We start from the raw sequence: 72,089 nt of genomic DNA, 5'->3' as shown, positions 1-72,089 counted from the left end.
GCCTGTGTACCTCATTCTTCAAAATACCCACAGTGTTGTCATAGATCTATCTTTAGAGGATGAATTTTTAAAAATTACTCAATGTTACGTAGGGTCAAGACCGAGGAAAAGAGTGCATGATGATCAAGCTTTATATTTTGAATCTGACCTCTCTTGAGTCTATTCTTTCCATCTGCATTCCCTTGTCCATTGACCTAGTCAATCCTTTAACATCTCTAACCCAAAATATTAACATAGTTTTCAAACAGGTCTTGCCTTCAGTGTTTTACCTGCTCCTATTGCCACCAGAATGACCTTTTCAAAATATGTAACTTCTCGTCTGACCTTTCTTTAACAAAACTTTAATGATCTCTTGAAGCAAAACTCTGAAACTCCTAGTATAACATTCACCTGAATTGTTTATGATGAACTCTTTTTCTTAATGTCCTATGTGTGTGCTCAGTCTCTCAGTTATATCTGACTCTTTGCAACCGCATGGACTATAGCCTGCCAGGCTGCTCTGTCCAAGGGATTCTCCAGGCAAGAATACTGGAGTGGGTTTCCATTTCCTTCTCCAGGGGATCTTCCTGACCCAGGGATTGAACTCGAATTTACTATGGCTTCTGCAATTTTAGGCAGATTCTTTACCACTGCCCCACTTGTAATCTTCTCCTTAATGTCCTCGCTAGAATCAATTGTTTTTTTCTTTCTGCTTTGAGAGTGTTGTACATACTTATATTTATGTACCCAGTTACTTGTTCCCCCGATAGGTCATGACAGAGAGGAGAAGTTCAGTTCAGTTCAGTTCATTCACTTAGTCATGTCCACCTCTTTGCGATCCCATGGACTGCAGCATGCCAGGCCTCCATGTCCATCACCAACTCCCAGAGTTTATTCAAACTCATGTCCATTGAGTCGGTGATGCCATCCAACCATCTCATCCTCTGTCATCCCCTTCTCCTCCTGCCTTCAATCTTTCTCAGCATCAGGGTCTTTTCAAATGAGTCAGCTCTTCGCATCAGGTGGCCAAAGTATTGGAGTTTCAGCTTCAACATCAGTCCTTCCAATGAACACTCAGGACTGATTTCCTTTAGGATGGACTGGTTGATCTCCTTGCAGTCCAAGGGACTCTCAAGAGTCTTCTCCAACACTACAGTTCAAAATCATCAGTTCTTCTGCACTCAGCTTTCTATATAGTCCAACTCTCACATCCATACATGACCACTGGAAAAACCATAGCCTTGAGTAGACGGACCTTTGTTGACAAAGTAATGTCTCTGCTTTTTAATATGCTGTCTAGGTTGGTCATAACTTTCCTTCCAAGGAGTAAGCATCTTTTACTTTCATGGCTGCAGTCACCATCTGCCGTGATTTTGGAGCCCCCAAAAATAAAGTCTGCCACTGTTCCCGCTGTTTCTCCATCTATTTGCCATGAAGTGAAGGGACCAGATGCCATGATCTTAGTTTTCTGAATGTTGAGCTTTAAGCTGATTTTTTCACTTTCCTCTTTCACTTTCATCAAGAGGTTCTTTAGTTTTTCTTCACTTTCTGTCATAAGAGTGGTGTCATCTGCATATCTAAGGTTATTGATATTTCTCCCAGCAATCTTGATTCCAGCTTGTGCTTCATCCAGCCCAGTGTTTCTCATGATGTACTCTGCATATAAGTTAAATAAGCACAGTGATAATATACAGCCTTGATGTACTCCTTTTCCTATTTGGAACCAGTCTGTTGTTCTAGTCCAGAGAGGAGAAGGGTCATTTTTAATTACACCTTAAATCCCCACATGTAGCACACTATGTGGGATGTGCTATTGAGGCACTCAATAAACTCAGAATAAAGGAAAATAAGATGTTTTTCTTAATGTGGCTAGTAAGGTGTTATAAAAGCAGTTATTCCAAAGGGGAATAACAAAAATGCTTCAAGTGAAGAGACACACTCATTTTTTTCTTTTTCTTTTTTAAATTGAGGTATAGTTGATTTACAATATTTCAGGTGTACAGCAAATGATTCAGTTTTCAGATTATTTTCTATTTTAAGTTATTACAAAGTAGTGAATATATTTCTTTGTACTATACAGTAGGACTTTATTATATATTTTATATATAGTAGTGTGTATCTCTTAATTGCAAATTCCTAATTTTTCCTTCCCCATCCCCTTTCCCTTTTGTTGAATTTAATTCAGATGACCATTTCATCTACTTCTGTGGGCAAGAATCCCTTAAAAGAAATGGAGTAGCCCTCGTAGTCAACAAAAGGGCCTGAAATGCAGTGCTTGTGTGCAGTCTCAAAAATGAGAGAATTATCTCTGTTCATTTCCAAGGCAAACCATTCAGTATCACGGTAATCCAGGTCTATGCCCAAACTACTAATGCCGAAGAAGCTGAAGTTGAATGGTTCTAGGAAGACCTACAAGACCTTCTAGAACTAACACCAAAAAAAGATGTCCTTTCCATCATGGGGACTGGAATGCAAAAGAAGGAGGTCAAGAGATAGCTGGAGTAACAGGGAAGTTTGGCCTTGAAGTACAAAGTGAAGCAGGGCAAAGACTAACAGAGTTTTGCTGAGAGAACGCACTGTTCAAAGCAAACACCGTCTTCCAACAACACGAGAGACTATACATGAACATCATCAGATGCTCAATACTGAAATCAGATTGATTATATTCTTTGCAGTTGAAGATGGAGAATCTCTATAGAGTCAGCAAAAACAAGACAGGAAGCTGACTGTGGCTCAGATCATGAACTTCTTATTGCCAAATTCAGACTTAAATTGAAGAAAGTAGGGGAAACCACTAGGCCACTAAAGTATGACCTAAATCAAATCCCTTACAGTTATACAGTGGAAGTGACAAATAGATTCAAGGGATTAGATCTAATAGAGTGCCTAAACAATTATCAACAGAGGTTTTTGACACTGTACAGGAGGCTATGATCAAAACCATTCCAAAGAAAAAGAAATGTAAAAAGGTAAAATGGTTGTCTGAGGAGGCCTTACAAATAGCTGAGAAGAGACGTGAAAAGCAAATGAGAAAAGGAAAGATGTACCCATCTGAATGCAGAGTTCCAAAGACAAACAGGGAGAGACAAGAAAGCCTTCCTAAGTGAACAGTGCCAAGAAATAGAGGAAAACAATAGAATGGGAAAGACTAGAGATCTCTTCAAGAAAATTAGAGATACGAAGGGAATATTTCATGCAAAGATGGGCACAATAAAGAAAAGAAACAGTATGGACCTAACAGAAGCAGAAGATATTAAGAAGAGGTGGCAAGAATACACAGAAGAACTACACAAAAAAAGATCTTCATGACCCAGATAACCACGATGGTGTGATCCCTCACCTATAGCCAGACATCTTGGAGTGCAAGATCAAGTGGACCTTAGGGAGCATCACTGCGAACAAAGCTAGCAGACTGATGGAATTCCAGCTGAGCTATTTAAAATCTTGAAAGATGATGCTGTGAAAGTGCTGCACTCATTATGCCAGCAAATATGGAAAACTCAGCAGTGGCCACAGGACTGGAAAATGTCAGTTTTCATTCCAGTCCCAAAGAAAGGCAATGCCAAAGAATGTTCAAACTACTTCACAGTTGCACTCATTTCACATGCTAGCAAAGTAATGCTCAAAATTCTCCAAGTGAGTCTTCAACAGTATGTGAACTGAGAACTAGATGTTCAAGGTGGATTTAGAAAAGGCATAGGAACCAGAGATTGAATTGCCAACATCCCTTGGCTCATAGAAAAAGCAAGAGAATTCCAGAAAAAACATCTGCTTTATTGACTACACCAAAGACTTTGACTGTGTGGGTTACAACAAACTGTGGGAAATTCTTTAGGAGATGGGAATACCAGACCACCTTACCTGCCTCCTGAGGAATCTGTATGCAGGTCAAGAAGCAACAGTTAGAACCAGACATGGAACAACAGATGGTTCCAAATTGGAAAAGGAGTACATCAAGGCTGTATATTGTCAGTCTGCTTATTTGACTTATATTCAGAGTACATCATGAGAAATGCTGGGCTGGATGAAACACAAGCTGGAATCAAAATTGTGAGGAGAATTGTCAACAACCTCAGATAATGCAGATGACAACACCCTTATGACAGAAAGCAAAAAGGAACTAAAGAGCCTCTTGATGATAGTGAAAGAGGAGAGTGAAAAAGTTGGTTTAAAACTCAACACTCAAAAAACAAAGATCATAGCATCCAGTCCCATCACTTCATGGCAAATAGATGGGGAAATAATGGAAACAGTGGCAGACTTTATTTTCTTGGACTCCCAAATCACTGCAGATGGTGACTGCAGCCACGAAATTAAAAGACACTTGCTGCTTGGAAGAAAAGCTATGACAATCCTAGAGAGCATATTAAAAAGCAGAATCATTACTTTCCCAACAAAGATCTGTCCAGTCAAAGCTATGGTTTTTCCAATAGTCATGTATGGATGTGAGAGTTGTACCATAAAGAAGGCTAGCACTGAACAATTGATGCTTTTGAGCTGTGACGGAGAAGACTCTTGAGAGTCCCTTGATCTACAGCGAGATCAAACCAGCCAATCCTAAAGGAAATCAGTCCTGAATATTCTTTAGAAAGACTGATGCTGAAGCTGAAGCTGCAATACTTTGGCCACGTGATGTGAAGAGCTGACTCATTAGAAAAGACCCTGATGCTGGGAAAGATTGAAGGCAGGAGGAAAAGGGGATGACAGAGGATGAGATGGTTGGATGGCATCACTGACTTGATGGACACGAGTTTGAGCAAGCTCCGGGAGTTGGTGATGGACCCGGAGGCCTGGTGTGCTGCAGTCCATGGGGTTGCAAAGAGTCAGACATGACTAAGCAACTGAACAACAGCAAAGTTTGTTTCCTATGTCTATGGGTCTATTTTTGTTTTGTAAATAAGTTCATTTGAATAATTTTTTATTCCACATATAAGTCATGTCATATATTTGTCTTTCTGACTTACTTCACTTAGTATGATAATCTCTAGGTTGGTCATTGTTGCTACAGATGGCCTTATTTCATTCTTTCTTTATTTTTTTAGTTCTACCAGTTTATTGCTACCAGCCCATCTCCCTCTGCCCTCATGCATGTGTGCTCATTCGTGTAACCCCATGGACTACTGTCTGCCATGCTACTCTGTCCATGGGCTTTTCCAGGCAAGAATACTGGAGTGGGTTGTCATTTCCTTCTCCAGGTTTATTTCATTCTTTTTTATGGTTGAGTAAAATTCCATTCACATCTTTATTGAGCTGAACTCATTTAGATGATTATGTCTGGTATTGCTTCTTAAAAGTCTAGATTTTCTAGCATGGTCCAATAGAACTTCCTGCTGTGGTGGAAATGTTCTCTATCTGTACTGTTCTGTATGTAGCCACTGGCCACATGTGACTACTGAGTACTTGAAATGGGATTACTGTGACTGAGGAACTGAATTTTAAATTGTGGTCATTAAGTTAACTTATATTTGAGTAACCAAATGGGACCAGTGGCCACCATATTGGATAGCACAGCTCTAGAGTCACATATGAACTTTAAAAGAATAGCCAGCTCCCAAATTTGCAGCACCTTTATTAATGAACTTTATTATATCTTAGGGTTTCCCTGGTGACTCAAGGGTGAAGAATCTGCAATGCATAAGACCTGGGTTTGATCCCTGGGTTAGGAAGATCCCCTGGAGGAGGAAATAGCAACCCATTCCAGTATTTTTGCCTGGGAAATCCCATGGACAGAGGAGCCTGGTGGGCTACAGTCCATGGGATTCCAAGTGGCAGACATGAATTAATGACTAAACCACCACCACCATTCATTTCCTTCTTCAGAGTATATGCAAGCAAACATTTCCAAAATAATGAGGACAGGTTTAAATGAGCTCTGAAAGGCTAAACCTAAAAGACTAAATAGTTTCTTTTGGAGGTGGTGGTTGGGTTCTTTTCTTTACTATTTTCACAGAAATTTCCATTTTCACAGAATTAGATGAGACAAACTACATTTGACTGCATCTTGTTTTAGTCCAGTGCTGTGTAGAAATGACCTTAGTCTGTTGCTGTGGAGAAGAAAATGTTAATGGCTGTAAAAGTTGAAATCTGTGTCTGTTTTCAAATTGGTTTTGGATGCCCTCCTTAGATGTTTCCAAAGAAATAATGATACCTAGGTACCTGTATTTATACCTCTTCTAAATATTAGTCCCAATTTTATATCTGTTTTCCACTCATAGGAGACAAAAAACAAATCCCAATGAAACAATAAATGGCACAATAAAAGCATTCCACGCGTGATTCACATATTTCAAATTTTCATGAGTCTAAATTAACAGAAGCTCTGTATATCCTTTGGTTGCTGAAGGCATGAAAACAAGTCAGAATGGCAGACACTGTTATTCATTTTTTCCTTTTTTCTTGCTAGCAGAACCTGGTTTTAACTCGGTTGGGAATATGCACAGTTAAGAGGGGTTTCTTTTTTGGACTTCCTTGAAGCTAAAGGTGGGCATCTGACATAATTCTGACCAATGATGTGTAAGCTGGATGGTTTAGGGGAAGTTTTTGCCACCTTTGTCCTGCTTGAAATGAGGGTAGGATGTGTGGATGTGGTGCTCTAATCTCATGACCATGAGTCTGCAATCATGAGGATGAATGTCAAAGGACTCTGGGGAGTGTAGTGGAAAGACGGAAGGAATTCGAAATGTTTCTGAAATTGGGGAGCTGATACACCAGCTTGAATTATCTATATGTGGTTTTTCTCTCATTTTAGCTAAACACATTTCTTGTATATTCAGCTTGCACACACATGAACCCATAATTTTTTTCTTAGTTGATCCTCAAACTAGTTAATTGGTTGAATTCCTACTGGTTAAACATGTTGTTTCAGTTATGAAGACACAATCCTAATCAAGTAAAATATCTTGTCTTAATTCTAAGATTTTTGGAAATTGCAGTAACCTTTACAAAAGCACGAACTTTATTGTTTGGAATTAGAAAAGATGCCTCTATATTTCAACTCAAAACACTGGAAAGAGTTAAGACATGTGACAATTGGCTCTTAGTTCTGGTTTTTCCTATTTTTAACTATTTTGTGGTCATGGCAAAATCACTCTATCCTTTAGTTTCTTTCCTGGTCCCTGCATGGGTGTTGTGAAGCAAAATGAGGAAACGTACAAAAGTGCCTTTTGAATTATGAAGCATTTTAACAAATCCAATTAATGAGACCTCACTGGGTACCAAAGAATCTGTTAAGCACTTTCCAAGGACTGGTTCATATATTCTTCTTAGGAACCTACTTTTAATATTGCCACAGAATAGCAACTTGTCCCCATTTTATACGTGGGGAAATGAAGGAGTCACCCAGTAAACTGTGCAGATTCATCTCTTTATTCCCCACAAAGCACAAAGAATAGTTGCTCAAAAAATATTTCTGGCAGGGAAAGATGTGCATTTTATTCCCTTTGATGTCCTGTCACTGTATATCACTTATGGACAGAGGAGCCTGGCAGGCTATAGTCCATGTGGTCGCAAAGGAGTCAGACACGACTCAGTGACTAACACACACACACATACACACTAGGATTTTGTAAATGCATAGGTTTAGCCATGATAAAGGATGGCTACTGAGGGCTTACCTACCACCTCTCTCTTGCTAGACATCCTAATGGGCCATTTCCTACTACAGATACTGAATTAATCATCCTTTATTAAGGTTGCAATCCAGGATCAGCATCTTTGGCTAACAATTTCTCTTGCCTCTAGTTGTTTTTGAGGACGGATACAGAGGATCCCCAGCCTTTTGAAAACTGCTGGCCCACAGGTTCGGCAAACAATTTTTCATGGACGAGTGTTTAATGTTTCACTGAGACCCTGCTTTTTGAGGCTCTGTAAATGTTATTATGTTACAGTCATGTTTTGATCAGGAGAGAAACAAAGGATATTCTTGAAAGATTTGAGTAAATCTTACATTATTTAAATACATCAGGTATTACAGTTTATTTCTGAAGGACAGGCGAATATGTAATTGGGATTCCAGTGGCTCAGGTGGTAAAGAATCTGTGATGCAAGACACCCAGGGTTGATCCCTGGTTTGGGAAGATCCCCTGGAGAAGGAAATGGCAACTCATTCCAGTATTCTTGCCTAGGAAATTCCATGGACAGAGGCGCCTAGTGGGCTATAGTCCATGGGGTCACAAAGAATCAGACACTACTGAGCCACTAATGCTAACATGAATGCTAAGCCACTGTCACTGTTTGGTGAAGGTGTTAGCATTCAGGGGATGCATTCACATGGTAAATTTCCTCCAAAATCAAAGGCGAGGCATTAAACCTTCCTGGGAATGACCCTATTTCTGTCATATTTTCTTCACAGGAAGCTGAAGTCGAGTCATTTTATTGGCAACAGGATAGCGGGACACCGTGATGGGATTGCTCGCATGAGGACACCTTCCAAAATGTCAAGGAGCTCCTGGCTTGAGGGTCTGTACTAATTCATTCTGATCATCAGGAACCATTGTTTCTTAAATCTGACCCTTCTTTTCACCATGCAAGAGCTTTGCTTTGTGACAGAATGCTAAATGGCACTAAAGCATCTACTTGGAAAAAAAAAAAAACAACATGTTGGTAAAAAATTCAAGATGAAAGAAGTTCCTTGACTACATTAATACTCATATGCTTTTATGTTTATGCTGATTACAAATCTCTTTGGGAAACCCATTTTTAAGGATGATTTTGGATGCTTTGTGATGGTTCTATTAGAAGGTTTTATTCTCTTGTCTGTCACTGCAGATGGGACACCAGGCTATAAGCCCAGAAAAGGCAGGATGAATGTCAATGCCCTCAGCTATCTCCCAGTGTAGAAACTGTGCCATGGGAAGGTTTAATTTTAGAAGGCCTTCCTGACTGTTGCTGGAACTCAGCCTCTGTACACCAGTGCTGGATTCAATCTCAGAGAATTTTGGGTCAAGTAGAAAAGAATAGCTTTCTTGCAGGGCACCAAACAAGGAATCCAGGCAGCTAGTGCTTAAAAGGCCCATACTCCCTGAAAGCTTTCAGGGAAAGGTTCATAAAGACAGGGTGAGGGAGAGGGGTTTTGAATGTGTGATCAGCTCATGGACATTCTTCTGATTGGTTGATGGTGATGTAATTGGGAGTCCGCATCATCAACCTTCTGGTTTCAACTGGTCTGAGGTCTACGTGCTTATGGGTAGCGTACAGTGAACTTCTTCCACCTGGTGGGGGTTTCAGTATCTGCAAAACAGCTCAAAGGATATAGCTCAGAGTATTATCTGTGGTTCTTCACGAACTAAAGGTCCTTGACTTTGTTTAATGGCTAAAGTAATATTATTTTGTCTTGCTTGATTGTTTTCCTTTCTTTCTGCATCTTCTCACTTCTCTGACTGAATTTATTCTTTGACTAAAATTTTTCTACAGACAAAGGTAGCCCAAGGACTTGGTGGGGGCTTATTCTGGGAAGGCCTCATCAGGTCCTGCCCAGTTACTTGACTACCTTTATCTGCTTGATAAAATTGATAATTCAGTCACCAATTAGCCAGTGTTACCGATCACTTACTATTCAGTAGGCAACGTATTGGACTTGGGTGCTCAGGATACAAAAGTATGAAACTATCCCTGGAAGCCTACAGTGTAGTGCCACGTTCCTCAAACTTCTGTGTGTAGCCAATTCTCTTGGTAGGTTTTTAAAATGAAGACTTTCAGACTTCACCCGGAGATTAAGACTGTCAAACTGCAAAATCCTCAGGTGGGAACAGGGGACGGGTAGGCCTTCATGCTGTAATCAACATGTAGTCAAAATTTCTGAATTTTTGTAAATGTACTCTAAAATCTCTAGAATTTTTGTAAATGTACCACCTGTGTACCTTGGAAGTAGAATCTTGGAAGTAGAGTAGGTGTTGTGGAGTCTTCTCAATATCTATTTTCCCATCTTTTGGTAAATGCACACTTCCCATCCCCACCCAGTGTGCTTGAGGAGACCGTGTCTCAATGTCTGGTCATGTGGGTGGACACGTTGCTCAGAGTTCATCAGCACAGTCCCACTTCTCCATCACAGTATTTGGCTTGGGAATGGGCCCACAACTTAATGAGAGGTGAAGAAGTGTGTTCTGAGAACTTTTAGAGGAGGACATGTCCTTACATAGACAACTTGCAGAAACAACCTCCTCTCTTCCAAGATGTGGTAGAGGAAGCAAGTTCCCAGGGAGTTAGGGATATCGCTCTGCAGAATGAAGCTGACACCATGGAGGGCAGAGAGGAAAGAGAAAATGGAACCAAATGTTTAATGACATTGATGAGCCACTTAATTCCTTTGGCTTATTAACTTTTGTTTCTCTTAAGAAACAGCTGGGTGTGTGTGTGGTGTTTTTATTTGTTTGTTGTTAAACTGTTGTTACTTGCAGTGATATAGGTCCTAGCTATTGTGACTGTGAGATGGCTGCAGGAATCCTCATTTTAAACAAGTTACTCCAAGTGATTTTTAAAGTAGGTGGTGATGGACTTAGTCTAATACATTTGGATGGGTATCATTTTCAGAGTAGAGGTGTTTGCATCATTAGCTTAGTTTTGAAAATCCCTAAGGAAAATTTGCAACCCCATGGACTATACAGTCCTTGGAATTCTCCAGGCCAAAGTACTGGAGTGGGTAGCCTTTCCCTTCTCCAGGGGATCTTCCTAAACCAGGGATCGAACCCAGGTCCCCTGCATTGCAGGCGGATTCTTTACCAGCTGAGCCACAATATGTAGGTTAATACAAAAATGTTTAACTAAATTACATTTAATGAGTTGTATTTTGAAAGTTTGACTCATTTGTCCATAATGCATCTGTCAAGGATAAATGCTTCTGAAACTTAAAATCATACATTTTCCTGCTCTGCTAGCATAAGAAATGATTTCACTGCAACCACAACAACCATTGTCATTCCTCTTATGTGGTGAAGTGGAGAAAAAGAGTTTTAAGTGATCATTACTTAGTGAAAATTGAACTGTCACCATAAATAGTCAACAGAACATTTAAATCAGAACATTTAAACAAAGCTAAAAGTTCCTTTACACTTAAACTCCATTGAAGTAAAAAATGCTGCATAAAATTTATATGAACCATTATCATCATCTTGCCCTTTCAGATACTGTTACTGAGTCCAAGTTCATACTGCTCATCAAATGACAGGCCAGTAAATTAAGAGATGAGATGTTGGGTCAAGGAACAGTGACTTTATTTGGAAAGCCAGCAAATCAAGAAGATAGTGGACTCGTGTCCCAAAGAACCATCTTGCCTGAGTTAGAATTCAGGCTCCTTTATTACTGAAAGAGGAGAAAGTAAACTCAAACATTTCCTCAGGCAGGAAAGTGTTCATTTCTTCCTCCCCGCAGTCATTCACAGGTGAGCCTGGTCAGGAGCTTTCTTGTGAGCTAAACAAGAGTATTTTAACTTAACGTTCATTACCTGGGAAACAGGGTTCCCAGAGATGGGCCATTATGTATAATTTAAGCTTAAAGGCAACATCCCTTTAGTGATTCATTTCTATTAGAATACAAAGATTTTTTCTCTATTACCACCAGCTCACCATATTTCTATTCTGTTGATGAAATACTGAGATAGTAAAATTTAATGAATGGTAGATCCAAAATGGACAAAATAAAATTGTATTATTTATTAATATACTTTGGAGGACTAGACGTAAAAAGATTTCTATAAATGACAACTCATTAATATTCCTTTTACCTGAAGGTACTCATTGAATCTGTGATTAACCTGTCAGTTTCCTAAATAGATATTTTCTAAGGAAAGGACATGAAGAAAAAGGGACCAAAAAAATCTTAAAAGGGTTCCTATAAAATTTCAACATGCACTTATTAAAGACTTTCCTTTGATTAAATAAAATAATCCTATATGATTCTAAAAACCTTATCTATGGCACAGGTCTGAAATCTTTCTGTCTGGCAACAAAGGTCTCTGAAAGACTGATTACTTGAAGCAGAAATTCCCACTGGTCAGTAGAGTAGGTAGGCTTTCTGAAACGCTCCCTCGAAATGTCCCACCCTAATCCCAGCCCCTGTGAATGTGAGGCGCTCTCTCTCCCATGATTGTGTTATGTTGCACAGCTGACCTTAAGACAGTGGTTCTCCAGGTGGACCTCATCTAATCACACAGGCCCCAAAAAGCCGAGGGCTTTCTCTGACCAGCAGCAGAAGCTGTAGAGATTCACAGCGCGAGCAGGATGCAGTGCGCCATTGCTGGCTTTGACTGTAGCAGAGACCACGAGAAGGAATGTAAGCGTCCTTAAGGAGCTGCGAGAGAGGTCACAGTGACTACCAGCCAGGAAACAGTGACCTCAGACCCACAACTGCGAAGAACTGGATTCTGCCATAGCTTGAATTAGTTTAAAAGTGGGATCTCCTCAGAGCCTCCTCACAAGGCTGACACCTGACCTCAGCCTTGCCAGACCCTCAGAAGACAGCCCAGCCAACCAGGGGATGCAGCCAAGCCAGTCTGGACCTCTGCCCTACAGAACTGTGAGTTTGTGAGTGGGTGTTGTCTTACACCTCTAAGTTTGTGGTACTTTTTTACATTGCGATAGAAAACTGACAGAGTCAGGGAAAATGTGACCAGACTACTTAAGGTAGAAAGAAATTCAGTGTATCTGGTGCAACAGTTCCCTGGGCAAAGAAGGTCTCTAGACACAGGAAACAGTGTGAAACCACAAGCTATTTCAAATTTTTTAAAGTCTACATCATCATACATGTATTATCAAATACTGCTGTACAGATTTACTTGATCTTGATAACCATCAACTTTCTCTGTTTCTAGCCCCACTAGAATATAAGTACCACTTGGGCAGGGGTGTTTTCTCTCTTTTTCACCATTATCCCCAAGAATAGAACCTGATACCCAATGGGCACTTAATAAGTGTTTTTCAAAAAAAACAAACAAATGACTTGGGCCAGGATTATATCAAGTTGGTATTATAACATCAGTTATTCAACTGTTTCCAATTACTTGTGTTTTGAACTTATTAGATAATAATGATAAACTTGTATGTAAATTAAGTTAGATTGACAGATCGTTCAAATCATAGGCTTCATGTACAGGGGAAAGCAATAAAAAGGACATTAGTTATTAATCTGTTTTCAAGAAAAATACGTTTGTCCACACCCCACCTCTAAACATATAGATGAGGGTAATTAGTTGGATTAAATAAGTCTGTAACTGTTAGCTAAATTGTGGTATTGGCTCTAAATGTTTATGCGAAGAAGTTTTTTAATCAACCAAAAATCTTTGCAAATTTAAAACTGATAAGTGCTAATGCTAAATCAGCTGTGTGAAGAGAAAGTGGGAACAGGCTGAAAAAACAGGCTTCAGATTCACAGTTATTGGAACATGAACTCAATTCCATTCAGTTTAATTAATGTTTACTAAACACCAACTATATGTACTGAACACCAACTATATGTGCAATATTAATAGACACTCTTTGGCTTATGAGAATGAACAAACTTACTATGATGCTGGAGGAATTCTGGTGTAGGAGGGGAGTAAAGGCTTGTACTCACATAAATACAGCATGAGGTAGATGTGAAGGGAGTTATCAGGCGAGCAGAGAGAGCCACGGAAGGAAATAGGTGGAGAGCTTGCCTGAAGCCGGAAGGGGCAGCAGTGTTTCCCGGAGGAAGCATCACCTGGCATTATAGCAGCGACCACTGAGTGGACTTTGCTCTGAGGTTTATTCACTTTCTATGGAAGAGGTGTTTCACGAGAAATTGCCCCGTGAGTTCTTGCCCCATCTATGGTTTGATATCTAAACAGAAGCAAAACCAGCTGTAGAGCTGCTGTACCTCAGAAATGAACAGGCAGGAAGTATTTATTAGACTGAAGGTTGCCCTTGATTTGTATTTTCGCAGCACTTGACCCATATGTGCTTATTCTTTGTCCCTCAGTTTTCTCTTGAATGCAATGATGCTGAACTTTACACTGAGGTTAATGTGGAGGACCAAGCATTTTAAAATGCGAAGAGATCCAGCTCTAATGTTAAATAACTGCTTCGTATCTGAGAGGAAGGGAGAGCATCTCTAGTCACGCTTGTAGTTGGTAGTTTCTTCTCCCCCTGGTCAGGGAGCTATAATCCCCAGTCTCTGCACTCTGGCACTTAGCCTCTGTTTCCAGCGTTCTTTCTAAATGTGTGGAATGTTTCCTTAAACCTAAATACAGGATTGACTAAAAGACATGGCAAAAAATACGAAGAACATCTGGGAAATAATATCCATTTTTTAAAAAGCTGCTTTTCTTATTCATCTTGGCACTGCATTGGTGGTGCATAGTTCTCTTGGTTACATTGCCCTCTAGTGGTATCATGAGGGTGTACCTGCAATAAGCATTTCCGTTTTCAATGTCTATTGAGCATCTGTTGTATGCTTAGCATTGAGGTAGGTTCTGAGAAGGCTGAGACATTTAAGACACAGTTTCTACTCTCATTTACTTCTTGGCCTGACAGTAGAGGTTTTAACCACAGCATAGTGTAAAAAGGAACTACCAGAGAAGTACGTACAGAGATCTGTGAGTGTGCAGAAGAGAAAGCAACTCACTTCCCTTAAGTGTGTCTGGAAGGGCTTTTCAAACAAATGAACAGTTAAGCAACACCTTAACAAATTCATAGGCATTTCCCAGGTGTGTGTGTTGCTTTATGACTGACGGAGCAGCCTGAGTAAAGGAAGTTAGTCCTTTATTAACTATTAAAATGCATAATGTGTTCAGGTGACGGCCAGGTGCCTTTCACATGAGATTCAAACTTGCTTCATCCTGTTGTTATAATCCTGAATCCCTGCAAAATACTTCACAAACTTAACTGCAGGTTGTATATTAGAAAGATGGGGACAAACTAATCAAATAGGTATTTATATTAGAGTCAAGATTTTGCTCTAGCATGATTCAAACAATAAATTACATATGATACAAAATACAGTTTTATAATATATAAATTTATAATAAATATAAATTAGAAAATACCCAATGATAATACAGATCACTGTTTTGACATACACTCTAGTTCCCATCTTCCCCTTCCTGGATATATAATACAGACTTTCTTTTACCATCCCTTTAAAAATTCCTATGTTCCTTAATTTGCTGGAAAGAAAAATCAGAGTTTGAAAAATACAATTAACTGTCAGGCTCCAATTCCAGTGTATTTTCTGACTGACATTGTGGGTTTATCTTTTCCTTTTGCTGTGCAGAAGATGTAGCACCTTTCTGGCTTCTGGACTTCTAGTCAACAACTGTGTAGAGTCCTGGACCATCCCCAGCTCTGTCACCACTGATATGCATGCCTTAGGCAATTCTCCTGGCGCCCATTCCACATGCCCCTCCTAGGTCTGTGGAAGGGTGGAGGGATGGAGGTGTGGTTGTAATCTATGACCCAAGATTCTTTCCTCTGCAAAAGCAGCATCCTGTAGGGGGCAAACTTGGGTTCTGAAGGCAGACAGATTAGGACAAAATCTTGGCTCTACCACGTACTAGCTGTGTGATATTGTCAAATATCTTGGTCTTTCTGGGCTTCAGTTTCCTCATCTGTAAAATGGAGGTATTAACATCTCCTTCCAGGACTGCTGGAGGAATTAATAAGAATACATGAAAAGTTTACTTGGCTAACAGAAAGCGACCAGTAAAGATTCAGCCCTTTCCCAACACCCTTCATGCATTGTAACAAACATATGCTGCCCCAAACTTCTACTTAAATCTGAGCACAGTACAATAACTTACGTGTATTCCATTTTGCCAGAACTACCTAACACCCAGAAAGCGCCTTACCATTTGACACTCTATCTCATGCTCATCTCATTGAATCCTCGGCCAACCCTGTGAGGAAGTTCGTCTTAACCTCTCTCTCTCACCCACAGTTGACTGAGAATCTGCCTTGTGCCAAATGAAATGCTGGGAGTAAAGCACTTAATCCCTGCCCTCCAGAAGCCCCTTCAGCCAGGTAGGGTGAGGCTGATAAGAAAACCAGTTTAAAAGGTGCTGTAATGCAGGTGGAAGCTTTTAAAGGAACACAGAAAAAGGGCACTTAAATTAAGTTGGTTCTTGGAGTAAGAAGGGCAGGTAAAGCGAATTAGAAAGAATACAGAGTTTCTCTTGTGAATAATGAGAGGAAATATGCATGGGGGGTGAGGGGTTGAAAAAGAACAAGGGTGGTAGAGAAGGGTGCGAGAGTGGGACTTTTCCAGAAAGAGGGAACACAAATTATTGAGGTTAGATGATGAAGTCCACACTTGTAATAAAATAAATCTTCTAGGCTGTCAAATTTGGTCATATTTATGTGTGTGGTTGATGCAGTGCTGTGAGATGAACAGGCTTTGTAGCCCAGGTAACTGAAGTTTCTTAGACAAACCATTACCGCTCTCCAAAATAACTTAGCCAAAATAACTGTGTTCCAGTTAAAAATGAAAGAAAATCAAGTCTTCAATTTCTCTAACCCTAATCAGAGTAATGATAATTGTTCATGGAGTCATGCTGCCAATACTGTTTTATATACATAGATAGTCCTGTGATGTATCACTATTTTTCCTTAAATGCATGCATTTTCTAGATGACAAAAACTACCTTAAAAAGTAGCAAAAGATGCTTCGCTAACAATAGGGCTCATTTATTCACTCTGCCTTTGCCCTTCCTATCCATGCAACCCAGCTCTTCAGTGGATGTGGACATCTTAGATTCACTTCTCCTTTTGCTTATTCTCAAAGGGAGTGCTTGGGCTTCCCAGGTGGCTCAGTGGGAAAGAATCAGCCTGCCAAGGCAGGAGACATGGGTTCAATCCCTGGGTCGGGAAGATCCCCTAGAGATGGAAATGGCAACCCACTCCAGTATTCTTGCCTGGAAAATCCCGAGCCTGGTGGGCTACAGTCCATGGGGTTTCAAAAGAGTCAGACACGACTGACCTTGCAAAAATCAGAATGCCAGAAGTGAGGTAAGTGAGCACTACAGCAGTGTGATGAACACACTTCCAAGCCATGGTGGTGATGGAGTGCTGTGAGATAACTGAGCAGATTTTTTTGCCTCCCTAACTTGGGCAAGGATGCAGTCTCTTCTTTTCCAACCTTGATTCCTGGCAGGAACAACCAAACATTTGCATTTTAGAGTCCTTTTTCGGGGTGAACGTTTGGTGTGTAGAACTTTTTCTCCAAGGATAATTTTAGCACCAAATTATTTCAAATCCTGGCAAGTTTCAAAATATGAGTGGGCGACTTAGGAAAAATCTATTCTCAAGAAATAACAATGGTGTCAATACAATCCAAGAGACTTGGAAAGGGGTTTACACACACACACATACACATACGTACATACTCCTTCACTTCCCAGAAATTGAAATTGATTTAACACATTGAGATTAAGTTACTTGGGTGTTTCTCTTGAATGCCAATGAATAAATTTATTTTGACATTAAAGACAAACATTTCTAACCCACAGAAAAGAGGGCAGAGAGTTTGGGCTTAACAAGAATTTTAGGAGAATTGCTGTTACAAAGGCAACCCTCATGCCCAATATACCACTCCCGTCTCTTCCTGGGTCTTTCCTTCGAGGAACACCAAAATCAATGAGTCAATTAAGGTATAGATCCAGGGTATATGCCAATCATCCTGTGTGGTTCCAGAACATAGTTTGCAAGGGCAAAAATGAAATACCCCCAAAGAATGAGTAACTACACGTTTGCACATATAATTACTATTGGCTTGCATTCCACATTCCTTCTCATTTCCCCTCCTACCTCCCAAATTTTGAGAAAGAAATAAAAGTTTTATTTTTCTATGTACAATATCCTCCCAGGGGGGTGGTCATTGTCCTTGGTAGCAGGTAAATAGCAAACATGAAGTGACTGCTCCACTCCTGTGTATCTCACGGAGTCCAAAATAACATAAGAGTTCAACTTAACACTTCTGTGCCGAGGGAAATTAATCTACTGACATATTCAAGTTTTACTTGGGGGATTTTCTGTTTCTAAAAGACGGGAGAAGGCAGATTATCTTTGAAAATTTGAGAATTCATAACTCTTTTCTGTGGCCTCGATTCCTGACATAGATGTAATAATGAAACAAGAATTACCCATAATCCCAAGTAGAGATGATCATTGCTAACACACTCATATCACATGGATGCCATTTATTTATGTCTAACACTATGTGGGTGGGTAGGTGTGTCTGTGTAAATTACATTCTGAGTTGTATCAGGAGGGCCACAGTGAGGTGGTCACCAGGCCAGGGCTGCAAGTTTGCAAGGGACTACATTTCTGGGCACTTAGCTGAGGTGGAGCACCAGTAATGTTCAACAGGTCACAGTCTCTATGGCTTTGTATTATGGCTATAGTATAAACACACACACACACGAACAAGAAAGGAAAGCCTCTTCCTCCAAGTCTCCCCAGTGTACCATGCTGATAAAGCTTAACACTGTCCTTTGGGCGAAGGATCCATCTGCATGATCAGAAAGCAGGTAACAAAGAGTGTATTTGTAATTGAGAGGCAATAAATTGATAATGGGCTTCCCTGTTGGCTCAGTCGGTGAAGAATCCACCTGCAGTGCAGGAGACCCAGGTTCAATCCCTGGGTTGAGAAGACCTCCTGAAGAAGGAAATGACAACCCACTCCAGTATGCTTGCCTGGAAAATTCCATGGACAGAGGAGCCTGGCAGGCTACAGAACATGGGTTTGCAAAAGTTGGACAAGACTTAGTGACTAAATCACCACCACCAAACTGATAACTGACACCTGCCCCCAAGCAAAGGGAAGCATTTTTGCAAGCTCTTCTCAGAGTGCCCACTCATGGCTGGTGACCTGGCCATCTGTTTATCAAGATTTCAAGTCACATGCTTTGAACTCCTTACATTTTTCTTCCCTCTGCCTCAATTTAGAAAAAATTTTCCTCTTCTTGCATTGCCTGCCACGGTTCTGCTAAGTGGATTGTGGATAGGATCTTGCACTCTGACCATAGCTGATTGTAGTCTGACTCAAAGCTAGACATTTCATTGGCCAGGACTGGCCATTTGGGGTCTCCCTTTGAAAAATTAAAAGGCACAAAGATTTCAACTCATATCTGTATACAGACTTGAACCACAAACTGCATGCTGGGGAAGCAGAAAGTGGAAGGAGGGGGTCAGGCGATGAGCAGAGAGCTGAGACCCCAAAGTCAGCAAGAGGCAGGGAATGTCTTCCAAATCACTTTCCAATTCCTGTGAGGCTGTACCTCCAAACTCAGGTTCTGGGAAATTTCCTCGAATGCCATCAATAACCCCTGAGTTTTGACCTGTGTTGGTTTTAATGGATGTCTGTTTCATACTAACATTTGGCCTCTTTCTAGGCTCAGGTTTCTCATCCTTGAGGAGCTTCCCTGATAGCTCAGTTGGTAAAGAATCCACCTGCAAGGCAGGAGATGCCGGTTCGATTCCTGGGTCAGGAAGATCTGCTGGAGAAGGGATAGGCTACCCTCTCCAGTATTCTTGGGCTTCCCTGGTGGCTTAGTTGGTAAACAATCCACCCGCAATGCGGGAGACCTGGGTTCTACCCCTGGATGGGGAAGATCCCCTGGAGAAGGGAAAGGCTACCCACTCCAGTATTCTGGCCTGGAGAATTCCATGGACTGTATAGTCCCATGGGGTCGCAGAGTTGGACACGACTGAGTGACGTTCATGTTCTCATCCTTGGTGCTATGGACACGTAGGGTGAGAGAATTCTTTCCCATTGGAGGGAAAGTGGGTTGGCTGACCCGCGCACTGCAGGATGCTCAGCAGTGTGCTTGAACACTACTCACTAGATGCCAACGGTTCCCCTGTCACAGCAATCAAGAATGTCCCTGACAGTGTCAAATGTCCCCTGAGGGGCAGAATCACCCCCAGATGAGAATATCTGTTCTATACAGTCTAATGCTTAGGCTCTCAATGCTGGCCCCTTGTCACCTCCAAGACAGACCACATCCTGTGTCCTTTTAACCTAGAAACTTGCTCCAAGCCCCTCTCCTTCCTTGACCCAATTTTTTTCAGAAAACACTCTTCTATTCTCTCTTTGCCTTTAAGTCTGATCTAGACTTGCTGCTCTTGGCTTACAATCCCTATCTTCAACTAGTCTGATATCCTGGGTAAGAATCTCCAAGACTTAAACTATTCTTCAGAAAATCACTAATGACCTAACTCTATATTCAATCCAATATACTCACGAGGACTCACCTTTTTCCTGAAACCTGTGTCCATTCCTTTCTATTCACCTTTACTCTTAAATTAGTTTGAGCAGGAGATGGCAAAGAAGCAAATTCTTTGACACTTACACTCAGCAAGTTTATAACTTCCTTGCTATAGCAAAAGGTACCCACAAAACAATAAGAAAATCACAGAAAGAAAATATAATTCTCAATTGAATACTATGGAAGATCAAACAAGTAAAAGTGAGAGAATAAATGAATCAACAATATTAAACCATCATGATATGCCCTACCCCATTTTTGATGTTATGGGGAATAGAAAAAAAAACTATTTGCTTTCAAGAAGTTTACATTCTAATTAAAAATTCAGTGCATATATATTCGTGTGTGTGTGCTCAGTTGGATCCAGCTCCATGGACTGTAGCCCGCCAGGCTTCTCTGTCCATGGGGTTCTCCAGGCAAGAATATTGAAGTGGGTTGCCATTTCCTCCTCCAGGGGGTCTGTCCGACCCAGGGATCAAACCCATGTCTCCTGTGATGCCTGCATTGGCTGGTGAATTCTTTTAACCGCTGAGCCACCTGGGATGCCCCATGCATAAATATAATTGAAAAAGATAGCATACAATAGATCTCATTTTGCAGTACATAGATAACAAATACTGTACCGAGTTGACAGAGCACCAGCATCAGAATACTTCATATGTATATACCGTTTCTACCATTCTTAGAGCACACGCTCATCACGATGACCATTGTAGAGTGTGTATTATGCCAGTGTCTGTATAGAGAACTTGACATTATTTGCTTTGGTTTACATAAGATGGATATTCAAAGGGACTTCTCTTGAGGCCTGCAAATCTTGGTACAATGGATGATAATTTACATTTTAAAAAATTGTGTTAGTTGATTTACATTATTGTCTTAGTTTCAGGTGCCAGCTTAGTGGTTCAGTACTTTTGCAGATTACACTCCATTATACAAGGTATATAGGGTTGGTCAAAAAATTAGTTTGAGTTTCCCCATAAGATGTTACAGAAAACCCAAATGAATTTTTTGGCCAACCCAATATATATTGTATATATTATTATAAGATTCCTAGTGGCTCAGATGGTAAAGTGTCTATCTGCAATGCTGGAGACCCAGGTTCGATCCCTGGGTCAGGAAGATTCCCTGGAGAAGGAAATGGCAGCCCACTCCAGTACTCTTGCCTGGAAAATCCCATGGACAGAGGAGCCTGGTAGGCTATAGTCCATGGGGTCGCAAAGAGTTGGACACGACTGAGTGACTTTACTATTATAAGATAATGAGTATAATTCCATATGCTATAAAGGAAATCCTTGATGTTTATTTATTTTATATGTAGTAGTCTGTATCTGTTAATCCTGTCTCCCTAATTTGTCCCCGCTCCCACCCTCTCCCCTTTGTTAACCACGAATTTATTTTTGTTTTTTTTTTTTTGTTTGTTTGTTTTTTATTAGTTGGAGGCTAATTACTTCACAACATTTCAGTGGGTTTTGTCATACATTGATATGAATCAGCCATAGATTTACACGTATTCCCCATCCCGATCCCCCCTCCCACCTCCCTCTCCACCCGATTCCTCTGGGTCTTCCCAGTGTACCAGGCCCGAGCACTTGTCTCATGCATCCCACCTGGGCTGGTGATCTGTTTCACCATAGACAGTATACATGTTGTTCTTTTGAAATATCCCACCCTCACATTCTCCCACAGAGTTCAAAAGTCTGTTCTGTATTTCTGTGTCTCTTTTTCTGTTCTGCATATAGGGTTATCGTTACCATCTTTCTAAATTCCATATATATGTGTTAGTATGCTGTAATGTTCTTTATCTTTCTGGCTTACTTCACTCTGTATAAGGGGCTCCAGTTTCATCCATCTCATTAGGACTGGTTCAAATGAATTCTTTTTAATGGCTGAGTAATATTCCATGGTGTATATGTACCACAGCTTCCTTATCCATTCATCTGCTGATGGGCATCTAGGTTGCTTCCATGTCCTGGCTATTATAAACAGTGCTGCGATGAACATTGGGGTGCACGTGTCTCTTTCAGATCTGGTTTCCTCAGTGTGTATGCCCAGAAGTGCGATTGCTGGGTCATGTGGCAGTTCTATTTCCAGTTTTTTAAGAAATCTCCACACTGTTTTCCATAGTGGCTGTACTAGTTTGCATTCCCACCAACAGTGTAAGAGGGTTCCCTTTTCTTCACACCCTCTCCAGCATTTATTGCTTGTAGACTTTTGGATAGCAGCCATCCTGACTGGCGTGTAATGGTACCTCATTGTGGTTTTGATTTGCATTTCTCTAATAATGAGTGATGTTGAGCATCTTTTCATGTGTTTGTTAGCCATCTGTATGTCTTCTTTGGAGAAATGTCTGTTTAGTTCTTTGGCCCATTTTTTGATTGGGTCATTTATTTTTCTGGAATTGAGCTGCAGGAGTTGCTTGTATATTTTTGAGATTAATCCTTTGTCTGTTTCTTCATTTGCTATTATTTTCTCCCAATCTGAGGGCTGTCTTTTCACCTTACTTATAGTTTCCTTTGTAGTGCAAAAGCTTTTCAGTTTCATTAGGTCCCATTTGTTTAGTTTTGCTTTTATTTCCAATATTCTGGGAGGTGGATCATAGAGGATCTTGCTGTGATTTATGTCGGAGAGTGTTTTGCCTATGTTCTGCTCTAGGAGTTTTATAGTTTCTGGTCTTACATTTAGATCTTTAATCCATTTTGAGTTTATTTTTGTGTATGGTGTTAGAAAGTGTTCTAGTTTCATTCTTTTACAAGTGGTTGACCAGTTTTCCCAGCACCACTTGTTAAAGAGGTTGTCTTTTTTCCATTGTGTATCCTTGCCTCCTTTGTCAAAGATAAGGTGTCCATAGGTTCATGGATTTATCTCTGGGCTTTCTATTCTGTTCCATTGATCTATATTTCTGTCTTTGTGCCAGTACCATACTGTCTTGATGACTGTGGCTTTGTAGTAGAGTCTGAAGTCAGGCAGGTTGATTCCTCCAGTTCCATTCTTCTTTCTCAAGATTACTTTGGCTATTCGAGGTTTTTTGTATTTCCATACAAATTGTGAAATTCTTTGGTCTAGTTCTGTGAAAAATACCGTTGGTAGCTTGATAGGGATTGCATTGAATCTATAGATTGCTTTGGGTAGAATAGCCATTTTGACAATATTAATTCTTCCAATCCATGAACACGGTATGTTTCTCCATCTGTTTGTGTCCTCTTTGATTTCTTTCATCAGTGTTTTATAGTTTTCTATGTATAGGTCTTTTGTTTCTTTAGGTAGATATACTCCTAAGTATTTTATTCTTTTTGTTGCAATGGTGAATGGTATTGTTTCCTTAATTTCTCTTTCTGTTTTTTCATTGTTAGTATATAGGAATGCAAGGGATTTCTGTGTGTTAATTTTATATCCTGCAACTTTACTATATTCATTGATTAGCTCTAGTAATTTTCTGGAAGAGTCTTTAGGGTTCTCTATGTAGAGGATCATGTCATCTGCAAACAGTGAGAGTTTCACTTCTTCTTTTCCTATCTGGATTCCTTTTACTTCTTTTTCTGCTCTGATTGCTGTGGCCAAAACTTCCAACACTATGTTGAATAGTAGTGGTGAGAGTGGGCACCCTTGTCTTGTTCCTGATTTCAGGGGAAATGCTTTCAATTTTTCACCATTGAGGGTGATGCTTGCTGTGGGTTTGTCATATATAGCTTTTATTATGTTGAGGTATGTTCCTTCTAGTCCTGCTTTTTGGAGAGTTTTAATCATAAATGAGTGTTGAATTTTGTCAAAGGCTTTCTCTGCATCTATTGAGATAATCATATGGTTTTTATCTTTCAATTTGTTAATGTGGTGTATTACATTGATTGATTTGCGGATATTAAAGAATCCTTGCATTCCTGGGATAAAGCCCACTTGGTCATGGTGTATGATTTTTTTAATATGTTGTTGGATTCTGTTTGCTAGAATTTTGTTAAGGATTTTTGCATCTATGTTCATCAGTGATATTGGCCTGTAGTTTTCTTTTTTTGTGGCATCTTTGTCTGGTTTTGGAATTAGGGTGATGGTGGCCTCATAGAATGAGTTTGGAAGTTTACCTTCATCTGCAATTTTTTGGAAGAGTTTGAGTAAGATAGGTGTTAGCTCTTCTCTAAATTTTTGGTAGAATTCAGCTGTGAAGCCATCTGGTCCTGGGCTTTTGTTTGCTGGAAGATTTTTGATTACAGTTTCGATTTCCTTGCTTGTGATGGGTCTGTTAAGATCTTCTATTTCTTCCTGGTTCAGTTTTGGAAAGTTATACTTTTCTAAGAATTTGTCCATTTCATCCAAGTTGTCCATTTTATTGGCATAGAGCTGCTGGTAGTAGTCTCTTATGATCCTTTGTATTTCAGTGTTGTCTGTTGTGATCTCTCCATTTTCATTTCTAATTTTGTTAATTTGGTTCTTCTCTCTTTGTTTCTTAATGAGTCTTGCTAATGGTTTGTCAATTTTGTTTATTTTTTCAAAAAACCAGCTTTTAGCTTTGTTGATTTTTGCTATGGTCTCTTTAGTTTCTTTTGCATTTATTTCTGCCCTGATTTTTAAGATTTCTTTCCTTCTGCTAACCCTGGGGTTCTTCATTTCTTCCTTCTCTAACTGCTTTAGGTATAGAGTTAGGTTATTTATTTGGTTTTTTTCTTGTTTCTTGATGTAAGCCTGTAATGCTATGAACCTTCCCCTTAGCACTGCTTTTACAGTGTCCCATAGGTTTTGGGTTGTTGTGTTTTCATTTTCATTCATTTCTATACATATTTTGATTTCTTTTTTGATTTCTTCTATGATACAAATTTATTTTTGAATATGTTTCTGTTTTGAATATACATTCATGTCATTTTTTAGATTCCACGTATAAGTGATATCATATAGTATTTTGTCTTTCTCTGACTTCTTTCACTAAAAGTGCTATATTCTCTGGGTCCATTTATGTAGCTGCAAATGGCAGTATTTCATTTTTTTTTATTAGTCCCACATTTTAAACTGGAGTTGTTAGACACATCCCTTCAAGACTAGCTGAGAGGCTGCCAAACTGGTCTTTCATCCCTCACAGCCATTACCCATCCATGGTCTTTGTAAAGAGAAGGCTGGAAGAGAGAGAGGGCTGAAAATGTCATAACAGAAGAAGAGTTATTGACTTGTTGACTTAGAGCTAAGTTTTGTGCTCCACCCCCTCCTAAGCTCCATGAGATGGGAGCCAAGAATGACTGGGGTGCTGCAACAAGAGGAGACGGGGTCTCCTGTCCCAGCTGGCTGCTGACTGAGCTGCATTTTGCTTGGGGAGTCTGAAGATGGGGGCTGGGTTGCAGTCACCCACAAGGGCAGGGGTAGAAGAGAAAATATGGAGGTTGTCTCTATGTGCGCTTGGTACAGGCAGGGCAGGGAAACACAAGGTTTTTCAGGGCCAATTAGATACTGGGGAAGAAAAGTGGGCTCCTCCCACCCTAATGGAACCCTTGAAATGAAAAGGCCTTCTTGTCGAGGAGAGACATCTGCATAAAAAGATGAGGGGGTATGTGATGCTGAAGCCAGTAGCAGGTAATACATCCCCTGCTATAGAGGCCTGTGAATTTCAGGGGTTCTTGAGGAATCCTCAAAGAATCCACACATTGGCACCCCACACAAGAGCCATGTCTTCTGTTATGACAGAGGGCACGAATGTCTTAAGAGAGAGCCAGCTAAGTGAAAGACTTTGTCACTTTTCTTCTGTTTCTCTTTCCTCCTGTCCTGACTCTAGAAGACCTAGAAGCTGGCAGAAGAGGAGGGGAAGAGAAATAGGGAATGAAAAGGCTCCTGAGCCATGAGTCAAGCTGAGTTGGTGGGAAGAGGTGGGTGGGGAGAAGCTTTTAGATCTGTATTTGGATTGTTGTTGTTGTTTAGTCACTCAGTTGTCTCCAACTCTGCAGCTCCACAGACTGTAGCCCACCAGGTTCCTCTGTCCACGGGATTTCCCAGGCAAGAATACTGGAGTGGGTTGCCATTTCCTTTTCCAGGGGATCTTTCTGACCCAGGGGTCGAACCTGTTGCAGGCAGATTCTTTACCACTGTGCCACCAGGGAAGTATATTTGAATTGGGATGGGATTTTTTAATATTTGAAAGTGAGACTTGTTCTTGTAACCTAAATTTGAACCTGTTGTTTAACAGCCAGGAATGGAGAGGTGATATAGCATGGTGGAGGGTAGGAGCTGGAGAAAATAAAGCCATTTCCTGTTTGCCCCTCATCAAATTCAGGTTAACAAACTGGTTAAAAGCACAAAAACCCTGTAAAGTATGACTATTATCTATTAACACTGCAGTGCAGAAAATTTCAGTTCCCTGCATAAGGTCATGTGGCTGGGAAGTGGTCTCAAAGCTGGAAAGCTGGGACCTGGGTCACCATGCCCAGGGCCTTCTCACTGCCTCCCACCTGCCCACTTGAAACAGCGAGGTTTGAGATTTGCATTTTAAAAAGAGGTAGAATTTTGCAAAGAGTACAAGTGAGGGCATGGCAGGCAGGTATGAGGGTGAAGTCTTGGGACACTGGACCAAGCTGGGGCCAGCACGCCGAGAGGAGGGTATGCTGGGAAGGGAGGGTGTCTGGTGGAGCTAGGTTGTTGAGACCTGGAAAGGGGCGCCTGGACCTAATTGTCCTCATAGGTTCTGAGCCAGCAAGAAAGCCAAGAAGAAGCGCTTTAGTGGGGCTTGAGGGAAGACAACACAGAAATCAAACCCTCTCAAGGACCAGGATATGAGATTATGAGGATGAGAACAATTAGAACAGTAACGGTAGCAACCGAAATTGGCAGGACATGATGACCAGTTTGATAGAGGGAATAAAGGAGAGGCTTAAATAACAGGTTACTAAAGAAAAGAAGCTGCTCAGGGCCTGGCCCTAATCTACTGAGGTAAATAGCTCAAAGGGCAACCTGTCAGTCACTGCTGCTATTAAGAGCCCAGGACTGCCAGTGAAGGCAGATTGGTCTGATCTAGTTTAGCCTTTCTTCTGCTCTTTCCCTTGACTGGCGATGCGGTGTGAATGCTAATACATGTGGTTCAGAGGATTCACAATGCTACATCACCCAGGAAAACCAGCTGGCTGCCAAGACAGCACAGGGTGACACTCCCTGGAGTGAATTGAGCGTCTGGCTTTAACCTTGTGGGCGGCTGTTTTCCCCCTCTCTCTCCCCCTGTGGTCTGGCACACAGCCAGCTCCTCTGGATCAGGCATGCGCTAAGCAAGGATGACAGAAAGGGGTCTTTTGTCAACCGGATTCCGCCACCAGCGGACAGTGGAAACTCAGTAGCGCCATCCTACCAGGTGGGAAAAAAACAGAAAAGCAGATAGATTTGAATGATCGACAATGGAGACCCAAAGCTGGGAGGGGAAGAGAGATCAGAGAGGAGGAGGAGAGGAATTTGAAAGACAAGAGGTGGTGGGGAGTTAGAAGCACTCCTAAAGGGAGGGACTCCCCGGGGCCCTGGGAGAGGGTGAAGTCGTGGGTGGCCCTGGGAGATGAGAACAAAGGCCGGGTGGGGGCGGAGCTCTGAGCAGGGTAGACGCTGTTGGGATTAGAGCAGATGGTTGGAGCAGGAAGTTACTGTTCTGAACGTTCTTCTGGACCTGTTGGTGCGTGAGGAGAGTGATCAGCTGACAGTAAGCCTCTGCTTCTGTAATGCCAAGAACAGTTTCATCAGAGCCGCAAGTGGAGGAGCTCTGCTTTCAGGAGTGACCCATAGTGAGCAAAGTCGTAGAAATAAAAATAAAAGAGAATGCCAATATATTGGTTTATGATGAGAAAGACAGCTGTCATAGAGCAGAGTCCTCACGTCAGTAGATCTGTAGGTTGGTTCCCTGCAGGCAAGTGAGTGACAAGGGGAGTAGAAATGTGGGCTGAAGGTTGTAGAAGAGCCCACAGTCAGAACAAGGGTGGTTTGCTACATCATTCACAGCAGGGATGCAGCCAACACTGAATGACTATACGCCTCGCAGTACTTAGATGACCCCAGCAACTTTAGGAGCTTTAAATCCCTCCTTTTTAGCTTCTAGGTCATAGTTTCTCAAAGTCTGGTCTCAAAATACCTGCATCTAAATTCACTGGGGAGCTTAAATATTCAAACGCCCAGATGTCGTCCCAGATGTTCCACAATCAAAATCTAAAGGGAGAGGTCCTATAACCTGCATTTTTAAATAAGTTCTCCACAGGATTTATGAAGTCTACATGTGATTTTAGGCTGACCATTCACTTTCTTTTCAGTCTTTCTTCTAGTTAAGTACATTTGGTTGATTAGATTTGCCCAACTAAACTTACTGTCTGCGACATCTAGGAAGCCAATAGCTCATCCTCCCCTCTGGGTTCTGCTCTAGTGAAATATAAGAAGTGCAATCCATGCAAATATAAGAAGTCAAATGGCCATCTAAATGTTGGTTTTATTTAGTTAGCATTCTCTGGTCAGGCTTAGATTGATGTATAGTCTGAGGCCTCCCAGCTGCCTATTAGAACTTAGATTTGGGGGCATTTCCAGGCGTGAGGCTGGAGAACCCTGACAAGGAGGGCTTCCTACATGGAGAGCGGAGGTGGGGTCAGATACAGTTGGGTGAGTCCAGAGGAGTATAGAGATAAGAGGCTGAAGCATGCTGAAACAATGTCCACTCTACCTGGTGGACATTCCCAAGAGGATGACTTGCTGACAGAAGCGTTTCCCTCTGGAATCACATTGAAATGCTGCTGCTCTAGGCTTCTCTAAGTTGAAAGCCATCTGACTTTATAACGTGAACACATGGCTTAACATAGTCTTGCAAAGCAACCACAGATTACCAGGAGTTTTTTGCAAAATGGACCAGGATACAGACAGCTCACAGCAAATGGTTTCTAACCATATGAAAAGATGATCATCTTACTTATAGTGATAAATGCAAATTAAAACTAACGTTCTTTCAAGATACCACTTCCCACCTATCAGATTTGAAAAAATTCAAGTTTGACTCAATACTCTTCTTGGTGAGACTAGAGAAACCAGCACTCATATACTGTTAGGGAGTGGTGTAGGGTGTTGGAAAATGGTACCATCCCTATGAAGAGGATTTGGTTCTATTTAGTAAAATCACATAAGCCTGAAATCTCTTGTCAAACCAGGTAACACGGAAGCTATCAAGGACTGCTGGAGACGTACTAAAAGGTTATAAGAATCAACTTGAATTGCCTCCCACTGGTCAGAGATGGGACAAATTGAGCATTAACAAGAATAAGTGCAATTTAATTGAAACATCAAATATGTTTAAATGCATGAGATCATCATGATACAAAAAATTAGGAGTTACTTTTGGAGAATGATAGGGAGGAATCATTATTTTGAGAACTGATAAATAAAGGGAAAGCATTAAACATTTGGGACGATTCCCTGGAGGAGGGCATGGCAACTCATTCCAATATTCAAGCCTGGAGAATCCCGTGGACAGAGAGGCTGGTAGCCTGTGGTCGGTAGGGTCGTAAAGTGTTGGATACAACTGAAACTACTTAGCATGCATTAAACATTTATCTCCTTTCTTCCTACACAATTTCTACCCCTTGGGGAAAAAAACAGTTGAAGTTAAAAAAGTATTAACTTTATAGAAATACACAGTTTACTGCATGAGAAGACTTGAGAGAATTAGAATATAACCATGAAGAAAAGATGGCCCCTATACATGTATTCCAGCTAATATTAATAAGTGAAGAAAGAATGATAGAATTAGACTAATACCATATCCCTAATGAATTAATGAAATCATTCATGCAATGATTATCCAGGGCTATTAGCATCACAAAATGTGCCTCCTGTTAGAATTATACACTATCCATGAAGCAGTTTCTGCAAGACAATTGAATTTGTTCAGATCTCTACATATAATTCCCAATTTATGGGAAATGTAGGGAACTGAGGAATGTATTAAATGATACCTGACCCCTAAGCAAAATCTAGGGGCTTCCCTGGTGTCTCAGATGGTAAAGAATCCACCTGCAATGCAGGAGACCTGGGTGTGATCCGTGGATTGGGAAGATCCTCTTGAGGAGAGCATGGCAACCCACACCAATATTCTCGCCTGGAGAATCCCCATGGACAGAGGAGCCTGGCAAGCTAAAGTCCACGGGGTCACAAACAGTTGGACATGACTGAGCGACTAAGCACAAGGAAAATCCAGGTGTGGGAAACATTACAGGACAAACATAGGTTTTTTTAACATGTAAATTGCAGAGAGAGTAAGAGGAGGGAAAAAAAGATGGAGCAGGGAACCTGTAAATTAAGAGACTTAAAAGACATATAGCCATTTACAATATATGAACAGTATCTGGATGCTGACTCAAATAAATAAATGCACATGAAGAAAAAAAGTTTGAAATAATCAGGAAAGTTTTAAGCTGGATGTCTATATTATGACATTACTGTTACTTTTTTAGGTGAGGTAATAGAACTTTGGGGTTTTATTTTTAGAGATGTTCTCGTCATTCAGTCACCCAGTTGTGTCTGACTCTTTGTGATCCCACGGACTGCAGCACGCCAGGCCTCCCTGTCCCTCACCACCTCCCAAAGTTTTCCAAATTCATGTCCATTGCATCAGTGATGAAATCCAGCCATCTCATCCTCTGATGCCCTCTTCTCCTTCTGCCCTCAATCTTTCCCAGCATTAGCTGGGAAATCATCAGTGAATCAGCTATTCACATCAGGTGACCAAAATACTGGAGCTTCAGTTTCAGCATCAGTCCTTCAAATGAGTATTCAGGGTTGATTTCCTTTAAGATGGAGTGGTTGGATCTCCTTGCAGTTCAAGAGACTCTCAGGAGTCTTCTCCAGCACCACAGTTCAAAGGCATCAATTCTTTGGTGCTCTGCCTTTACTGTCCAGCTCTCACACTCTATGTGATCACTGGGAAGACCATAGCCTTGACTACATGGACCTTTGGCGGCAGAGTGATGTCTGTCCTTTCCAACACACTGTCCAGGTTTGTCGTCTCTTTTTAGCAATACACAACTGAAATAATTATAGATGAAATGATATGATACCTGGGATTCATTTCAGAATCCAGGGCCTGGAAGGGTGCTTGGAGAAGTGAGTGGGAACAGAGATGAGATGACTTTGAGTTGACTGCTGAAGTTGAGTGAAGGGCAGGTCAAAGTTCAATATGCTATCCTCCCTTTGCTTATGATTGCATTTTTCTATAATAAAAACAAAATAGTTTTTTACAAGTAAGACAAATTGCAATAATACTAATAAGGCAAATACCAACCACAAAAAAATGGCAGAGCTGACACATTCCTCCTACTATGAGCCTCTTGTCAGCTATCCAGTGAGATAAAAACAATGATAATCTAACTAGCACTAACACAAAGTTGGGGAAGATCTTCCAAGTTACCAAAACCATTTGAAATATGTTTAATGATGAACCCTGATTTAATTGCATATTGTATCTTAAGACATTAGCCACTGCTCAAAGATCCAAAACCTCTGTTTCCTATATTTTGCCTAGTTTAAAAATCACTCGACTGAAAAAAAAGACAAAATACACGAAAGAATGGTTTTCAGCCATTGGACAATAAGCAGTGCAGAACAGTGATCCCTAAAAGAAGGGAAGCAGATATAAAGTGAGCCCTACAGTTACCCCAGCTTACTGCTCAGAGGGAGTTTCCAGGCCAGAGCATAGGGAAGGAAGTCCACAACAGAGCCTGACAGACATCCTGTGTTCAGAAAATGGAGTTGAGAATGCAGAGAAGCCAAGTAGCTGGAATGCACAGGGCAAAGTACTGACAAGCAGAAGCATCACAGAAATAGAGTTCTGGAGATTGACGAAGGGTCTATTTGCATTTCACCTGTAAACTGATTGACACACATGTGTGAAGAAACTCCCTGAGGCCACCAGAAAGGAGTAAAGAAAACAATTCTTGGATATCCCACAGGATTTGAAATAGTTCACCTTCCCCATGGCCAGAGCAGAGAAATCTCTTAATATACAGGGGCATCTGAGTGCTAGGTAGAACGCTCAGAAGGGTGTTGTTTCAGCAATGGAACCACAATAGCCATAGACTATGGTTTCTCAATCTTGGCACTGGCACTATTGACATTTGGAGCTAAATAATCCTTTGTGGGGGGGAGGCCTATGCGTTATAGAATGTCTAGCAGGATTCCTAGTTTCTACTTGTTAGATGCCAGTAGTACTCCCACTCCTGTAGTTGTGATAACTGAAAGTGTTTCCATACATTACCAAATGTTCCCTTCTCATAGGGTCAAAATTATCCCTGGCAGAGATTAGTTGCTGAGACTAAAGACTGTTAGTGGCTCTTACAATCAAGCTGCAAAAGGGGTAAACCATTTCTAAGGCACTCCACTGCATTCCAGAGCAAAGTTTAGGAGTATTGAAAAGAACATAAACAACCCAACATGCCAAAATATAAAATTCACTATATCTAGTATCCAACCAAAAAATTTCAGACGTGCAAAGAAACAGGAAACAATCCAGTATGAGGAGGAAAATCAATCAATTAATAACAGATTCAGAAATAATACAGATGATGGATTAAGACAGAAGGATATTAAAATAGCTGCAGTGAATATATTCCATATGTTAAGTATGTACCAAGAAACATGAGCAGTTTTAGGAGAGAGATAGGTGATAGAAAAAAGACCCTTATTGAAATTTCAAAAAAGACAATGTCTGAAATGAAAAACACAGTGAATGGGATAAACAGTAGATTAGATACTTGAGAAGAAAAAAATAATGAAAACAGCATGGAAATTATTCCATTACAACACTAAAGAGCATGAGAACCTTGAAACAGCTTCAAGTGGCTTAATATAGACAGAATTTCAAAAGGAGGGGAAAGACTGGAAACAAAATTTCTTGAAAAAATAATGGCTGAAACTATTTCACATTTGATGAAAACTGTATATCTACAGATTCAAGAATCTCAATGACAAGCCAATGAAAGATGAAGCTACACCAAGGCATATTCTAATCAAATTGATAAATAAGTGACAAAGAAAAAAATCTTTAAAAAGAAAGTAAAAACACAAATGATATATAGAACAGAGATAAGAATGACTTATTGTTGGAAACAATGAAAGTAAAAAAGAGACAGCAGAATTACCTCTTTGTAGTACCAAAAGAAAAAAGAATTGGTTAACTTAGATTTCTATACCCAGCAAACATCTTTCAAAATGAAAGCACCATAAAGATTTTTTTAAAGGCATATGAAAGTTTTAAAAAAAAATCAACATCAGCAGGCCAGAACTATAAGAAATGTCAAAGGACATATTTAAGATAGAAGGAAAAAAAAAAAAAAACAGAAATCTGAATCTATGTGCAGAAATGAAAGCACCTGAAATGATAAATATATGGGCTAATACAAAGACTTTGTCCTTCTTATTTTGAAATGTCTTTTAAAATGGCCTGGATATTGTTTTAGTAAGAGAAACATTTTTTCTCTGAAATCTGTAAATAACATGATTTTATTTCACTCTTTAAACATTTGTTTATATATTTTATTATATATCACAAATTAATGTAGTGTTCATGCATAGTATTTATCAGCCAAAAATATTATATTACTAATATTATATATTATTTATAGTAGTTGCATGTTCATTTTTTTTCAAATAAGAGTGAATAATTAACACCTTGGAGACGAGTGCTGTGATTTATAAAGATGAACTGGAGTGTTTTGAATAGTGATAAATTATTATTATTTGATTTGACTTTTAGAAAAATCACTAGAGTTAATAATATGGTCAATTACTTGAAGTCATGGGGAACCTGGAATGAGATTAAACTGCTGAAGGTAAACTCTCAAAATTTGAGGTCATAGGACCTTAAGCTAGTTTTACAATATGTGATTTTGGTGGCTAAAAAAATAAAAAGATATGTGTCTCATTCTGGATAGTTGTTTTGGCCTGTTTCTAAACAAACAAAACAACAACAATAGCAAGTCATTGAAGTATTATGCATTTTTAGTGCCTTAAAAATAAACTAACACAAGACTTATGTTTTATAGATTTGGAAACTGAGACCTACTGAGATAAAGTTAATTGCTAAAATCCCATACCTAGTAATTAGATTTTATTTGATGGACATTCACCGTTATGTACTGGAATGTGAGGGTAACAACACACATAAATTTCAAGTCCAGGATCACTCTCAGTTACAGCATTCTCAGGACTCCTTGTCTGTGATGCAGAATTTTATTTACTAGGTGGCAATCCAGATAACAACATCACCTGGTCCTATGATTTCTCCAACTTTGATTACCCATTTAAGGCAAGTTAATGCTTGTCATTCTTTGTCATCAGAGAATTAAAGATACTTCCTTAAAAGTTACCTGGCTGTGACTGAGAGTTAAGTAAACATGATATTCAGGGATACTGATAACAGAAGAAAAAAAATGTAAATACATGTAGGAAGGTTTGTCTACCATATTAGCATTCCTCCCCCAGTAAATTAAACAGCTCAGCATTCCGGTATATTTCTTGGAAGCCACATAGACGCTTCCAGTTTCTCCATTTTGCACAGTTAAAGTTGTTTACCTTGAACTAACCTGCTTACCACGGAGGGAATCACTCAGGTCAATGTTACCTCAAAAACCTCTCATGAATCTCTAGCCTCCTCAACCATCTTCAAACTGCCTCCCTGGTCCAAGGCTTGCCATGGCTGTCTTGGACTCTTCTATATCCTTCTAATTTGACTTCCTGCTTTTTCACTCTCAACTTTTTTCAAATTCATTTCCGACACTCCTGTATAAGTAGCCTTTTGAATTCTGAGAAAATATGAATCCGGTCATGTTGCTCCCCTGCTTGAAATGCTTAATGGGAGTTTCTGGATTATTCATCATTGTTTTGAAAACTACAAAAAGTGATTAAAATAAATTAATAGCACCATTTATTTATCAATTAATATTCAGAATGAAGCTCTGAGTCAGTAGCACTGGGCTATTCCGTCTACCTCATGAGAGATAGAGAGAGACCCCATGAGCTCCTTCCAGACTCATGGCCACTTCCCCTTCTCCCTACCTCAGAGCTACTGTTTCTGATAGTATAAGATGGCTGGGACACTAATTTGGAGATGTGAATTTGGTTGTAGCAAGGGACTGCTGAGTCTGAATCTGTTTCTGAATAGAAAGGTTTCAGAGAATTCTGGAATAAACTCCACTCCTCATGGAAAGATAATCAAGTGAAAAGATCAAAAGACATATCCTAAGGGCTGCAGTTCATACCAGAAAAAGTCACAGCATCCAGAAAACTATCTAGGAGGTAGCTTTTTAGCTTGTGAGTGAAGAGAAGAATTTTGATGGTAGCTAGGGAAATAATAAAAGGGAACAAACAGAAATTACACACTCTGTTTAAAGACAGATGCTGGGACTCAATACAACTTTCTCTTTGAGTAAACTTAAAATAGAAATAGAGATTGAAAGTTATAAGACCAGACTGAAATATTGGAAAGAATCTATTCAGTTTAGCTCGTATCAGTTATTTGCATAATAAAGCTCTTCCATATTGATACTCCAAATGAGTCAACATACCTCAGTCAAAATGGGTAAAGAAGAAGTCATTATAAAATTAATGTAGAGTTCAAAAGAAAGTGCAATAAATGATAAACATACTTTTATTGTGATAAAGTATAATTTCCTCAGTGAAGAGAGTCATGGGTCCTTATGAGCCAAATTTTCATTCAGTGAAGAGTTATAATAAAAAATTGAAGGAATACAAGGAGAAATGTAAAAAATCATTGTAGAAATAAAGCCTTTAAAATATGAGACAACTTGGCAAGGTGAATTTACTTTCCCAGAATCAGGCAGGGAGAGAATGGTGGAATGAAGCCTAGAATCCAGTTCTGTTGACCACTGGTCTGTGATCTTTGCATCTCCATAAGCTGACTTCCTTCCTCGACGCATGCATGGGTATACATACACCTACAAATGAAAACATGTCCCATGCCTTAAGCTGACACTTAGGGAATTTCTGTTGTTATTTTTATTATTGTTAATTGTGTATGCAGGACTCAAAAGTTGTGAGAGAAAAAGTTCTGTTGGCTATGTTTAGGAGAATTAATGTTTCAAAAGGCAAAATAACTTTGGAAGCCTGGAATAACTTAAGAAAATTTGACTTTCATAAATCAGTTTTCATTCCTCAAAGCAAGAGCAAATAAATAGCCAAGCAGCAAACACAAAATCTTATTGCATATGAAAGTGACTGGCATATGGCAACTGCATTCTCCCTCCCCTTTACTCCTTCTAAACAATTGAGATGATACAGGAAACTAGGAAGGGAAAACCCTTTAGTTTACTCTCCAAACCCTTGAAATAACACTGCAGTCTGGCAGTCTGTTACAGACCAGATGCTGATAGACACATTGTCTCTTCAGCTGTATTCAGAAGGTGCCAAAAGAACAAATAGCTCTGTAACAAAAAAATGTTCATGTCTGAACAAAGTTTTCTCTTCATAGCTGTCTTTGCCCATATAGAATTAACAATTGGACATCATATAGGTTTCAGTAAAAGAAAGAAGGGAGAAAGGAAAGGAGAAAGAGGAAGGAGAGGAAAAGAAGAAAAAAGGAAAAGAATCTCATCAGTTCATATATAAGACCCTGGAAAATATGAGAAATGGTCATTGAAAACTTGTAAATGGCATGAAGTAGAATGAAATAGGAAATCATTCAATGCCATTATAACTTTATTGATAACACACAATCATTGAATAAATCCTGGTTCACTGGCATTTCTTTTTATTTTACTTCCTGGGGAAGAACAAGAAAGAAATGATAATGCTTGTGTTTTAACAGAATGTAAGAAGTCCCAGACCTAATGCTCTTTATCCTAGCATTCACGTTTATAACCTGTGAGTCCAAGTTTCTCATTATTTCATCAGGATGGGGGTAGAGTAGGGGACTTCCCAGGTGGGCCCTAGTGGTAAAGAACATGCCTACCAATGCAGGAGACATAAGAGATGTGGGTTCGATCCCTAGGTTGGGAAGATTCTCTGGAGGAGGGCATGGCAACCCCCTCTGGTATTCTTGCCTGAAGAATCCCATGGACAGAGGGGCCTGGTGGGCTTTTGGTCCAGAGGGTTGCAAAGAGTCAGACATGACTGAAGGGACTTAGCAGCAGCAGGAGCAGAGGGTAGAGTAGGGACTGGATTTGCCTGGAGTGGGGAGATCTCAGTGCTACCGTCTATCAAATTATGTCAATACATGGTTCTTGTAAGTGTTCATGATTTAGGTTGGTAGTTAGAAGTGAATAATCTCACAAAGAGTACATCATTGTCACTCATAGACCTGAAAATTCCTTGCCTACAGACCTGTTTCAGTTCATCACTTTAACTGAACATTTCTTTTAAGAAGTCTACTTTTCTCGTTATACTACTACCATATATATTGCTAAATGCCAAGTAGTTGAACTCTGCAACTGTTCACTACTCAGGTACATGACTGAGTGATCGATCATTGAGTGTCCTATGGAATAATACTAGCAGTAAAGTAAAAAAAAAAAAAAAGTAAAGTAAAAGTTAAAAAAAAGAAAAAATATCTAAGTAAAAAAGTAAAGTAAAAAAAAAAATCTATTTTAAGCACATTTAGATTACCAAGTCAAATATTAGGAGGGACTGAAAGGAAAGCATCCAAACATGTAAATTAAACTTGTCCCTATCTATCTACCTACCTACCTACCTATTGTTACTGATGACCTAAATAGATTTATAGTTAGAAATTTATGAGAACAGAGCATTGAATCCCAGTTGTTTTCAATACATATGATTCAAGATGCACGAATGGTATGCTGCCTTATTGGTGGTCACTAGATAAGAAGGTTCATCTAGAGATATGATACGGTGGTTTTGAGTCCCATCAAAAGGAATAACATTAGCAGCTTGTTCCTAAAAATATCCTGTACTTCAGTTGTATGAATCTGCCTCGAGTTATCGTATAGGGAGCAAATGTGGGGAGAGGGGTGACTCAGGCATACAGGAATAGGAAAGAACAGTGACTTCTTAGATATGAAAAGTTGAAATAAAACCTTTTGAGTCAACAGGGAAGATGCCACAATAGTGTGCATGCACACACACGCAAATCTATATTTAGAGGTATGATTCACAGCCAGGAAGAATAGAGATTTCATATTCATACCTTACAAAAATTCCCCCTTGCCAGTTTCTCATGGATCAATAAGAGAGAATAGGTGCTTTTTTTGTGCTTTGTGATGTTGTAAGTTATACACACATTATCCCACCAGTCTCTAATAAGTAGCAGAATCCCAAGATTTTGTCTAAAGATTTGTTTGAAAAGTAACACTGGATTTGCCAGCTTATCACATATTGAATGCAATGGTGATATTTTACACAGTTCATTGCTGTCTGTGTCAGAAGTTTCTGATCTTCTTCTTTCTAAGATAACTTGGGATAATAATTATCCCATAGGTGACGATTTCATAAGAACCTTTGTGGCCTGTTTTTCTTGAGTCCACTTGGAATCCCTAGGAGTAAATTTAAACCTTAAGAGGTCATAGCAAGGACACTTAAATTGGTCAGGTCAGAACCAGAGAGTGGAGCAGGTTCAAGGCCAAATGAAGGAGTTCAGAGCACATTGAAGTGCTGATTAAGGGGAAATATGATAAGCTTTCCCAGATTTTTTGCTTCCAGGCCATGGATCAATTACCTTTGATGTGTATATTTCCATGGAATGTCTGGATCAGTATATAGCTTTGGGAAACCCTGTGGTTTCCCCACATTGTCTTAGTCCTGAGCATGCACCATTATGGAACTTGTTAGGATTATTTTGGAGAGGAAAAAGTATAATAAATTACAGGCAAGAAAGAAAAGGTAGGAATATGGGTACTTAATGGAGGTCTAAGTAATGGAATCCAGAGGGATGCAAGCAGAACTAGTTTCTCATGATTAGGAACATACTGGCAAAGGACATCTGTAGTCAAGCTTCTAAGTTGGCAGGAGGTAGTAAATTGTTTGAAGGAGTGAAATGTCAACCAACAAAAATAATCATAGAGAACTCACCAGAAAATTATCAGCTGAATGTCGGTGAAAGTGAATGAAAAGTAGTATGTGAGAAAACAAAAGATTTCATGTTTTGCTTTTGGGGATGGACTCTGAGGTATCACATATGTTCAGAGAAGTCCTAAAGTCGCTCTGTCCAGTACTTGATGAATGAAATGGATCACCTTTTTGTGTCGTTGTCTAATGTTTGAGAAGCTAGGCTTCCAGGATCTCCCTAAAAGTAAAAAGGAAAACTGGACCTGTTTGGACTTCTTATGTTATTGAGCCAGATCTCCCAGTTCCAACCTAAATTGTCCAATAGGCAGCCCTGTGTGGCACACCAAGGCATCCTAGTCTTTTCGTTCATTTAACCGTGTAGGATGTGGTTTGCCTCATTATTGCACTTTGGTGTCTCCAAGAAGCAAACCCTCAGATGGAGATTGGCCTTGAGACTTTTTAGGGCATGCCTTTGAACTTATCCCTTGTGGAAGGAAAGGAAAGGAGAGGAAGCCAGATTCGGAAGAGGGAAAAGCTGAGCTGTGATGCAGTCTTAACAGATGTCTCTGCCCACCTTATGGGGAATTATAAACAGGGAATGAAACTGCAGAGGTGTCATGTTCTGGGCCTTTTTCCCACTGTGTTAATCAGTCATTATATGTAGGACCCCTTGTGGGGGAGGGTTTCCTTTAGCTGAGCTGTTCCCCAAAGGGGACTGATGGCTGAGGGTGGAATGCCAGAAGCAATTCCAGTAGCTGTGAGTAATTTGTCCTTTATTCCTGAAGAGGGATCTTGGCAGCACATCCCAGCGTCCCCACTCCTGCCTCCATCCTGACTTCCAATTCCCATTCCTGATTTACATGGTTGGACAACAGAACACTGCTCTGTTTAGTGTGAGACCAGGGCTTAGCTGCCAAGTACAAGACCAGCTCTTGGGGAAACTAAGATCTGTCATCAGTGATCCTGGCTTCCCTTCCTGGACTCCTTGCTCCCTTAGCCAACACCTCTTCCCCTGCTTGCTTCCCCAGTTCCTTGCCAGCTGCTCTTCTGCTTACCTCCCCATGCCTCTACCACACCCACCTTTCCAGTGGAAATAGTTTGATAAATTCATTCACTCAAGCCTGTCAGTGACAGGAACTGGCTTTTGCATTTCAATGTAAGGTAGAGTCTTTGGGCACAGAGAGTGAAGCCCTGTGGAACTTCAGGCTCTCTTTGGATGTCATTGTTTTGGGAGAGGGAAACACATTCCTGAATTATAGGAACAAAGAGTATTGTGTATGTGTGTGTGTGCTCAGTCATTCCTGACACTTTGCGACCCCATGGACTATGGCCCGCCAGGCTCCTCTGTCCATGGAATTTTCCAGACAAGAATACTGTAACAGTTTGCCATTTCCTTCTCTGAGTTGGGAGTCCTCAATCCCTGAAGTTTAAGCATGGCTCTGGCAAGATCCCACAAAGATTTTGAGGCTGGGGCCAGCAAAAGAGAAAAGAAAAATAAGCTTTCCATGGAGGTTCCTACTGCTGGGCATGATTGACAACTGCTGATGAAAGCAAGAGCTGGTTCCCTCAGCGTGGGAACAGCTGCTGCCTAGCAACTCAGGCTCAAGAATCAAAGCAGAGGTTTTCCTACCCTGAACCAAGAATTCATCCCTTGTCAATTCTGATGAGTTTGTTAAAGTGAGTCCAAATGAAGACTGGAGAAGCTAGACCTCTGTTAAAGTGATGATAGTGAAGGTAGTTTGCATAGAACTAGGGTTAGTTGGTCAGCCTTCCTTCCCATCAGTGGTTCCCACCTCTTCTAGATGCTAGCCTTCCACCTTTTAGTAGCAAGAACCTTTGATAACCTAAAGGAAGATTTAAAATGGAAGAATTGTAGAATATTTTATTGATGCATTATGACCCTCTCCTGTTTAAGGCACGAAAAATTTCTCAAAGACTTTATGTGCTCTAATAAGCTGTGAAACTGTGTCTGTCCAGCTCCATCTGATCCCATCTTATTATTTGAGGGAACTTAATCTCTTTCTGTGATAGTCTGAAATTTACACCATCAACAATAAGTCTGATGTTGTACTCTTAAAAAATCTCAAATTATCTGCATTTGACACATCAGTGGGTTATTTCCCAGAAGTATTTGGAAAATAAGTGAACTGTTACAGGAGTAGATTTGAAAAAAATGTCTAGCTGAATTCACTTTCAATTCTGCTTCATAGTGTACCTGTTTATTTTCAACAGACTTCTGTATCAACAGTAATATTTTCTTATGTCCTACTAGAATGTGAATCCTATGGAAGCAGAGATTTTTGCTTGTTTTGTTCATAGATATATTCTTGTCCTGGGAACATTGGGAATCAATAAATGGTTGTGGAATGAAATTAATATTTGTCACTAGTTAGAAGCTCAGAATTCTCAAGTTGCTCTTTGGCTTCTCAGAATATCTTATCTTTGCTCTCATAAAAATATTACTGTCTTTGCTCCAGTCTGTGTTTTTGCTGATGATGACTTAACTGGTAATCCTTTTGGCTTAGTAAGGGAAAGAACTGACTCAGAGTCAGGATTCCCAGGATTAAGCCAGTCATTAGTTGGAGAACCTTGAATAAGTCACTTACATTTCCTGGATCTCTATTGGTTCATCCATAAAAGATGAACCTTTATCTTGCAAGACATTGGATTGGTGTAATAGTATAACAAATAGTTTATGGTTAAAAGCAAGAACTTCTGGATCTAGACTCAAATCCTAACTTCTTACTTGCTAGTTGTATGACCTTAGGCCAGATATTTTTCTTGCCTGGAGAATCCCATGGGCAGAGGAGCCTGGTGGGCTAGAGTCTGTAGGGTCACAAAGAGTTGGATATGACTGAGCGACTAACACACAGGCCAGATATTTAATCATTTTATGTTTCAGTTTCTTCACATGTAAGATAGAAATATTTGTAGTACCCCTCTCTTAGAATTATTGTACAGATAAAAGTAGTCAATATATATAAAAACACTTGAAATAGTGCCTACCACATAGAAGCACTCATAATAAATGTTAGGTATTGTTATTATGTAATGTAAAACAGTTTGGAAAATGTCAATTACTGTACAAATGTAAGGTAATTAGATTTCCATTTAACAAGTCACTGATGGCTCATGCTAAAATGAATGACTAATGCTGAAATTTTAGGCCCTCTAATAAGTTAGGATGTGAATGATTTGGCATCTCTCAAATTGCACCTCATGGTTGGTCATGTATTCTGGTCTGAGTTGTCCATGTAGTAAGGAATTATCAGTAAATTTAGTCATAATGACTCTGCCTTTTGAGTTCTGTCATCATCTACCTGTGTGATGTTGGATAAATCAATTAGCTTGTTTGATTCTGAGTTTCTGCATTGTAAAATGGGGATGATAATGCTTTTTCAGAGGGTTAATGAAGATCCCAATTAAGAAATTCACTATTCAAATATGAGATAGAATTGTCCTTTTGTTTATTCTCCTTGACATTTTGATAGATTATTAACTCTCCTGCCCTACAGGAGAATTAGGCTGTTTGATGGTGTGCGTCTCTAGCTGTAGCCTCTTATAGACTCAAATGTTTTTCATTTTTCTATCCGTACTCCTTTATTATGCAAAGTTGAAAACAGACCCTATAAAACAGACTCAGTAAGCCACCCAATCTGCAGGTCCCCAGTTCTGATGGACTGTTTGGGTCGTGGTGGTAGAGGAGGCCTTATTGGCTAATCACTCAGCCTTAATGGCCCATCTCAGAGCAGTACAGTTCTTGCAAGTGGCCAGGTTCCTCTAATTGGCTTAGTTTTATAAGTTTGATACGTCACACTCCTTCATGAAATAAAGCATTTACATTCTTCTTATGTTTCATAATTATGAATATTTAAGAATTGGAAAATTGGATGTAGAATATGCAAGACCTTCCAAGAATGTTTTCATTTTTGGTTTTTTGTTCAAAGGCCTAGATTTTACTTTAGGACTGTGATAGAATGACTGGGATTGGATTATTCCTCCTGTGACAATCACAAAACTGGAAAAACATGTAAAACAACATTGTCAGACATTGGAAACTAGACAATGCAAAGGATGATCCCTGAGAGAAAGTCATTAGGTAAGCCCCACATGGTTGCAGCTTTCTGCTTGGGGTATTTTTCCAACCATTGTGTGGAGACCTGGAGTCTGAGCAGGGAGCAGTAATCCTGATGGGCTGAGGAAGCACAGATCAGAGTTTGGGATTTCTGAGTGGCTGAAATCTGCAAAATAGGACAGGAGAGAGGAGACGCTGCACAGAGTAGGAGAGAGTTTGTCCTTCTGAAGCCTTGGCTGAGGACTGCGTCACATATGAGCAAAGAAATGGTAAATAAGACATTGCATTTAAATGACAGTTATCTTTTTCTTTTCATAATTTTCGTAGACGTGAACAGACTTTTTAAAGCAAAATTAATAAGGTTATAAGGGGATTTTATATTTGTAGAAGCAAAAGACATGACAAAGTAGCACAACAGACAAGGGTGAGTAAGTAAGTTGAATTATATTATTGTAAGCTATTACACTTATAAAATGGAAAGTGAAACATATCAGATGTGAAGTAGGAAGGACAAAGTAGGAAGTGCAAAGGTTAAATATGAAGTTTGAAGAAGTACAATATGACTCTAAACAAAATTTGTTAAGGATGCATATCATTAGTCTGAGAGCAACAACTTAAAATTTAAAATAAAAGGAATATAACTAAGAAGCCAGTGGGAAGATAAAATAGAATACATAAAGGTATTCAATATTTTTTCCTTCCCCAAAGAAGGCAGGGAACAAGCAACAGAGACAAAACACAAAATGCATGCATGTATGCTTAGTTGCTCAGTTGTGTCTGACTCTTTGCGACCCCATGGATTGTAGCCTGCCAAGCTCCTCTGTCCTTGGGATTCTTCAGGCAAGCATACCGGAGTGAGTTGCCATTTACTTTTCCAGGTGATCTTCCCAACTGAGAGACTGAACCCACATTTCCTGTCTCCTGCATTGCAGGCGGACTCTTCCCTGCTGAGCCATCGGCAGATGGAAAACAAATAGCAAGCAGCTGAATTTAAGTCCAACTTTATGGATTATTTCAATAAATGTAAATGGACTAAACTCCAATTAAAAGGCAGAAATTTTATAGTTGGATAAAAAAGCAAGGCCAGTAAGTGATATTTATAAGAAACACACTCTGAAAATACATAGAGCAGAAAGAAATATACCATACAATAGTGGACATAGCAAAACTGGCATTCCTATGTTACTATCAGATAAACTAGACTTCAAGACAAAAAGAATTAGAAGAGATAAAGAGACATCAAAAAGACACAATAACCTTAATATATATGCGCCTAAATAAAAGAAAAAAAATTATGATTTAAAAACTGAAAAATGAAAAGGAAAACTCCACAGTCACAGTTGGTAAGTATAGCATCCCTCTTTCAGTAATTTGATAGAGTAAGTGGAAAAAAGTAAAGATATAAAAATCTTAATGACACTATTAATCAAATGTACTTAATTGATGTTTACCAAACACTACACCCCAGAACTAGAGAATATTCATTCTGCTCAAGTGCCCATGGAGCATTTACTATAATAGCCATCTGCTCAGCCATAAAGTAAATCTCAAATTTAAAAGGATTAAAATCATATGTATTCTCTGACAACAGTGAAATTAAATGAAATTGATTAGAAATCAATTGCAATATGTCATCTAGAAAATCCCACCAAATATTTGAATACTGGAATAATGCATCTGTCAACAATCCATGGCTCAGTGAAAAAAAAATCACAGGGAAAATTAGAAAATATTTTGAACTTAAAAACATAATTTATCAAAATTTTGAAACTCAGCCAGTGCAAGACTTAGAAGGAAATTCAGAGATTTAAATATCCATATTAGAAAATTAAAATGTTAAAATCAAGATCTGTTTTTAAATTAAGAAGCTAATAAAATCAAGTTAAGTAGGAAGAAGGAAATAATAAAGACAAAAATAGAAATCGATGAAATAGAATACAAGTAATAAAGAAAATTATCAGAACTAACAGTTGGTCTTTGAAAAGCTCACATCCTGACCAAAACACAGATGAATCTGTCAATTCCTACAGTCATAAACACTTCTCATACAAGCTTTCTAGGAGACCTCAGAAAAACTATTCTCTTATAATCTGCACTCACACTGATAAGTAACAGATAGAAAAAAATAATATATATGTAATCAGATGAGTCCTGGAAAAGTCAATTTATTTGCATACAACCTTCAGAAATCATTCTAAAAATTGCTTAGCTTTTCAACAAAAATACATGCTAAAGGCTTTTGTTTTATTTTTATTTTATCTTTTACCAATTGTTTATTGAAGTATAGTTGATTTACAATGTTGTATTACTGTTGTACAACAAAATGATTTTTATATACATATTCTTTTCCATTATGACTTATTATATGATACTGAATATAGTGTTCTATGCTATACAGTAGAACCTTGTTGTTTATCCATCCTATATATAAAAGCTTACATCTGCTAACCCCAACCTCCCACTCCATTTCTCCCCCAACTCCGTCTTCCTTGGCAACCACCAAGGATTGCCTGTTCTCTGTGTCCCTGTTTCTGTTTCATAGAGAGATTGATTTGTGTCATATTTTAGATTCCACATATAAGTGATACAGTCTTTGTCTTTCTGACTCCACTTAGTATGATAATCTCTAGTTGCATCCATGTTGTGGTAAATGGCATTATTCCATTCTTTTTTATGGCTGAGTAGTGTTCCAGTATGTGTGCACCACTCCTTAATCCATTCATCTGTTGATGGACATTGAGGTTATTTCTGTTTCTTGACTATTGTGAATAGTGCTTTGATGAACATAGGGATGCATATTTATTTTTAGATTATAGTTTTGTCCAGATATATGCCTGGGAATGGGATTGCTGGATGGTATAATAATTTTATTTTTAGTTTCTGGAGGAACCTCCATACTGTTTTCCATAGCAGCTGCACCAACTTTACATTCCCACCAACAGTGTGAATGGGTTCCCTTTTCTCCACACCCTCTCTAACATTTGTTATTTGTAGACTTTTAATGATGGCCACTCTGACTGACATGAGGTGGTACCTCATATAGTTTTGATTTGTATTTCCCTAATAATGAGCAATGTTGGGAACTTTTTCATGTGCTTATTGGCCATCTGTATTTCTTTGGGGAAATATCTATTGAGGTCTTTTGCCCATTTTTTGATTGAGTTGTTTGTTTCTGTTGTTGAGTTTTTGTATATTGTTTGTATATTGTGGAAATGATGCCCTTGTCAGTAGCATTATTTACAAATATTTTCTCCCACGCTGTAGGTTATCTTTTCATTTTGTTTATGGTTTTCTTTGCTATGCACAAGTTTGTAAGTTTGATTAGGTCACATTTGTTTATCTTTGTTTTTATTTCTACTGCCTTGGGAGACTGACCTAAGATTTAGGTCAGAGAATGTTTTGCCTGTGATCTCTTGTAGGAGTTTTATGGTGTCATGTCTCCCATTCCCCACACCCTGTGTGGCATGTGGGATTTTAGTTCCCCAACCAGAGCTGGAACCTGTGTCCCCTGCATTGGAAGCATGGAGTCATAACCACTTGATCACCAGGGAAGTCACTTTGTGTTATGTCCTGTGTTTACATCTTTAAGCCATTTTGAATTTATTTTTATGTATGGTGATCTAACTTCATTGATTTTCATGTGCTGTCTAGCTTTCTCAACACTTACTAAAGAGACTATCTTTTTCCTATTGTATAATCTTGCCTCCTTTGTTGAAGATTGTGTGGATTTATTTCTGGGTTCTTTATTCTGTTCCATTGACCCATATGTCTGTTTTTGTGCCAGTACCAAACTGTTTTGACTACTGTAGTTTTGTACAAGTATTAAGTCTGGGAGGGTCATGCCTCCTGCTTTGTTTTTCTTCAAGGTGGCTTTGTCCATGCTTATTGTTGTTCAGTTGCTCAGTCGTGTCTGATTCTTTGTGACCCATGGATTTCAGCACACCAGGCTTCCTTGTCCTTCACTATATCCCAGAGTTTGCTCAAACTCACTTCCATTGAGGTGATGATGACATCCAACCATCTCATCCTCTGTCATCCCCTTCTCCTCCTGCCCTCAATCTTTCCCAGCATCAGAGTCTTTTCCAATGAGTCTGTTCTTCACATCAGGTGGCCACATCAGCTTCAACATCAGTCCGTTAATGAATATTCAGGGTTTATTTCCCTTAGGATCGACTGGTTTGATCTCCTTGCAGTCCAAGGGACTCTCAAGAGTCTTCTCCAACACCACAGTTTGAGAGCATCAATTCTTTGGCCTTCTTTATGATCCAACTCTCACATCTATACATGACTACTGGAAAAACCATAGCTTTGACTATACAGACCTTTGTTTGCATCAAGAAACTCTTTAGTTTCTCTTTGCTTACTGCCATTAAGGTGGTGTCATCTGCGTATCTGAGGTTGTTGATGTTTCTCCCAGCAATCTTGATTCCAGCTTGTGCTTCATCCAGCCCAGCATTTGTCATGAGGTACTGTGCATATAAGTTAAATAATCAGGATGACAATAAACAGTCTTGATGTACTCCTTTCTATATTTTGAACCAGTCTATTGTTCCATGTTTGGTTCTAACTATTGCTTCTTGACCTGCATACATATTTCTCAGGAGGCAGGTAAGGTAGTCTGGTATTCCCATCTCTTTAAGAATTTTCCATGGTTTGTTGTGATCCACACAGTCAAAGGCTTTAGCACAATCAATGAATCAGAAGTAGATGTTTTCCTGGAATTCCTTTGCTTTTTTCTAAAAACAGATCCAACGGATCCAACGGATGTTGGCAATTTCATCTCTGGTTCCTCTGACTTTTCTCAGTCCAGCTTGTACACCTGGAAGTTCTCAGTTCACATACTGCTGAAGCCTAGATTGAAGGATTTTGAGCATTATCTTGCTAGGATGTGAAATGAGTGTAGTTGTGTAGCAGTTGAGATTTGGACTATAAAGAAAGCTGAGCACTGAAGAATTGATGCTTTTGAATTGTGGCATTGGAGAAGACTCTTGAGAGTCCTTTGGACTGCAAGGAGATCCAACCAGTCCATCCTAAAGGAAATCAGTTCTGAATATTCATTGGAAGGACTAATGCTGAAGCTGAAACTCTAATACTTTGGCCACCTGATGCAAAGAACTGACTCAATTGAAAAGACCCTGATGCTGGGAAAGATTGAAGGTGGGAGGGGAAGGGGGCGACAGAGGATGAGATGGTTGGAGAGCATCACCGACTCAATGGATATGAGTTTGAGTAAGCTCCAGGAGTTGGTGATGGACAGGGAGGCCGGGTGTGCTGCAGTCTATGGCGTCGGAAAGAGTCGGACACGACAGAGCGACTGAACTGAACTGAACATTCTTTGGCACTGCCCTTCTTCGGAACTGGAATGAAAATTGACCTTTTCCAGTCCTATGGCCACTGCTGAGTTTTCCAAATTTGCTGGCATATTGACTGCAGCACTTTCACAGCATCATCTTTTAGAATTTGAAATAGCTCGGCCTGAATTCCATCACCTCCTCTAGATTTGTTTGTAGAAATGCTTCCTATGGCCTACTTGTCTTCACACTCCAGGATGTCTGGGTCATTAAGACTTTTTTTGTATAGTTCTGTGTATTCTTGCCACCTCTTTTTAATCTCTTCTGCTCCTTCTAAGTCCTTGCCGTTTCTGTCCTTTATTGTGCCCATCTTTGCATGAAATGTTCCCTTGGTATCTCTAATTTTCTTGAAGAGATCTCTAGTCTTTCCCATTCTGTTGTTTTCCTCTATTTCTTTGCATTGTTCACTTAGGAAGGCTTTCTTATCTCTCCTTGCTATTCTTTGGAATTCTGCATTCAGATGGGTACATCTTTCCTTTTCTTCTTTGCCTTTCACTTCTCTTCTTTTCTCAGTTTTGTAAGGTCTTCTCAGACAACCATTTGCCTTTTTGCATTTCTTTTTCTTGGAGATTGTTTTGGTCACTGCCTCCTGTACAGTGTTACAAACCTCCACCCATTGTTCTTCAGGTACTCTATCAGACTTAATCCCTTGAATCTATTCATCACCTCCACTGTATAATCATAAGGGATTTGATTTAGGTCATACTTGAATGGCCTAGTGGTTTTCCCTATTTTCTTCAATTTAAGCCAGGAATTGCAATAAGGAACTCATGATCTAAGCCACAGTCAGCTCCCGGTTTTGTTTTTGCTGACTGTACAGAGCTTCTCCATCTTCAACTTCAAAGAATATAATCAATCTGATTTCAGTATTGACCATCTGGTGATGTCCATGTGTAGTCTCTTGTGTTGCTGGAAGAGGGTGTTTGCTATGACCAGTGTTTTCTATTGGAAAAACTCTGTTAGCCTTTGCTCTGCTTCATTTTGTACTCCGAGGCCAAACTTGCCTGTTACTCCAGGTATCTCTTCACTTCCTACTTTTGAATTCCAGTCCCCTATGATGAAAAGACATCTTTTTTTTTTTTGGTGTTAGTTCTGGAAGTTCTTTAGGTCTTCATAGTATGTGTGTGTATGTGCTAAGTAGCTTCAGTCATGTCCGACTCTTTGTGCCACTATGGACTGTAGCCCACCAGTCACCTCTGTCCAAGGGGTTCTCCAGGCAAGAATACTTGAGTGGGTTGCCGTGCCCTCCTCCAGGGGATCTCCCCAACCCAGGGATCGAACACACACCTCTTATGTCTCCTGCATTGGCAGGCGGGTTCTTTACCACTAGCGATATCTGGGAAGCCCCCTTCGTAGTATACTATGGTTATACTTCCTTTCTTTTACAACTTCTGGTTATCTCTGGCATTAATTACCCAATTCTTAACTATTTGTGCTGTGATTAGTTGTTCCTTTGTGTCTGCCTCTTTGTGACCCCATGGACTGTAGCCCACCAGGCTCTTCTGTCCATGAGGATTCTCCAGGCAAGAATACTGGAGTGGGTTGCCATGCCCTCCATCAGGTCTTAACTGCTTAATTTTCTCTATATCAATTGCTAGTGTTTCCCACTTGCTCCAACAGCTTCTTAGTACAATTTTGCACATCATAAAACACATGAGATAGTCTCATGTTGGTTTTGTTGTTGTTGTTTTAAAAGGAACCTCTCTTCTGGAGCATCCGTGATTTGCAGCTCTCACTCTTTAGAATGTTTCACTCACTGCTGCCATATTGGGGTTTTCCTTTACCATCAACCAGAGTATTTCTCCGGAGGAGGGAATGGCAACCCACTCTAGTACTGTTGCCTGGAAAATCCCATGGATGGAGGAGCCTGTTAGACTGCAGTCTATGGGGTCACTAAGAGTCAGATATGACTGAGTAACTTCACTTTCACTTTTCACTTTCATGCATCGGAGAAGGAAATGGCAACCCACTCCAGTGTTCTTGCCTGGAGAATCCCAGGGACGGGGGAGCCTGGTGGGCTGCCGTCTATGGGGTCGCACAGAGTCGGATATGACTGAAGAGACTTGGCAGCAGCAGCAGCAGAGTATTTCTCTCACCTTTCCTGTGTGTTAGGTCCTAGGAAATTTCAAATCTTGTATAATCCTCTTCCTTCATTTATTTTGTTGTTTTGACTTTGTAGTAACTAGCAACTTCTTGAGAAAGAATGAATCATAAGTAAATTAATTTTGTTTATATTGCACATATCTGAAGTTTTTATTTCATCTTCTTGCTTAGTTGCTTAGTAGGATATAGAATTTTAGGTTAGAAATTATTTTCATTTAAGACTATTGGATGTATTTCTTTATTGTATTTTAGTCTCCAGTGTTCATGCTGAGAAGCCCCAAACCATTCTAATTTTATATTCTTTGGACACTTTATTTCGCTCTGTATTGTGAGAATGTCTGTTTTTAAAAAACAATTTTATTGAAGTATGATTGTGCAATGAGCTGCAAAACTGTGAAATTTGAGTTACTACTACTTACACTCATGACACTATCATAATAAAGAATATAGCTATTTGGATATATCAGTTTGCAATATGCAGTTTCCTCATGCCCTTGAATAATTTCTTATTTCTGTCTGTCTTTGCAACCCCTCTCCCATGACCCATCCCCAGAAAACCACTTTTCTGCTTCCTATCAGTGTAGATTATTTTACATTTTCTAGAATTTTCTACAAATGGATTAAAATAGTCTGTATTAATACTTTTTTTGCTTGGTTTCTTTCACTCAGCATAATTATTTAAAGCTACTTATATTCTTACATGTATCAATATTTCATTTTTTATTACTGGTAAGCAATTTATTTTGTACAGCTAATTTATATGGAAATACAAATGAGCTAAAAATAGTCAATTTTTTTCTCACAGGTCAATAATAAGCAACTCAGTAAAAATAAGTAAAAGATTTGGCTACTTCACAAAAGAAGTTATATAAATAAGCCAATAAGCACATGAAAACATGCTCAGCATCTTCCATGGTGAGGGAAAAGGAAGTTATAACTATAGTAAGATCCTCTTACAAAATGCACTAGGATAACTATTATTAATAAAAATGACAATAGCAAATGTTGGTGAGAATCAAGTGCAACTGGAATTTCAAATATTACTGGTGGGAGTATAAAATGACACAGTCTTTTCGGGATACACTTTGGCAGCCTTTTATTAAGTTAGTCATACACTTACTAGCAATTTTTCTCCTAAGTATTTATCCAAGATAATTGAAAGCATATATCTACCCAGACTTGTATACATTCATTTGAGCGGCTTTATTCAAACTAGCCAAAAACAAGAAATAATCCAAATGTTTATAAAAAAGTGGATGGATAAATTATGATATATTCATATCAAAGAATTCTTTTCAGCAATAAAAAAGAAGAAGCATTGATACATACAAAAACACAGATGAATCTGAAAAACTTAAGCTGATCTAAAGAAGCCAGGAACAAGAGTCTATCCTGTATATTCCATTTATATGAAATTCTAGAGCAAACGTAATTAAGCTCTATTGATAGAAAACAGGTCTTTGGTTGCCTAGGGTAGCTGATTGCAAAAAGGCATAAAGGAAACTTTGGGAGACAATGAAAATGTTCACTATCTGTCTTGACTGGGATGGAAATTATAAAAATATATACATTTATCAGATCATGTTGACTTGCATCTTATAATATGGGTGCAGTTTATGTTACAGAAATATCTCAGTGACTTGACTTAAATGACTTAAAATTGGCGTGTCACCATATTGTGGGTTGCTGCCACATGGCATTTCTACTCTTAGACCCACATCACCCAGAAATCCAGATAGAAGTAAAGGGATATCAATGTGGCAAAGGAAAAGAGAGAGAAAAAAAAAGAAAAACTAAAGTTTATGGTTTCTAAGTGCTTGCTTGTTACCTTAAAAATATGTTTTATAATTTTTGAAAGTTAGAAAATAAATGCTGGATAGTGAAGGGAAAATGTATTCAGGTGAATGTATGAAAACTCAGTCTGGAAATAGAAACTTAGCATTCTATTCTGGCATGTGCCATCACATACAAAGTAATAAATATGTGGATTTTCTAAGAATTAGAAGACATCTAAATGCATTCAACACTAAAACTCTGCTGAATAGAGTTGACTCTTTGATGACTCACCAAGCCTGTCATCCCCAGGCCCAACATTTATAAACATTGTGCTGGCAAAGAGCTCAGAAACTGGTATCAGAGATTAATGTTTCCTGTTTATAGAATATGAAATACATAGGAATTTAATGCAGCAGTGTTTAAAAGAAGGCTTTTAGAAGTACAAAGAAATGAGTCTAATGTAGGAGATTTCAGGAATGACAGGGGAGAGTGAGGTAAGCACAGTCTTCATCATCCTTGGTACCATGTCACCTCAAGCAAGTTTTTTCCTTCCTAATTTCCTGCAGAAGTGGCCTACAGCTATTTTCCTTAGCTGACAAGTTGAAATAAACAATTTCTATTTTCTTGGAAAGACCCAGTTTTTTTCTTTCATGATTTTGCTTTTTTGTTGGAGTATAGTTGCTTTACAATGTTGTGTTAATTTCTTCTGCACAGCAAGTGAATCAGCTATATGTATACATAATATCCCCTCTTTTTTGGATTTCCTTCCAATTTAGGTCACCACAGAGCACTAAGTAGAGTTCCCTGTCCTACACAGGAGGTTCTCACTAGTTATCTATTATATACATAGTAGTGTATATATATACCAATCTCAATCTCCCAGTTCATCCCTCTCCCTCAGTTCCCCCTTGGTGTCCAAATGTTTGTCCTCTCTGTCTGTGTCTCTATTTCTGCTTTGCAAACAACTTCATCTATAGCATTTTTCTAGATTCTGTATGTATGCATTAATATACAATATTTGATTTTCTCTTCTTGACCTACTTTACTCTGTATGACAGTCTCTAGGACCATCCATATCTCTGCAAATGGCACAATTTCATTCCTTTTTATGACTGAGTAATGTGCCATTGTATACATGTACTACATCTTCTTTATTCATTTCTTGGTTGGTGGACATTTAGGTTGCTTTCTTGTCCTGGCTATTGTAAATACTGCTACAGTGAACATTGGGGTGCATGTATCTCTTGGAATTATTGTTTTTTCCAGGCACATACCCAGGAGTGGGATTACTGGGTCATATGATAGTTCTATTTTAGCTTTCTAAGGACTCTCCATACTGTTCTCCATAGTGACTGTATCAGTTTGCATTCTCACCAACTGTGTAGGAGGGTTCTTTTTTCCCCACACCCTCTCCAGCATTTATTATTTCTAGATTTTTTGATCATGGGCATTCGGATCAGTGTGAGGTCATATCTCATTGTAGATTTGATTTGCATTTCTCTAATAATTAGTGATGTTAAGCATCTTTTCATGTGTTTGTTGGTCATCTGTATGTCTTCTTTGAAGAAATGTCTATTTAACTCTTCAAAAACCCATTTTTTTGATTGAGTTGCTTTTTTTTTTGTATTGAGCTTCATGAGCTATTTATTTTGACAAAGGAGATTAATCTTTTGTTAATTGCTTTATTTGCAAATATTTTCTCCCATTCTGAGGGTCGTCTTTTCATCTCATTTATGGTTTCCTTTGTCCTGTAAAAGCTTTTAAGTTTAATTAAGTCCTATATGTTTATTTTTGTTTTTATTTTCGTCACTCTAGGAGATGGGTCAAAACAGATCTTGCTGTGATTTAGAGTGTCTGCCTATGTTTTCCTCTAAGAGTTTTATCTGACCTTACATTTAGGTCTTTAATCCATTTTGAGTTTATTTTTGTATGTGGTGTTAGATAGTCTTCTAATTTCATTCTTTTACATACAGCTGTCCAGTTGTTCCAGCAGTCTTTTCTCCATTAATATATTCTTGAATATTGAAGAGACTGTCTTCTATTGAAGACACTTATTGAAGTGTCTTTTCTCCATTGTATATTCTTGCCTCCTTTGTTACGGATTATGTAACCATAGGTGCATGGATTTATTTCTAGGTGGAAAGAGGTCTCGGATTTTATCTTGTTATCACTAAATAAAGGAGGAAATATTACAAACGAAAAGAGATGAGACAAATCAATCAATTAAAATGTATAGGCTCTAATTATTTGGACCCTGGTTAGAAAAAGCAAATTGTAAAAACAAGCAAGGCAATGCCAAAGAATGCTCAAACTACCACACAATTGCACTCATCTCACATGCTTGTAAAGTAATGCTCAAAATTCTCCAAGCCAGGCTTCAACAATACGTGAACTGTGAACTTCCAGATGTTCAAGCTGGTTTTAGAAAAGGCAGAGGAACCAGAGATCAAATTGCCAACATCTCCTGGATCATCGAAAAAGCAAGAGAGTTCCAGAAAAACATCTATTTCTGCTTTATTGACTGTGCCAAAGCCTTTGACTGTGTGGATCACAATAAACTGTGGAAAATTCTGAAAGAGATGGGACCTGCCTCATCTCTGGCAGACCTGATCTGCCTCTTGAGAAACCTGTATGCAGGTCAGGAAGCAACAGTTAGAACAGACTGGTTCCAAATAGGAAAAGGAGTACATCAAGGCTGTATATTGTCACCCTGCTTATTTAACTTATATGCAGAGTACATCATGAGAAACAGTGGGCTGGAGGAAGCACAAGTTGGAATCAAGATTGCTGGGAGAAATATCAGTAACCTCAGATACGAGGATGACACCACTCTTACGGCAGAAAGCGAAGAAGAACTAAATATCCTCTTGATGAAAGTTAAGGAGGAGAGTGAAAAAGTTGGCTTAAAGCTCAACATTCAGAAAACTAAGATCATGGCATCTGGTCCCATCATTTTATGGCAAATAGATGGGGAAACGGTGGAAACAGTGGCTGACTTTATTTTTTGGGTCTCCAAAATCACTGCAGATGGTGACTGCAACCATGAAATTAAAAGACGCTTACTCCTTGGAAGGAAAGTTATGACCCACCTAGATAGCATATTAAAAAGCAGAGACATTACTTTGTCAGCAAAGGTCTGTCTAGTCAGTTCAGTTCAGTTGCTCAGTCGTGTCCGACTCTTTGTGACCGCATGAATCACAGCATGCCGACTAGTCAAGGCTATGGTTTTCCCAGTAGTCATGTATGGATGTGAGAGTTGGACTATAAACAAAGCTGAGTGCTGAAGAATTGATGCTTTTGAACTGTGGTGTTGGAGAAGACTCTTGAGAGTCCCTTGGACTGCAAGGAGATCCAACCAGTCCATCCTAAAGGAAATCAGTCCTGAGTGTTCATTGGAAGGATTGAAACTCCAATACTTTGGCCACCTGATGCAAAGAGCTGACTCATTTGAAAAGATGCTGTGAAGGATTGAGGGCAGGAGGAGAAGGGGATGACAGAGGATGAGATGGTTTGTGGCATCACCGACTCAGTGGACATGAGTTTGAGTAAACTCTGGGAGTTGGTGATGGACACGGAGGCCTGGCGTGCTGCAGTCCACGAGGTCGCAAAGAGTTGGACACGACTGAGTAACTGAACTGAACTGAAAAGCAAGCAAAAATTGTGAGACAGTTGGGGAAATGTGGATACTAATTGGGTATTGCATGGTATAGAGACATCATTGTTAACATTTTTTAAGTGTGCTGATTTAATTTTGGTTCTGTTTTCAGAAATGGCTTTTATATACATAGTGACTTACTTTGGATTAAATGATAAAATTTCTGGCATTTGCCACTAGATAATATAGGTGAAAAGAGCTAGACAACTTTGACTTCGTGTCAGATTCCTAAAGGAAAATTGCTCATGGAGTTAATTAACATGAGTGAATCTGAAAGTTTACTTTAATGTGATTCTCTGGGTAACAGCTTTGGAGCTTGCTCTTCCAGCATTTGAAGCACGCTCTTAAAGAAGTCCACAAGAACAGGATCAGGAGACCATATGGTTTTTTACATTTTAGTTTGGGAATTGTCCTATACCAGCTCCCTTGCCCTCTGTCCATGACTTTTACAGCTTTCGTCTTACTTGACTTTCACTGGTTCCCTCCCTTTCTCTGATGCTGACTGTAGATGCAGGATCTGGTTAAGCCCTGGCACTTCCTTGGCATACCATTTCCAGTGTGGACTCTTCATGTTTACATAAACCATGGCCACAGCCAAGTGGCACCATATCCCTCACCTTTGCCAGGCTTATGGGTGAAACACTTTGCAAAGAGCTCCCAAAGACCTGTATGTTTGAGGATGTAGAAGAGTCTTATATAATTAAACAGTTTTCACAATTGATCATTAGACTTGGAAGAGAAAAGTGTTAAATTATGGGTACATTACATTTCCACCAAAGAACTGGATGAGCAATATTACTGATCTCACAGGAAAAAATATCCTGGAAAATGCTAATTAATTTCACTTTCCTCTTATACTTTATATTTCATCAGAAGGCTCTCAATTGTCATTCTTTAAACCATAGTTTAAGCAATGTGATATTTTCCAAATTGTTGGTCATTTTCCTTTAATGGGTTATGAAATTAATTTCATGGGCAGCAAAAAGCAGTTTGAATAGTCTAGACTAGTTTAGAATGAAGTAGAATAGGATAAATATGTTAAAGTGAATCACACATAGTATGTGCATACTAAGTGACACATAGTGAGTTGCTTCAGTGGTGTCTGACTCTTCTGTGATCCTATGGAATGTAGCCTGTCAAGCTCCTTTGTCCATGGGATTCTCCAGGCAAGAATACTGGAGTGGTTGCCATGCCTTCATCCAGGGGATCTTCCCAACCCAGGAATTGAACCCACATCTCTTATGTCTCCTGCATTGGCAGGCAGATTCTTTATCACTAGCATCATATGGGAAGCACACATAGAGTGATTTCTTATAGAATTTTTAGTTTTGCACATTTGTGTGTATGTGTGTGCCGTGTCACAATGTTAAAAACAGTTTCTTAACTGTGGTCATTGTCCCAAAAGCTTGAAAACCCCTACATAATGCATTTGTGCATATAATACATAAATAACAAAAAGACTCAAGGGGACAAAATAAGAACTCAATGAAAATTTCTTTCCAACCAAAATCCCTGTTACTAGTCACTTGAATCAGAGAACTAAAACTTGACTATGCCAACCAGTCAGAAACTAGGAATAACCTGGCTAGAGGTGCCACACGATTAGTTGTTCTTCTTGGGTGGGTGGTTTAGCTTGCTGTTTTTCTGTTGATTTTTTTAAAGGCCCTGTGCATTTGTGTTACCTGGTAACTGCCATTTCTAGACACAAATGTGTCTGCCTCTGGCTGCAGCTGGTATATTAGCTGACATGAGCTAATGAGGATGAGCAAGTTGTGGAACTTTGCTTGATTTGCTGCAGCCCAACCCTCCCCCCCACCCCCTGCCCCAATGCATGCATCACCCCTGCCATTTAGGTCATGGTAAGAACAAGGTAAAGTGACATCAGTCACCAAACCATAGATTCAACCTGCAACATCCAGGGTTCCGACAAGTTTGGCTATATGCCAAGGCCATATTCGGCCAAAGAATGCCCACCTTTTGAAATCCCAGCAGGCATACACATACAAATTCTTGTCTATTCTTGCAGTCCTGGGGCAGAGAAAACAGTATCTCACTTGCCAATTTTTTTTGTATAAGACTTTCAATAAGAACTTCATAATGCCTACACACCTGAACATTTAAAGTTCAAATCCTCTACAAGTTTGTGGCACTAACAGCCTGTCATTGTTCTTTGAGAGCTATCATGGAATGAATTTGCATGTTTTTATCCCATGATAGAATACATCCTAATGAGGAACACAACTAATGAAGGGGTGATTCTCCAGACAAAAAGTCCCTTGGGGAAGGTATTATTCAGCCAAAATATCTCTCTCAGATGACTTTGGAGAATGAAATGTTCAAATTCTGACTGAGGGGTTCAGGAAGAAATGAGCCCTCCAGTCTGAAAAGGGGAGCAGGAAGGGGAACACAGGGGTGTAGCAATGACAGGGAATGTGAAAACGTCTCTATCGGATGGTTTCACAGTGTGATCTAGTCCATGGTGGGTCCCTGGGTGTGAAAGAAGCCAGGCCTACCATGCTGAAAGCACGAGGGCAGGGCCCTGGGCTTGGCTCCCCGAGCAGCCGTCAGTGATTCATCTGGAGGACAGCTGGGCCTCCTGGCAGAAGGGAGCGGGTGCAGTCACTGGGTTTGCAGGACCGCAGAGATCCACAGCTCTAACTCAGCTCTGACGCAGACCAGGGCCAGGCCAAGCTGGCCTTTCCCAGAGAATATAGTCTGCTCGGGTTCCTGTTCTTGCCTCATTGCAGATTTCAAGTAAGGTAACAAAAGTGGCATCTGGAACATTTCCTGGCAAGCAGACATGTCTTCCCTCCCTCTCCTAGACCTCGTTCTCCATTTCTTCTCTCTCGGCTCCTTTCCCACAGTTAGGAGGAGCCTGGCATTGGTGTGAAACTGGCCTGCATTCAAATCCAGCCTCCCCAGTTGTTTGCTATGTGGCTTGAAGAAAATTATCAAACTTGCCTAAGCCTCAGTGTCCTCAGCAAGAAAATGCAGAGAGAACTTTTGCCTTACAGTGTTGCAGGGAGATTGAGAAAATGTGAAACACTTGGCAAACATTAGTACTCAAAGTCAGGGTTTCTCAACCTCAGCATTTCTGATATTTTGGCCAAATAATTCTTTGTTGTGGGGATTTGCTGTGCATTTTAGGATGTTTATGAGTATCCTTGATCTCTGAAAACTAGATGCCAGTGGTACTCACTCTCTGCTTGACTGGGACTTGCAGTTTACCTGTCTCTGTCTCTGTCTCCCCCTCTCTCTCTCTCAGGAAAATAAAACTGCCTTGTGATGAGTAGCCCAGGTGGCAAGGAGCTAAGGCCTCCAGTAAATAGCCAGCAAGCAACTGAGGCCAGCCTGCAGCCAAGTTAGTGAACTTGGAAGACACTTCCCCCCAGTTGAGTTGCCTGCAGCCCTGGACGATACCTTGATTGTAACCTTGTGAGTCACACTGAGCTAGACGCACCCAGCTGAGCCACACCCAGATTCCTGCCCTACAGAAATGGCACTAAATACTGTTCTTTGAAGCTGCTAAGTTTTTTGACAGCTTATCATTCTCACAAACTAAGACAAAGACCAATAATGTATAGTGTATCAGGTGCTGAATTGGGCAGCAGATGAGTGAGATGGAGTCTCTGCTCACAAAGGGCTTACAATGCAGAGGTGGCCCACAGGGACAGATCCTAAGGTTTCTATGGCTTTCCTTTTCTTTCCTTCTCTTTTCCTTTTCCTGTCCACATTTGCATCCATGACATTAGTCTATCCCACAGGTATCACATGGTTGACCTGTAATGTTTAGTTCTTTGACTTATTCAAACATCTTAGAATGAATTCTCTCTTTACCTCTTTGGAGGGTTGGGTTTTACCCTTTAAAATTGTATTAAAACCACAATGAGATATCAAATGGCAATTATCAAAAAGACAGGAAGTAAAAAATATTGGCAAGGATGTAGAGGAAAGGGAACCATTTTGCACTGTTGGTGAAAATGTAACTTGGTACAACCACTACAGAAAACAGTATGGAGGTTCCTAAAAAATAGAACTACCCCATGGTCCAGGATTTCACTTCTGAGTATTAAACTGGAGAAAAGAAAACACTCAATTAAAAAAATAACTCATATACCTCTTAGAAGGACAAGAGGAGAACTCGCCTTAGAGATGGTTGAAACCAGGACTAGAGCATCATCAGTGATCATTCTTGTTGTCTTTCATCTTAGCCTCTGCAAATGGGCTTCATCCTTCCACACTGAGTCCTCTATGAGTCAGGAGATGTGACCCCCAGGCGCTCCCAGCTCTGAGCCTTACAGCTTTGTGACCAGAGAGGAAAGGGGCACCATTCTTCTGGCTTGAAAATTCCCAGAAAATGTTTCTGATTGGTTTAATCTGCTGATCAATCACCCTAGCCAGGGGCATGAGGTATTAGGATAAACTCAGCTGGAGTCACGTGCTCAAACTGTTGCTAGAAAAAAAAGTGTTTGTTACTAGAAAAAGCAAAGAAAAGGATGATGGGCAGCCAAGAACAAAAAGCATCTATCAGTTTAAAAAAAAAAAATCCAGGAAGGATCATTAGATGTCTATTACTCTCCAATTTGTTTTAATCAGTAAACTATATATTGTGGACTTTTTTCTATATCAATATATATCATGATCAGTTTACTAGACCATACATACTCAATTGAACAGAAATGTGAAACTGTTTTCATTTTCTCGCCCATCATTTACTTTAATCATACTCCACATAATCTCCCTTTCTGACCCTTCAGTTCAGTTCAGTCACTCAGTCGTCTCTGACTCTTTGTGACCCCATGGACTGCAGCATGCCAGGTGTCCCTGTCCATCACCAACTCCTGGAGCTTGCTCAAACTCATGTTCATTGAGTTGGTGATTCCATCCAACCATCTCATCCTTTCTCTTCTCCTCCCACCTTCAATCTTTCCCAACATCAGAGTCTTTTCCAATGAGTCTGTTCTTCACATCAGGTGTCCAAAGTATTGGAGTTTCAGCTTCAACGTCAGTCCTTCCAATGAATATTCAGAGTTGATTTCCCTTAGGATTGACTGGTTGGATCTTCTTGCAGTCCAGGGGACTCTCAAGAGTCTTCTCCAGCACCACAGTTTGAAAATATCAGTTACTCAGCATTCAGCCTTCCTTATGGTCCAATTCTCACATCCATACATGACTACTGGAAAAACCATAGCTTTGACTAGATGGACCTTTGTCAGCAAAGTAATGTCTCTGCTTTTTAATATGCTGTCTAGGTTGGTCATAGTTTTCCTTTTAAGGAGCAAGCCTCTTTTAATTTCACTGTCTGCAGAGATTTTGGAGCCCAAGAAAATAAAGTCTGTCAATGTTTCGATTGTTTTCCATCTATTTGCCATGAAGTGATGGGACTGGATGCCATGAACTCAGTTTTTTGAATGCTGAGTTTAAGCCAGCTTTTTCATTCTCCCTTTTAACTTTTATCAAGAAGCTCTTTAGTTCGTCTTCACTTTCTGCCATAAGGGCGGTGTCATCTGCATATCTGAGGTTATTGATATTTCTCCCAGCTTGTGCTTCATCCAGCCCCACATTTCACATGATGGACTCTGAATATAAGTTAAATAAGCAGGGTGGCAACATACAGCCTTGTCTTACTCCTTCTTCAATTTGGAACCAGTCCGTTGTTCCATGTCCAGTTCTAATTGTTGAACTTGCAGGTCTTCTTGACCTGCATACAGGCTTCTCCGGAGGCAGGTAAGGTAGTCTGGTATTCCCATCTCCTTAAGAATTTCCCACAGTTTGTTGTAATCCACACAGTCAAAGTCTTTGGCATAGTCAGTAAAGCAGAGGTAAATGTTTTTCTGGACCGCTCTTGCTTTTTTTGTGATCCAACAGATGTTGGCAATTTGGTCTCTGGTTGTGCCTTTTCTAAATCCAGCTTGAATTCTGGATGTTCTCGGTTCACGTACTATTGAAGCCTCACTTGGAGAATTTTGAGCATTGCTTTGCTAGCGTGTGAGATGAGTGCAATTGTGCGATAGTTTGAACATTCTTTGGCATTGCCTTTCTTTGGAGTTGGAATGAAAACTGATCTTTCCCAGACCTGTGGCCACTGCTGAGTTTTTCAAGTTTGCTGGCATATTGAGTGCAGCACTTTAACAACATCATCTTTTAGGATTTGAAATAGCTTAACTGGAATTCCATCACCTCCACTAGCTTTGTTCGTAGTGATGCTTCTTAAGGCCCATTTGACGTCACACCCCAGGATATCTAGGTCTAGGTGAATGATCACACCATTGCCGTTATCCGGGTTAGTGGTTATTCTGACCTTTAGTCTTGGCAAAACTCGTAGCTTTCTGGTCACTTTTTTAATTATTAAAATGGCTTGTCCTGTCAAGAATTGTTTAAACCTAAATCTCATATCCAGTTTAATGTTCATTCTGTCCCTCAAACCTGCCAGTGTGGGGCGGGCTTCCATCAAGCAATTTGGATTGAAGAAGGGTGTGGGTTACTGTTTCACTTTTTCTATTCTCTCTCTTCTATGGTTGGAGTGTGAAGTGTATTCTATTCATCTTAGTTCTTGATTGAATAACAGACACAAGTGTGTCCTATTCATGTTAGTTTTTGATTAAATTTGAATCCCCCCAAATTGATATGTTGAAGCCCTAACCCCTGATAGATCAGAATGTGACTGTATTTGGAGATAAAGCCTTAAAAAAGAGGTGATTAAGTTGAATGAGGCCATTAGGGAGGCCCATGTCCAATCTGACTGGTGTCCTTATAAGAAGAGAAAATTTAGATATACCGACACCAAGAGCTCCCATGCACAAAGGGACAACCATGTAAAGTCAGGAAAACCAACCCTGTGGTTGGGGTGTTGTGATGGTGCTTATTGTACTCTAGAGGCTGCCTTTCATGGGACACGTGTTCATGGGTACACGTGTGGCTTCTCAAGGGGGAATCACAGAAAGTTCTCAGGACACAGTTCTTTGGCATGGTAAATATGCTTTTTCCAATTCCCTCTTGATGCCCACCCAGGACAGTTTACACTACAGTCTCTTGTTTGCCAGGGGTCTCCCTCTTGGTGACCAGTTCACTCAGGGAGGGACCCAGCAGGGAGTCTGGAGCCTGGCTACGTTCCAGGGTCATTTCAATCTTAGGAAGCCGGCATAGCCTTGTCAAACCCAAGCGTGGGCAGGCAGACTGCTCCATCCCTACATCGTCTTTGCCCAGATGCATGTTTCCTTTTATTCCCTGCTCAAGCAGACATCTCAGAGGACACCTGAACAGTTCCACTGAATAAGCAGGTATCTGAGCAGGAAGACCTCCTTTCTTACCTGAACTTCTAATGTTGGCTTGTTTCCTCTTACTTAATTGTTTTGAGAGAGTCTCCCTCCTGAGGAAAGAAAGGGAAACCATAATCCTTCCCACTAAGCTGACATCTCAAGACTGAAAATTCTCCTTGAACTTTGTTTCCTAAATCTATACATGTATAGTTTGGAGGGAATTATGCACTAATAGCTGGGTAGCTGAGCCAATTCAGCTGTTTCTTACCTGCCCTGGAGAGACACCTGGCCCCCAGCTGCTGTAGGCTCCCTTTAGAATGTGGGTTATTTATCTCCTCAATTTCCAGTCAATTCTGAGACAGTCTTGGTAGAAGTCAGTTTACTTGAAACCTGTTTTAATGACTTACAGAGTATGAAAACAATGTGATTCAACTAGTCCTCTCCAGGTAAACATTTGGATAAGGTCCAGGTTCTTGCTACTGCTTCGATGAACATACTATTTGGGAGAACATCGAGTTTTTGTATGTGTGTGCTTATGCATGGATGTCTCACAGGCTAAATTCCCAGCTTTAAAACTGCTGAGTCAAAATGGATGAAAATAAGTTAAAAAGTTATTCTATGCATTATCATAAGCTTTTTCAGTTCAGTTCAGTCACTCAGTCCTGTCCAACTCTTTGCGACCCCATGGACTGTAGCACACCAGGCTTCCCTGTCCATCACCAACTCCTGGAGCTTACTCAAACTCATGTCCATTGAGTCGGTGATGCCATCCAACCATCTCATCCTCTGTTGTCCCCTTCTCCTTCCCTCAATCTTTCCCAGCATCAGGGTCTTTTCCAATGAGTCAGTTCTTCGCATCAGGTGGCCAAAGTATTGGAGTTTCAGCTTCAGCATCAGTCCTTCCAATGAATATGAAATATCATAAACTTTTTGCATTATCATAAAGTAAAGCCTTCTTAATTTTGGTGTAGAGTCCTATGAATTTTAACACATATCTAGGTTCTTGTAGTCGCCACTGCAGTCAGGATGCAGATCTGTCCATCACCCCAAACATTTGTCATGCTGTCTCTTTATTTTGCACTCTTCCTCCCACCCCTGACCCCTGATAACAACTCATTTGTTTCAGCATAATTTTAAATGGTAATAATCTTCTACTTGTTCAGTTTGATTGATTGACAAAGTAATGAATGCTTTGTCATAAACAGGTTCGAGACATTAGTAGCTAGGTCTGCTAACTAAGATCGTGTTTCCATGTAATTAATTCTAATGAAAAGATAAACTATTTAACTTTTTTCAAAAACATTTAAATAGAATCATTTTTAAAATACTCTGGGCCTTAAGAAAGGTAAGCCTTATTAGCATAGAATGTTCTATCATTATATGTAATTCCATGTGTTTTTAGAAATATTTATGAACTAAATCATAGATTGTAAGATAAGTACAATTTAAATGAGAATAATATATATATTTCCCAACTGAAGACCTAGAATCTTACAGTACCTTTAAACACAATGCCTTGTGTTTCCATCCATTAAGGCATTCTTCTTTCCTAGGCTGAGGGTGGCCCTTCAAACTAAAATTCTTTGAATATTGTTTAAGTATTATTTTGGAAGGGGGATAGAATTTTTCTTTATATTGACAACTGAAATTACATTGTGGTAAATAGGATGATGGCTCCCCAAAGATGTTTACAGCCTAACCCCTGGGACATGTGAAAAAAGGTCTTTGCAGGAGTGATTAACTTAAGGACCAGAGATGGGGAGATTATCCTGGTCTATTCAGGGAAGGGTCCAATATAATCACAAAAGATCCTTGTAAGAATTCAGGAGGGTCAATGACAGGAAAGGAAATGTCATGATGGGAACAGAGGTTGGAGTGATACAAGGAGGGGGTCATGAGCTAAGAAATGCAGGAGCCTATAGAAACTAGAAAAGTCATGAAGATAACAAGTTGTTGTTAGGTCAGTAAATTTGTGGTAATTTGTTACAGCAGTTATAGGAAAGTAATACATTATCTATTTTTAAAAACTTTATCAAATGCTCTAAATATAATATGATACCTAAATGTGTTTATTTAATACAATTTTAAACTTTCACAAAAGTCAAAAGAATAGTCTAAGAAACATCTGTATTCCCTTTTTCTGGATTCAGCAGTTGTTAATATTTTGCTCCATTTGTTTTATTATTTGCTCTGACTTTCTATTTTTTAACCATTTGAAAGCACCTTGCAGATATTATGACCCTGTCCCCATACATTCTCTAACATGTGATTCCTAAAAGCAGGGACTTCTTTTACATAATCATGCAACAATGATCAAAATCACAAACTATAACTTTGATGTAATCAAAGTTGGGCTTCCCTGGTGGCTCAGATGGTAAACCATTTGCCTGCAATGTGGGAGACCGGGGTTTGATCCCTGGGTCAGGAAGATCCCCTGGAGAAGGAAATGGCAACCCACTCCAGTACTCTTGCCTGGAAAATCCCATGGACAGAGGAGGCTGGTTGGCTACAGTCCACTGGGTCGAGAAGAGTAGGACCCAACTGAGTGACTTCACTTTTGATGTAAAACTTTAACCTAAAATTCATATTTAAATTTCCCCAGTGGTGCCAGTAATGCTCTTTATATTCATTTCCCCCTAGTCTAGGATCCAATCCAGGGGCATACATTGCATTTAGTTGTCATGTCTCTTTAGTTTCTTGTAACCTGGAACAGTTTCTTCATCTTCCCTTGTGTTTCATGTTTTTGACAATCGTGGAGTCAGGCTTCCCAAGTGGCTCAGTAGAAAGATTCCAGCTGTCAATGCAGGAGACACAGGAGACACAAGTTCGATGCCTAGGTCAGGAAGATCCCCTGGAGTAGGAAATGGCAACCCACTCCAGTATCCTTGCCTGAAAAATTCCAGAGACAGAGGAGCCTGACGGGCTACAGTCCATGGGGTGGCAAAGAGGTGGACACAACTGGGCAACTAAGCACAAATGCACAGGCTAAGTATCTTTTAGGATTTCTTTTTTCTTTTTCTCACATTTTCTCATGATTTAATTCAGGTTATGAATTTTCAGCAGGAATTCCAGAGGTGTGACGTGGTTGTCCTCTGTGTCTCACAGAAGGCACACAAAAGTCAGCTTGTTCCGTGGTCGGCAGTGTTAATCATCTGGGCAGTTACTATGTCCCTGCTGTGTAATTAATAAGTAATTTGTGGGTGAGTACTTTGAGATTACCATCTCAACTGAAAAAACTGTAGCATTGACGCTAGCCTTCCCTGTTTCCATTTTTTAACTCCCTTCTCCAAACACTGAGAAACCTGACTTCCATGTCAAATATGATATTTCCATGATCTAATATGATATTCCAATTGGTTCAGCTATTTTAAATGGTCTTTAGTCACTGTTTTCCATTGCTTACAATTCATAGTCATTCACTATCTCTAAAAATAGAGAGAATTTATATGCTTACAATTGCAAAATCTTATTCAAATTATGTTTAAAGTTTTTTTTTTTTTTTTTTTGGACTTTCATGTTGCCAAAACATTTCCCACTTTTCTCTAATGTAATGTAATGTTATTTTCATTTTTATCTTGTGATTATTCCAGTGGAGGAAGAGATGTCTTATTGGGATATATATAAACAGTTTACAATTTAGAAAATAAACCATTCTTTAGTGTAAGACTTTCAGTTGACCTATAGGTATAGGTATGAAAGATCTTGGCATCGGTGGCATAACTATGGTTATTCAAGTTCCAGAGAATACCATGAAGCAGCCAACATAGATGGGCCTCTTGGGTGGTAAATGTTTCTCTTTTTTCCACATGAGGGCACTTATGACTCTCGTTGGAAACCTGAGTTACTGATACAGACTTCAGGAAGGTTCTAGGGATGTCTAAATGACTCAGTGATCCCTGCCTCAGGACACTAACTGACCTGTACTTCCTTCTAATACAAGGTCAGGTTGGGCCAGCCTTAGGAATACTTTTTTCCTAAAGGATTATCTAAACTTGTGGGTAGTTTTCCATTTCTTGGAAATGAGAAATTTAAAATCAGAACCCATATTTGGTAAACTAGCTTGACTTACTCAAGGCCAAAAGAGTCAGGGAAGAGATGGTCATCATAAAAGTCAGGCTGATGAAGAGTCCCTCTACTGTGGGAAGAATGGTAACGCTTCAAGCATGCTATGGAGGAGAGGAGAGCCAAGGGGCACGCACAATCAGGTCACCGTGAACCCAAGGGACCTTAGAAAAGATTCATAAAGGCATCTGACCTGCATTCCCGGGAAAGAGCACATGGGCCTGGCACCAAACACAACTTTAATCTGAGTCTTGGTTTATGGAATGACTTTCAGTAATTTGTTTATTGAGTGGCTCTAAGTTCTTCCAGCTTTTTAAGGTTTAATTTCCTTCTATTCAATAGGGATTGTAAAGCTGCTTATATTACATGGTTGTTGCACAGATTTATTAATGTATGCCAAGCTCAGTAAGTGTCAGCTAATAGTAAGTTTACAAAGTCCATCCAATATAGAGTTTAATTTGTCAATTCTTAGTTTTGTGAGTATCCAAGGGAAGGGTCAAAATGATCACTTTTTAATTGGCAAGCTAGTCTCTAAAACAATAGGATCTTGTCTTGCAACCACCTGGGTGGGGTGGATGTGTGACCTCTGGAGCAGTGATGATGGTACAGATGAAGGAAATTCGTCAGCCCTATGTAGTACCATGTACTTACGGTGATGTTATGTACTATGTGGACATAGACCAGAACACAGTGAGCAACATACAATGGCATAACCATGTGTGTATAAACCACAGGTCTTTTTTTTTTTTTTTTTGCAATAGTTGGTAGAACTACCACATCTCCAAAATGTCATGACATGGGGAAATGTTTAGGAAATAATGCTAAGAGAAGAAAAGCAGGCTGACTGGCTGAGTCCCATAATCACTATCAGTAATTAGGAGGCACATAAGTTTGGGTCATATACCCTGTCTACCTCCCCGTACACTGTAGCCTGTGGGCATGGGCCTGTAGTCCTTGTGTCCGTCCAGCACTCAAGATCTGGGCACTTTTCTTGCTTTTGACTGTGGTGGTCAAGTGTGCTCCCAGATTGGTTTCTGCCATATGTTCTCAACACTGACTTCCTTAGTATCTATTAGTATCCACTGTAGGCTCCAGAGTGGGCTGCCATCTATGGGGTTGCACAGAGCTGGACACGACTGAAGTGACCTAGCAGCAGCAGCAGGCTCCAGAAGCCCCATGCTCCAGGTGCTGACTCTAGGATATCAGATGTGTTCTCAGGTCATCTGGGATTTGCCCTTCCTCCAGGAGACATCCAGGGACAGTAAGTTTTATTCTCCCTGTGGAAGGAAACTTCTCAAATCAACACGATCACCTTGGGTCTCATCCAGCATGGGTCCCCATCACCAGACCAAGGAATGGACACACTCTAGAACTTTATTGGCATCTTGGACCCAGGAACTGATCTCAGCATGCCTGCCTCCCTTGGCTTCGTGCTACCTGGATTTTGACTTCTCAGCCAAATCGGTTATATAAAGAGGATTCAGCTCTAGCCCACTTCTGAGTAACAGACATTATCATCTATGCTTGGCAAAAACGAAAGCGTGAAATGTGAGTCAGTTGTTTTATTCTACTTCCTAGTGGAGAGAGACAGTTTCTAATCCCGTGTGAATCGAGTCATTCAGGAAGAAACCCTATCCCAGAGAATTATTCAGATGTGATGGCGGTGGCTCTTAATTAGCTACAGGTTGAGTCAGGGAGTGGGGGCCCTGACACAGCAAGATTGCCGCAGCACAGCTGCTCATGGCCGTCACCCCAGACTGGCCTCTTACTCAGCCTCCAACATGTGTGGACTTCTCCCTTTAGCAAATGATCACAGTTATCATCACCACCTATTGAAGTGTGGCACGACCAGGTTTTGACGTTACATCCATCCCACCCCCAACACACAGGCTGTCTTCTGAGGAAATGGGTTCCAACCCTCAGGAAGGCATGTTCTTTGCTGGACGCTGAGATGCAGCCAATGAGCAAGGCTGGAGGGAGACTCAGAAGCAGAGCTGAGTTGCTCACCATGATGGGGTTCGGAGGTAGAGGAGGGGGAGATTAAAACAAAAATTCCAGTGGGGACATTCAGGAAGAACAGACACAAGACAGGTCTAGAACTGCTTCAGCAAAGGGTGAGGAAGAATCCAGGTTGGAGATCAGATACCTACTAAGAGAAGTTGGAGTATTTCACTGAGGTGTGTAATAATGGAGACCAAACTCCTTCCTCTGTCCCCCATGCACAAAGTTTGTCAGCTCCTATGTTGTTCATTGATGCTTTTGGTGCAAGGCAGAGTGTCTATTTATTGGAGAGAAGAGAGATGCTATGTCTTCCATCAGGGTTAGCAGGAGATCAACAGTAATTAGCTCACAGGATCAGCCACATTGAAGTTACTAGTGTAATCACAGTATTCATTTAATACCTATACCTACCCCCCATCTCCCCACCTAATCCACGAACTGCATGAGGATAGGAATTGTGCCTCTTGTTAGCATGTCCCCAGTCCCTGGCACAATGCTGGCACATAATGTTGTTGTTATTCCATCACTCAGTCATGTCCAACTCTTTGCAGTCCCATGGACTACAGCACATTAGGCTTTTCTGTCCTTTACCGTCTCCCAGATTTTGCTCAAATTCATGTCCACTGATTCTGTGATGCTATCTAATCATTTCAACCTCTGCCCCCCGACTTCTCCTCCTGTTCTCAATCTTTCCCACCATCAGGGTTTTTTCCAAAGAGTTGACTGTTCCCATCAGGTGGCCAAAGTATTGGAGCTTTAGCAACAGTCTTTCCCATGAATATTCAGAGTTGATTTCCTTTGGGATTGACTGGTTTGATCTTGTTGTCCAAGGCATTGTCAAGAGTCTTCTCCAGCACCACAATTCGAAAGCATCAATTCTTTGGCACTCAGCCTTCTTTGTGGTCCAACTCTCACATCTGTACATGACTACTGGAAAAACCATAGCTTGGACCATATGGAACTTTTTTGGCAAAGTGATATCTATGCTTTTTAATACACTGTCTTGATTTGTCATAGCTTTCCTTCCAAGGAGTAAACATTTTCTAATTTCATGGTTGCAGTTTACCATCTGCAGTGACTTTGGAGCCCAAGAAAATAAAATTTGTGGGTGTCCAAATATATGTTGGATGAATACACAAATGAATGACTACTTGGTGGCTCCATACAACTTCTGGTCCCCAGCTGAACAGCAATCTAAAAGACAGTGTTTGTTTGTCCCTTTGCCCAGAGTCCAAAGGACACAAGAGAAGGCTGATGATTTGGAGGGTGATGGGTCCAGCAGCAGTAGCAGCAGCTTTTAGGGCATTCTTTTAAAAAGGCACTCTTTGGCTCTAATGACATGGTTCTATTGGCTGACAACAGAGCTGGAAATAATGATGCTCCATATGCATGAAATAATACAGGTCATGAAGTTGCCCCACTTTATTTGCAGTGGAGAAAGCCAGTCTGATTTCACCAAGTATTAAAGTCACAATAGTGCTATGGGATTTTACATGCTGATTTATAAGGAAAAAGAAAGAAAAGCTCTGTGTGAAGAATTACAAACGTTCTTTCCCTGTTTACCCTCTGGGTACTTTGATTGCGAAAAGGAATTGAACTCTCCATTGTATTCAAACGTGATACTTAGAAAGAAATATAAAGTATATGTAGTTGCAATAACCTTCAATATTTCCCCTTAGGCTAAAATGAAACTTCAGAGAAGGCAATGGCAACCCACTCCAGTATTCTTGCCTGGAAAATCCCATGGACGGAGGAGCCTGGTGGGCTGCAGTCCACGAGGTTGCTAAGAGTTGGACACGACTGAATGACTTCACTTTCACTTTTCACTGTCATGTATTGGAGAAGGAAATGGCAACCCACTCCAGTGTTCTTGCCTTGAGAATCCCAGGGATGGGGTAGCCTGGTGGGCTGCCATCTATGGGGTTGCAAAGAGTTGGACACGACTGAAGTGACTTAGTAGCAGCAGCAGCAAAATGAAACTTATTAAATTGAGAAGGAAAGTGTCCCGGGCCTGCAATGTGTCACTAGAAGAGGGTGGTATTTTGAATCAGAAGATGTGGGTTGAAGGCCCAACTCAACCACTCACCAGCTCTGTGAGCTTGGAGCAGTAAAATGAATGAAAGCTCGGGGTTTCAGTTTACTCATCTGTAAAATAAGAATATTACTATTATGTGTGTACATGTATGTGATATTTTGGTGAAATCATTTTAATATAACTGCTTTGGCTTAGCCATTCTCATGTGACCTAAAAAATAACAAATCCTTCACCCTTTTGGTTCAGTTCAGTCACTCCGTCGTGTCCAACTCTTTGCCACCCCATGGAATGCAGCACGCCAGGCCTCCCTGGCCATCATCAACTCCTGGAGTTTACTCAAACTTATGTCCATTGAGTTGGTGATGCCATCCAACCATCTCATCCTCTGTTGTCCCCTTCTCCTCCTGCCTTCAATCTTTCCCAGCATCAGGGCCTTTTCAAATGAGTCAGTTCTTTGCATCAGGTGGCCAGAGTATTAGAGTTTCAGCTTCAGCATCAGTCGTTCCAATGAATAGTCAGGACTGATTTCCTTTAGGATGGACTGGTTGGACCTTTACCCTTTAGACTTTTTAAAAAATTTTAAGCAACCTGTAT

This window comes from Dama dama, chromosome 15, assembly GCF_033118175.1.
Source record: "Dama dama isolate Ldn47 chromosome 15, ASM3311817v1, whole genome shotgun sequence".
Lineage (NCBI taxonomy): Eukaryota > Metazoa > Chordata > Mammalia > Artiodactyla > Cervidae > Dama > Dama dama.
The sequence above is the reverse complement of the archived record's forward strand: the minus strand, read 5'-3'. Positions refer to the sequence as shown.